Below are 72,089 nucleotides of genomic sequence, written 5' to 3'. Positions count from 1 at the left end.
AACGGGTCCTATGAGTCGGAATCGACTTGATGGCAACGGGTTCGGGTTTTTTCATTTGCTTGTTTTAGGAGGCTAAAAGTCCAAATTCAGGGCATCAGCTCTAGGGGAAGTCTTTCCTTCTGTTGGCTCTGCAGGAAGGTTCTTGTCATCCATATTCTCCTGGTCTAGGAGCTTCTCTGCATAGGAACCCTGTGTCCAAAGGATGCACTCTGGTCCCGGTGCTGCTTTCTTGGTGGTACAAGGTACCCAATGTCTCTCTCTCTTCGCTTCTCTCTTTTATATCTCAAAAGAGATTGGCTTAAGACACAGTCTAATCTCGTAGATCTCAACATAACTGCCACTAATCCATCTCATTAACATCATAGTGATAGGATTTACAACACATAGGAAAATCACATCAGATGACAAAATGGAGGACAATCACACAATACTGGGACTCATGGCCTAGCCAAATTGATACATATATTTTGGGGGGACACATTTCAATCCATGACAGCAGCCAACCAACCATCTGTTAGTGGAGACTTGTGTGTTGCTATGATGCTAAAAACGTTTCAGTGGATACTCCAGACCTAGACAGACTAGGAAGAAAGGCCCGGTAATCTTCTTCTGAAAATACAGCCAATGAAAACCCTGTGGATCACAAAAGTCCAGTTTGCAGCCAGTTAAGAATGACCAAGGATTGGGCAGTTTTAAGTTCTATCAGCATGGGGTCATCATGACTCAGGATGATAGGATGGCAGCTAACAACAAAAACAATAGGAACACAGATAATCTTATTCCCCTCAGCTTTACCAGCAAAACAAGCTAAGTGGTTCTCTAAGCAGCAGTATTGTCTCAGGAATATTTTTTGAAATTTGTGGAGATGGAGTAGGTATTTGCTCCTAGTCAAATGACCTTGAAACATTTTTATCTTCATGCCTGCAAAATTATTTTTAAATAACTATGGTGCCCATTATTAAATTGATCTCTTAAATTTATAATCACACGACACTTAAAACTATGTATATACATTTAAGCAAGCCTTTTTTTTTTTTTTTAGGCTATATGGCTTTGGCTTTATTTTTGGAATAAGTTATAATACCAAACAGTACTAGTGCTAACCTGACTATACTGGGCCCAAGGGGGAGGCACTTATGCTAAGCCGCACATTGGCAAACCAAAACCTGGCTAGTTTCTATTTCCTTTAATGACAGCAGCTGAAATCTTAGTGAACCAATCTGTGCATGCCACCTGAGCTACAAGGCATGACCTGGCTAAGAAAGCTCCTAAAATACCATGTAATGAGAGTAACTTAGAACTAACCAATCACTTTTTGTCCAGTTACTTCCTTGTTCTTACACCACTTTGCCCGTGTAACTCTGGTTTCTTTTGTTCGTCCTTTGGAGCTCTTGTCTCACTTCCAGACCAGAAGCCTCCTAATTTATGAACTGCAAATAAAGCTTATCAGTTCCTATGCAAATTTAATCTTATGTTGATTTTATTTTTAACACTAATATACAACTCACTAAAAACCTACATAATTATATTTTAATAACAACTTGCTACACTAAAAGAAACAAAAAAATACATTTCTTAACGAGGTAATTTTAGCTGTTTCCTTGGATAATTATTAATTATTGTTTTGATAAAAACAAGATTCATCATCAATTGCCTTTCTATGTTATATTTTTACTGGTGATTATTTTGAAAAACTTTGCTTTGTTACACCAATGTCACTCAATTCTTGGAGCTCATTGGATAGATGCCAGAAGTCAGAGGGAACTGGCAGCACTGATGATTTTTAAGCTAACATTTTGAATATGTTTGTTTCAATTCTTTGAAGCAAAAGTGTAAACCACCAAATTTTGAAATGATTTTTTACTAAGTCATTAGAGACATTTTACAGTTTCTGGAACATAAAATCAAAGACTTTATCAAAACCTGTAAAATAACAATTAATTAATTATAAAAATACATGTTATAAATTCACTTAGGGAAACTCAGAAAATATTAGTAAATGAATTATATTTTTATACAGTTCTGCAAATAAAAAATACATTTTTTTATAAAATACTTTCATTACTTTTACTTAGAATTGTACTCACTAGGTATTCAGAAAATATCTACCACATAGAAAAATAAGAAAAAGTAGTCTACATTTTCAAACCAACCTGCCAACAGACTTACTTTCTTTTGGAATATAAATCTTATATTTTTTCAGTGGAAATTAACATATTGACATATTTTTAAAGCATCTAATAAAATCCACTAAGAGAAATTAAATTTTATAGAACACCTCATGTAAAATTAATTAACAAAGACATTTTAGATTAAAATGATACAGGCTAAAATAAAACCATTGGGCTCTTCTCGTCCAGAGCAAAAGAGGAAGAAGGTAACTAAAGACTCCGAGAATAAACTAGCCTATAGGACGAACAGTGCACATGAACCATGGCCTCATCTACCCGAGACCAGAAGAACTAGATGGTGACTGGCTACCACTAATAACCATTCTTATCAAGGCCATAATAGATGGAAAAATGTGGAACAGAACTCACATTCTCAAAAAAGTCCAGACTTGCTGAGCCAGATGAGACTAGAGGACTCCTCGAGACTGTTCCTATGTGTTATTCCTTAGACCTTGAACCAAAACTACCCCTTGAGGTCACTTTTTAGCTAAATAAAAGGTTGATTCATAAAATATAGTCTTTCTGAGTACTGTGTATGTTCAAAAAATTGACTATATGAGACCAAATGGTCAGCATTTACTCTAAAGCAAAGATGAAAGGGTAAAGGGATAGACAAGCCAGATTACTGAAAATAAAACACCCAGAGCTAAAATAATGAGAATGTTGCCACATTGTGAAAAGTGTAACCTATGTCACTGAACAGTCTGTACAGTAATTGTTAAATGAGGATCTAATCTGCTGTCTAAATTTTAATTGAAAACAAAATAACATATTAAAAAATATAGAGAGCTAGTATAAGGTATTTATTACCATAATGCTATAAAACAATTAAAATATATGCTATTTTTCATAAATTAATTTGTAATAATGAAGTGTAATGAAAATAATGAGTAATTTATTACAGATCATGATAAAATGCTGTGGCACAAGAACTAGGTTTGGTTTTTTGTCTCTGGTTCCTGAAAATAACCAGAGCAATTAAAGTACCTTTTGTCTTTCTGGAAACCCTGGTGGTGTAGTGATTAAGAGCTATGGCTGCTAGCTGAAACGTTGGCAGTTTGAATCCACCAGGAGCTCCTTGGAAACTGTATGGGGCAGTTCCACTCTGTCCTATAGAGTTGCTATGAGTTAGAATGGACTTCATGGCAATGGGTTTATGTGTGTGTGTGTGTGTGTGTGTGTGTGTGTCCTTCTAAAGTAGCCAGCCCACACTTCAAACCAAACCAAACTCATTGCTGTCTCATAGTGACCCTACAGGACAGAGTAGAACTGCCCTATAGGGTTCCCAAGGAGCAGCTGGTGAATTCAAACTGATAACCTTTTGGTTAGCAGGCGTAGCTCTTAACCATTGTACCACCAGGGCTCCAGGCCATACTTAAACAAGTGTAAGTGAATGGAAAGTTCATCTCCTGGGCCACAAGTCTCAGAAAGGGAGGGGGCAGGATGAGGTCTCCACTGCCTCCCATCCTCTGAGGCCTGATGCTTGCCCATGTAGTATGCCACCTGGGATTTGGAGGTATAAAAAGGTCAGCTGAGGGAGTACTAGGTGGAAGTATGTGCTGCGTGAATGTTCATCACACCTAACTAGGCCTAACTGGTCAGAGGACAGGCAGAAGGTAGCCTCCCCTCTACCCCATTTAAGTCCTTCATTCACAGCACAGAGCAGGGAGTGTAAAGGTAAATTCGTCATCTCTACCCAGGAAGGTTTTGAGCCAGAGGACTGCTCAGCTCTTATATGCTGTCTGCTTCTTATTTTAAGAAACAAAAGCTTCTTTCCTTGTGCTAAAGTGTGTTCAGGCTCTCATCAGAAGAATGTGATATTTATGGAGCAACCCATAGTTATTTATTTAGGGATCGGGGAAAACCTGTGAGCATCCCAGTGTTGGCATGTTGTGTCACAGAAATGCATAATTATTTTCCAGTAATTGCGAGCATACGTACTGACCAGTTGCTTACCTGTAAAGGACATAATTAAATACCTAGTTTTAATTTCACTAATTTTATTAGACATCGTGATCAACTTTTCTTAAACACAAAAATCTTTAGAACATCACCCTAGTTGATAGAATACTGGTCTGTTGGAATTTGCCTAAATTTGCTTATTAAAAGCATTACATTTTGCATAACTGCTTTCAATGTATTCATCATCTGTATTATAAAGAAGGTGCTGTTTTTACAATTACATATGAAGCTAGGTTATATTGTCTGTGGATAACATTTCAAGTTAAGACAAAGAGCATTATAAAACATTTAGTTTGTGCCTGACAGGGACAAAATCATTAGATTAGATTCATATAGAGGACCTGGCTCAAAGCACTTATTTTTCTGCTGACTTTAGGAACTGAGAGCAGAGTTCCCATTCTTCAGATGGTAAGATTATCGGATATGCTTTAGATGCATGCATTTTGAGTGCTTTGGAACCTGTATTGCCTGAAAGAGCACAACCTTTATTATGTATTGTCATGCTGTTATTCTTACCTCTTCTCAGGGTGTCAATGTTTTCCTCTCGATGACTAATAAATTAGGCTACTTTCACATTTCCCCTGACCTTCTACTTCCTACTGAATTGTGCATGGTTAATTATAATATCCTAAGGAATATAAAAATAAGAAAATCAATGGCAGTGGAATGATGAACACAGGACCACTTTAAGTCAGGCAAGCTCAGCAAGTTCAAACTGGGTAGGGTCCCTTTGTTTGCTGAGACGGTTTTCCACTTAACACAATCTTCCTGTCCTTGAGGTAAAGGAATGTAATGAGGTCTGTCTGAAAAAGTTCCTACCTTTTGGGGGCTATGAATCCACTTCAAGTTTAGCATAAAGAGCACGCTTAGACCAAATATGTGTTTCTTAATCCACCTACAGGAGTTGCAAAATTAGTGGGAATTCCCTCTTGAAATTGATTCATTATCTTCTATTAACTAAGATTAGAAGACAAACCAATTTTGATATTTTTCTGTGTTTATCTGCAGAAGCATTTTCACAGATGGTTGGGATAAACTATATTAGATCTTGCTTGTCAGTGTTTGGTTTGACTTGGGGATCACTTCTGCTATTAAGGAAACCAAAAATCCTTTTGTTTTCAAAACCCTGTAAAGATGTGGATGCATTTTATTTTATTCTTTTTTTTTATGGAAATTTGTTTCTTCTTTTAGTGAAGCGTTCACGGTTGCTGTCTCATCTAGCTACATTTTACTGGTGTCAAGCAGGTTCCGACTCATAGTGACGCTATAGGACACAGTACAATCGCCCCATTGGGTTTCCAAGGCTGTAATATTTATGGAAGCTGGCTGCCACATCTTTCTCCCATGGAGTGGCTGGTGTGTTCGAATCTCTGACCTTTCAGTTAGCAGCTCAATGCTTAAATACTACGCCCCCAGGGCTCCTTATTCTAACTAAAACCCATGTTAATCTAGGCCCTCATGCTCTGAGTACCGATTTATTATGGAGGCAGTCATTTTCTTTAACTCATCCTCTAATTCACTGTAAGAGCAGACTCTAAATAATGGTTCCATTTTACACCTCTTTGCTCTTATAAATATGGAGCAAGCTTTGTATCAAAACTTACTGCCCTAACAGAGATTGGAGGAACTCCACTCTGCTAACTCAGAACTGAAACCACTCCCAAAGCCCACTTTTAGATAAAATTAGACACGACTATAAAGCAAACAATAACACAAATGAGGAACGTGCTTCTTAGTTTAATCGAGTATATAAGGCCAAATGGGCAACTCCTGCCCAGAAACAAAGATGAGAAAGCGGGAAGGAACAGGAACTAGATGAATGGACACAGTGAACCCAGGGTGGATGGTGGGAGTGTGCTGTCTGTCACATTGTGGGGATTGCAACCAATGTCACAAAACAATACGTGCATAAATTTTTGAATGAGAAACTAACTTGAGCTGTAAACTTGCACCTAAAGCACAAAAAACAAAATTAAAAGAAATAGCAACAAAGGTATATTTTGAAATATTTGAATTACAATGCTTAAATTATTGTTAAGTACTGTGAACACTGAATCTTCAAAAGAAAAATTAGTAAGCCTCCTCCAAAAATATCTTCAGAAATTTTGTCTTTAGTCTCTATTGTTGTGTGTGTTGCTGTAATATTTGTGGGAGATGGGACTAGGAGACTGGAGGACTTGAGAAATATTAGATATTTATAAATTTCAGTGTAGTTTCTTAGAATCAGCTTTGGATATGGACGTTCTCTGTATCCTGTAATAAAGTAACCGTGTTTCTCAATCTTGGTTTGTCTTCTTAGTACCCTACCAGTTGCCATGGGGACAATTTCTCCATGTGTAACCCCATGTGTGTCAGAGTAGAACTGTGCTCCATAGGGTTTTCAATGACTATGATCTTTTGGAAATAAATTGCTAGGCAGTTGGAGGGGTTAACCATTTGTGCCATTCAGAAACTCTCCTTAGGACTCTTAAGTGTTCAAATATCTAAAATGTGTTGCAGAGGAAAGGAAAGGAAGTTACCAGTGATAATTGCTTTGCTTTATTATTAGTTTATTCTTCCTAGGTAATTTTAGAATTCACTCTTATATTCTTGGAATACAGGAAGCATCTTCTAGGGTTTTTAACTCTTTCTAGAAAAGTCACCTATGTTAGTGGTGATGGGGAGGTGAAGGGCAGAGAGTCAGAGAAAGAGCTTGGCCTAAAACAGGTGGCATCCATTCGTATCAACCTAAAGCTGACCATGACTGTTAGAGGGGAGGTGGCAATTTGATCCCCTTTGAAACAATGAACCAGCTTTTAATCTGTGTGTTTGATATCAGTTCATATTTTTCTAGTCTTCTTGTTTGTGTCAGTCCCTTGAGTAGGAGCTCATAGATACCCCCTGCAGAACAGAAGGCAATCCCTGTGCCATCCCCATGATCAGTTGTGGGTTGGCCCATTGTGAGTCATAAGGTTTTCACTGGCTGATTTTTAGAGGTAGATTTTCAGGCCTTTCTTCCTAGCCCATCCTAGTCTTAAACCTACAGAATTTAGCTCCTCAGTTTTCTAGTTTGGGACTCATCTAATCACTCTCTCCTTTAATTTTGTTTTTTAAGAAGACTAAAAAAATCTCTGACTAAGCTTCTCTTTTAAGTGTATTTAGTGGTCATTGCTGAAACCAAATAATTTTACAGATTGTAGCCTGTGCACACATAAAAAAAAAAAAATTTCAAAAATAATATTCGGGATGATATCCCTCTATGTAATGATAGCAGATCAACAAGAATGTAGAATTAGGCAAGTGTGTTTGAAATGGAGCTTTCTATAGTCCAACATGATAATGTATACATAAAATCAGAGAACATACAACAAACTCCAGAATGATTTCCCAGAGTCTGTTCTAAGGGTAATCAAGGCATTAAAAAAAAAAAAAAAAATTGCTAGCAAAACCAATAGATTTAAAAAATAGTATATCGGGGCCCTGGTGGAGCAGTAGTTAAGTGTTTGGCTGCTAATCAAAAGGTTAACTGTTCAAATTCATCAGCTGCTCCTTGGAAACCCTATGGGGCAGTTTCACTCTGTCCTATAGGGTTGCTATGAGTCGGAATTGACTTGACGGCAATGAACCTTTTTTTTTTAATTAAAATATTTTAAAAGACCATAAGTAGAAATTTCGACTAAAAATTCTTTTTTTGGTGTAACTGCATATGTCATCTTAAAGCAAATGTTTTAAATAAACATTTTATACACAATATATAGCCATGATGTTAAGCATTGCCGCCCATAACCATACGCAATGCTTTTCTCCTTCCAAAGTAATCATGGTCACATAGCTTTGACCTCTATTTGGGCAAGAAATTTCTCTTTCTTTGCTTTAATCTGTCCTAATTACTTTCGTTTCTTTACCACCATCAACTCAGAAAGAACTTAATTGCTTTCTTTGAGACCCAACCCTACTTAAAATCTCCAATCTGCTTTGCCACTGAGGGAAAAGCTTAGCATCTGTCACCTGTCATCACCTCTCCTTCTCAGGAAAAAACGGGGGCAGCTGCTTCAGTAAGATTTCTCATTTCATGTCCAGGGGTATAGAAAGGTTGATGTCTTTTTGTCTATGAGATAGTCTATTGAAGGAAGAGAGATTTTTAAGAAGATTTCCTAGTATTCAAACAATGATGCACCCTACATCTTCTGTCATAGAATCACGCAGAGGATTTCATTTTAACTAGGACTTCCTTCTAACTTCCTACCAAATGATACTCAACTTTAATCGAGTATTTTGAAATTAATTGTTCTGTCTCAATTTATGTTACATTGTGTCATTTCTAAGCCAAGCTCTCTGCACAGATGTAGAAGAAGCTCCTGTTCCAGCACTTTCATGTCAATTGTAAGCAGTGTTATGATTGTTTTCTTTGGCAAACCTTCATCTGGGAGAGTGTCTCCTTCTATCTTCTGTGTATGTAAAGGTTCATCATAAAGAGCTGCAGGACTAGATGATGAATTCTGTTTGCTTCACGGAATTAAATAGATTTTGCTAAAGAAGGTTAATGACTACCAAAAAGCCTTTAACTGTCACGTTATGGAGGTCTACGGTGCCTTTCTTTGTATTCCCTTATCAAAACGAGATTGCACAGGAAAAAAAAAAAAGAAACCTGAAAAAAAACACAGGTGACTCGTGTTCATTCTTTGTGCCCTATCCATACAAATAGGTGGTATATTCTCTTAGAAGACCACAGAGGCCTGTGTCATGTCCCTGCATTGCCAGTAACTTTGATCTTAAGTTTGACATTATATCTCTTTAACTTCTTTTTCCACCAGGAAAATAAGACCACTACTTGCAATGTTTGTTGCAGATATAAAGGTTTAAAATATGTTGGCCCACTTTGACTTCCTTCATGTTGACTGAGAACACAAGTACAGTCATTGTAACAGAGAATTCTTGTTGTTAGTTGCTGTCTAGTTAGCTCAGAATTCAGAAATTGTCAAGCAGTATCATTAATATCACATGCTAGCAAAATTTCACTGAGTATAATTCAAGCCGGATTCAGAAAAGGGCATGAAAGGGGAGACATCTTTTCTGATGTTGCATCTCTGCTGAAAGCAGAGAATACCAGAAAAATGTTTACCTGTGTTTATCAGTTACACAAATGCATTCGACTGCGTGGATCATAACAGAGAAGAGGCTAGGATAATTACATATCACACAATTGAGGCTAGAGAATTGCCTCCTCCTTCACTGACCGCAAATGGAAAAGAGTAGAAATTTCCAGATAGAATCAGAGGATGGGCACAATGATCTTACCCCCCAAAGAAACAAACCCATTGCCGTTGAGTTGATTCCAACTCATAGTGACCCTATAGATAGAGTACAAATGCCCCATAGGGTTTCCAAGGAGTTGCTGGTGGATTTGAACAGCTAACCTTTTGGTTAGCAGCTGAGTTCTTAAACACTGCACCACAAGGCATCCAAGCATTTTTAGTCTGCATTCTTAATTCAAAGGAGCCTTGATGTTGCAGTGGCTAAACCCCTGGTTGCTAAGTGAAAGGCTGGCAGTTGGAAACCACCTAGTGGCTCTGTGGGAGAAAGATTTGGCAGTTGGTTTTCATAAAGATTACAGCCTTGAAAACCCTATGGGCAATTCTACTTTGTCCTACAGGGTAACTGTGAGTTAGAATCAACATGATGGCAACAGGTTTATTCTTCATTCAGTGTTGCATTTGGCATGGTTGTACACTTCTGCCTCATAAAAATTCTCCTATATTTCATGATATGACTTTCTCCGTAATTTCATTTACTCAGCCTCACTCCTCTTTCTAGGGCTTCTTTTAATATCTTATGCCTTATTCCTCAAGCCATTTTCCTTTAAAAACTTTATCTTGAGTGATCCAAATACTCTGAGGGCTGCAACACATCTCAAGCCTACTTTTCTTTCCTTGGCTTCAATTTCAGTTTTTTGTTTTTGTTTTTCTTCTTGGTTTATTCAACATTTCCACTTATCCACAGTTTTTCAAAACTAAGAATTAGAAACTAAAATAATAATTATCTGAAATCTGACCTCTCTTAAACTTTCCCATTTTCAGTAAGTGCATCATCAGCAATCTCATTGCAGAAGCCACATAGGGGTCTTTCTAATTAGTCCACAAGTATTTCGATTCTATGTCTATAATATCTCTAAAACTGACTCAAAATTGGAGCAGTGTGGAGTGTATGGCTGATTGCTCACTTTTTTCTTCAAATCGTTATGAAAAATGAGTATAACATAGACATTACCCTAGTATGTTTTGCCAAATTTAAATGGTTTTTTAAAGCTATTTTTAATGTTTAAAAAATATATATTTTTCTTTCTATGTAATAGATTTAGATTTATAAGTTATTCAACAAGTACATTGTTTGATCATTAAATACGTGAAGACTTATAATCTCAGGAACAAAGAAAACTAAAGCTCAACCTACAAGGTGAAATCCAATCAAGCATACAATGGTCATTTTAATTATATTCTCATTTGGTTAAATATTTAATATAAAGTGTAAATGATTTCCTTTATACTCTTACTTCTACAATATAGATTATAAAAAATGGCTATTAAATTTGAAAAAATATTAAGCTAAATAATTTAGAATATTGAAAAAAAATTTGGGGTAGTCATTAAAAAGTCATTATACGTGTTTTCTATGAGAGATTTAAATTGAATGTATATCATTACCATGCTCTGATTTATTTAAAACTGGAACACTAACTGTGTTCCCTGGAAATTAATTTCTCAATCATGTGGAATTACATATGAAGATTTTCATACAAAAGAATACAAAAAAACACATAGGAAGCCCTTGGAATATTTTTCTGAAGAGAATTTTGGGTTTTTTGAAAGACCAAAGATATATAAAGCCAGAGTTTATGAAAGAGAGAGCCATTTATGGGAGAAGTGAGGTGAAGAGATCATCACTTTAAAAAACACACAATTTATTCTATTGCTATAAATGCAATATTTTATCATGGGGAAAATGCCTTATTTCATAAAACACAATAAGGAAAATATTACAATTCACAATCCCTACATCCATTTTCAGTTTCTAGTTCCTTAATCACATTTTATGGCTTTACTTCTGAAATTTGTCTTTAACTCTACAACCATTAACATCGCTAAATTATTTTCATTATCTGCATACAAATAAGGTCTCACTGGCCACGCTATTCTACAACATGCATACATCATGCAGAGCTTTTCTTATTAATTGCCTGTTAATTACCTTCATTATTTTTCAGAGTTGTATATTATTCCATTTTATGGGGGTCCAATAGTTTGTTTAACCATCTCCTATTGATAGCTATTTGTATCATTTCTGGTTATATGCTTCTTTCCGTTCTTAAGAAGACTATATGAATGCAATGAATTACTTGTATGCGGTGCAAATGGTTACACACTCAACTACTAACTGAAAGATCATAGCCATTGAAATCCTATGGAGTGCAGTTCTACTTTGAAAAACATGGAGGGTTGCCATGAGTCAGACTTGACAGCAAATAGTTTTGTTTTTGGTATATATATATATATATATATATACACATATACATATATTTATTTATTTATTTATATACATACAGACACACACACGTATACACATACACACATGCCATTAGAAAATGTAGCTCTCTTACTCAATTCCATGCTGCTTAGTCTGTGTTGATCTCACACCCACTGGCTGTCTCGAGTTGATTTTTTTCCCCCACTGCTATGAGTTTATTCAGAAGGCAGTTAAAGACTAAAAAAATACACTCACTCACAAAGTTTTCCCCGAATAGTATGACACATTTAATGTTATCAACCCAAATTATTTCTAGGTTTCTACGTTAGTGGTAGTACTTCATAACTAAAATTCATGACAACCACAAAGAATTTCTCATAAGGAATAGTTGTCATATTTATTACTTGTTCTATGTGTCTATTTTTTTTTCTATTCTGGGAAATAAACTTCAGTACACATTTATTTCCAGGCTCACATATAAAATAATTAGTTGTCAATTCAAGTCTGAGTAAATATAAAATAAAACATCTATTTTCTTTTCATATAAACTGGATTTATGCCAGATTTCTCATTTAATGGGAATCCCCTGACAGAATGTGTTGAGGATCTACATTAAAAATACAGCTATGGAGGCGGGGCCAAGATGGCAGAATAGACAGACACTTCTGGCTAGCCGTCTTACAACAATGACCTGAAAAAACAAGTGAAACAAGTATATTTATGACAAGCAAGGAGTCCTGAATAACAAAGGCAAAGTTAGAAAATTAACTGATCAGAAAGGGGAGGAAGAGATGGCTCAGAAGCAGAGAGGAGTTACCAGACCTGAATCCTCAGGAGCCCTCTGGCAACATTCCCAGGAGCTGTTGCAGTGGGCTGGTACTAGCATTCAGCCACAGTTTTCTCAGGGAGGAGCAGCCAGCAACACAGCCTATTCACACCTCCAGAACCAGAGAAGAATGAAACTCTTGCCAAAAGCTAAGTACTTGTGTATACTTTGCCGTGCCCTCCACCCCCAAAGCAGCTTCAGCAGCTGTTGATTTCCCTGGGCTTGAGATAGGTCATGTTGAGTGCCTAGCCATCCCCCTAGCCTTGGAGAAGAAATAAATACGCAATGGGGGGAAAGATAACTTGTCAACTCCACTAACTGTGGGAGCTCAGGACAGAAGTGGCTCCTGTCCAGGCATAAATGGTCTGTGGACTTTGAGTACCTTTCCCCCCTACATGGACCTGTGTGGGCCTATTTCAGGAGAATAGGCCCTTGATGGAAGACTACAACTGTTTCAGCTGTAGGATGGAGAGGTGGGTGTTTGATGTTTGACACCACTTTGTCTATTAAACAGAGTCCTCATCTACCCACATCAGGGACCTAAGGACTGGTGGCTCCACTCAGGTCACCAAGCCACCCATGACAGGTGTCCAAGGATAACTGATACCTCCCAGTACTTACAACCAAAAACATTGGGTACCCATGGTCTGTCTGCAGAACCCACCCAACTGTATGCTCTAGGGAACAGGGACACAAATTCCTCAGAGACAATTGAGGGGTGATTCAAAGCCATCTGCCTTGTTCAGAGCATTACCCCTTGCTGCAACTAGATACTGGTACCTAAACCAATCACCCCTGCCCCTCCAAGACTGTAGGACAGAGCCTGTACCATGCACTTGATGATCAGCTACCTAGACACCTGAGCTGAATTAACATAAGAAAAGTGAATGGACTCCTAGGATGATATATATGTTAACAGCTCTAGCCATCTAGGGACAGGACATCAGACCTCCAAAGGTGAAAATAATCAAGCTTTCTCACTCAAACAACCCACTTGGGCATATTAAATGAAAACTAAGCAAGAATCTACAATACAATAAGCAAACATAAAGTAAACTAATGCAATAACTTATAGAGAGCTCAGAGAAAACAGCCAATATCAAGTCACATAAAGAAAAAGACAGTGATCGCCTCAACAAGCCCTCAAAACAAAGAATCAAAGGATCTTCTAGATGAACTTGCCTTTCTGGAATTACCAGATGTAGAATACAAAAGATTAACATACAGAACTCTTCAAGACATTAGGAACGAAATCAGGAAATATGCAGATCAAGTCAAGGAACACAAAGATAAAGCAGTTGAAGAAATTAAAAAGGTTATTCAGGAACATAATGAAAAACATAATAAGCTGAAAAAATCCATAGACAGAGGGCAATGAGAAATTCAGAAGATTAACAATAAAATTACAGAATTAGATAATTCAATAGAAAGTCAGAGGAGCAGAACTGAGCAAGTGGAAGGCAGAATTGGTTAACTTGAAGATAATGCAATTGGCATCAACATATTTGAAGAAAAATCGGATAAAAGAATTAAAAAAAAATGAAGAAACCTTAAGAATCATGTGGGACTATATCAAGAGTAACAATCTACTAGTGACTGGAGTACCAGAACAGGAAGGGATAACAGAAAATATAGAGAGAATTGTTGAAGATTTGTTGGCAGAAAACTTCCCTGATATCATGAAAGATGAGAAGATATCTATCCAAGATGTTCATCAAACTCCACATAAGGTAGATTTTAAAACAAAGTCACTGAGACATATTTTAATCAAACTTACCAAAACCAAAGATAGAGAATTTTAAGAACAGCTAGGGATAAATGAAAAGTCATCTACAAAGGGTAGTCAATAAGAATAAGCTCGGACTACTTGGCAGAAACCAAGAAGGCAATAAGATGTCTTATATAAAGCATTGATGGAAAAAAATTGCCAGCCAAGAATTATACGTCCAGGAAGACTTTCTCTCAAACATGAAGGTAAAATTAGGACACTTCCAGACAAACAGAAGTTCAGGGAATTTGTAAAAACCAAACCAAAACTACAAGAAATACTAAATGGAGTTCTTTGGTTAGGAAATCAATAATATCAGGTATCAACCCAAGACTAGAACACTGTACAGCGCAATTAGATGTCAACCCAGAAAGGAAAATCACAAAAATAAAGAAAGATAAAAAAAAAAAAACACTCAAAGCAGGGAAACAGCAATGTTATTACATAAAAGAAGACAACAATAATGAGGGACTAAGAAACGTAGTCACAGATCTTTCATACGGAGTGGAAGACAAGGTGATACAAAGAAATGAAAGTGAGATTTAAATTTAGAAAAATAGGGGTAAATATTAAGGTAATTACAAAACAGACAAACTAGCTTACACAAAAAAATAAAATACAAGAAAAAAATGGAACCTCAGCAAAAACAAAATGAACAACAAGGAATATGAGGAAAAGAAAATATATAAAGATAAGCTAATCAGCACAAAAAATTAAGAGGCAAAGAAAAATTGTCGACAACACACAAAACAGACACCAAAATGATAGCTCTAAATTCATACCTATCCATAAATATGCTGAATGACAATGGACTAAATGCATTTACAAAGAGACAGAGAGTGGCAGAATGGATTAAAAGACATGATCCGTCTATATGCTGCCTACAGGAGACACACCTTGGGCATAGAGACACAAACAAACTAAAACACAAAGGATAGAAAAAAATAGATCAACCGAACAACAATCAAAAAAGAGCAGGAATGGCAATATTAATTTCTGATAAAATAAACTTTAAAGTTAAATCCATCATGAAGGATAAGGAAGGACACGATATAACTATTAAAGAGACACTATACCATGAGAATATAACCATATTAAATGTTTATGCACCCAATGACAGGGCTGCAAGATACATAAAACAAACTCTATCAGAATTGAAAAGTGAGATACACAGCTCCACAATAATAGTAGGAGACTTCAACACACTACTGTAGGTGAAGGACAGGACATCCAGAAAGAAGCTCAATAAAAACACGGAAGATCTAAATGCCATAATCAACCAAGTTGACCTCATAAACATATACAGACAACTCCACCCAACAGCAGCCAAATATACTTTCTTTTCTGGTGCACATGGAACATCTCTAGAATAGACCACATATTAGGTTATAAAGCAAGCCTTAGCAGAATCCAAAACATTGAAATATTACAAAGCACATTCTTTGACCATAAGGCCATAAAAGTGGAAGTCAATAACAGAAAAAGCAGGGAAAAGAAATCAAACACATGGAAACTGAACAATACCCTGCTCAAAAAACACTGGATTATAGAAGACATTAAGGATGGAATAAAGAAATTCATAGGATCCAATGAGAATTAAAATACTTCCTATCAGAACCTTTGGGACACAGTAAAAGCAGTGCTCAGAGGTCAATTTATATCAATAAATGCACACATCCAAAAAGAGGAAAGGGCCAAAATCAAAGAATTTCCCTACAACTTGAACAAATAGAAAGAGAGCAACAAAAGTAACCCTCAGGAACCAAAAGAAAACAAATAATGAAAATAAGAGCAGAACTAAAAGAAATAGAAAATAAAAACACAATTGAAAGAATTAACAAGACCAAAAGCTGACCTTTTGAAAACATTAACAAAATTGATAAAACACTGGCCAAACTGACAAAAGAAAAACAGGAGAGGAAGCAAATAAACCAAATAAGAAATGAGATGGGTGATATTACAACACACCTGACTGAAATTAAAAGAATCATATCAGAGTACTATAAAAAATTGTACTCTAACAAATTTGAAAACCTGAAGAAATGGATAAATTCCTAGAAACACACTACCTGCCTAAAATAACACAAACAGGGAGAACAACTAAATAGAACCATACCAAAGGAAGAAGTTGAAAAGGTAATCAAAAAACTCCCAACAACAACAAAAAAAGCCCTGGCCCAGATGGCTTCACTGCAGTTCTACAAACCTTTCAGAGAAGAGGTAACACCACTACTACTAAAGGCATTTCAGAGCATAGAAAAGGACGGAATACTCCCAAACACATTCTCTGAAGCCAGCATATCCCTGATATCAAAACCAGGTAAAGATACCCCACACACCAAAAAAAAAAAAAAATCACAGGCTTATACCCCTCATGAACCTAGATGCAAAAATCCTCAACAAAATTCTAGCCAATAGAATTCAAGAACATATCAAAAAAGTAATTCACCATGACCAGGTGGGATTCATACCAGGTATGCAGGGGTGGTTCAATACTAGAAAAACAATTAATATAATCTGTCATATAAATAAAACTAAAGACAAGAATCATGATTTTATCAATTGATGCAGAAAAAGCATTTGACAAAGTTCAACACCCATTCATGATAAAAACTCTCAGCAAAATTGGAAGAGAAGGAAAATTCCTCAACACGATAAAGGACGTTTATACCAAGCCAATAACCAAAATCTTCCTAAATGAAGAGAGCCTGAAAGCATTCCCCACGAGAACAGGAACCAGACAAGGATGCCCTTTATCACCACTCTTATTCAACTTTGTGCTGGAGGTCCTAGCCAGAGCAATTAGGCTAGATAAAGAAATAAAGGGCATCCAGATTGGCAAGGAAGAAGTAACGTATCTCTATTTGCAGATGACACCATCTTATACTTAGAAAACCCTAAGGAATCCTCAAGAAAACTACTGAAACTAATAGACTAGTACAGCAGAGTATTAGGATACAGGATAAACACATAAAAATCAGTTGGATTCCTCTACACCAACAAAAAGAGGAAATCAGCAAATCAGTACCATTTACAGTAGCCCCCCAAAAGATAAAATACTTAGGAATAAATTTTTCCAGAGATGTAAAAGACTTATACAAAGAAAACTACTAAAACACTTCTGTAAGAAACCAAAAGAGACCTACATAAATGGAAAACCATACCTTGCTCATGAATAGGAAGACTTAACATTGTAAAACTGTCTATTCTACCTAAACCCATCTATAGATTCAATGCAATTCCGATGCAAATTCCAATGACATTTTTTAATGAGGCAGAGAAACAAATCAACTTCATATGGAAGGGAAAGAGGCCCCGGATAAGTAAAGCATTACTGAAAAGGAAGAACAGAGTGGGAGGCCTCGCTCTACCTAATTTTAGAACCTATTACACCGCCACAGTAGTCAAAACAGCCTGGTACTGGTACAACAACAGATGCATAGAACAACGGAACAGAATTGAGAATCCAGACACAAATCCATCCACATACGAACAGTTGATATTTGACAAAGGCCCCAAAGCAGTTAAATACGGAAAAGGCAGTCTTTTTAACAAACGGCGCTGGCATAACTGGATAGCCACCTGCAAGAAAATAAAACAACACCCATGCCCTACACCATGAACAAAAACGAACTCAAAATGGATCAAAGACATAAATGTAAAATCTAAAACGATAAAGATCATGGAAGAAAAAATAGGGACGACATTAGGAGCCCTAATACACGGCATACACAGTGTGCAAAACATTACTAACAGTACAGAAGAAAAACCAGATAACTGGGAGCTCCTAAAAAACAAACACCTATGTTCATCCAAAGACTCCACCAAAAGAGTAAGCAGACTACCTACAGACTCGGAAAAAGTTTTTAGCTATGACATTTCCGATCAGCGCCCGATCTCTAAAATCTGCCCAGCCTGCAAAAACTGAACTGCAAAAAGACAAATAACCCTATTGAAAAATGGGCAAAAGGTGTGAACGGACACTTCACTAAAGAAGACATTCAGGTAGCTAACAGATACATGAGGAAATGCTCACAATCATTAGCCATTAGAGAAATGCAAATCAAAACTACAGTGAGAATCCATCTCACTAAAACAAGGCTGGCATTAATCCAAAAAACACAAAATAATAAATGTTGGACAGGTTGTGCAGAGACTGGAAGACTTATACACTGCTGGTGGGAATGTAAAATGGTACAACCACTTTGGAAATTGATTTGGGGCTTCCTTAAAAAACTAAAAATAGAACTACCATACGATCCAGCAATCTCACTCCTTGGAATATAGCCTAGAGAAATAAGAGCTTTTACACGAACAGATATATGTACACCCGTGTTCATTGCAGGACTGTTTGCGATAGCAAGAAGATGGAAGCAACCAAGGTGCCCATCAGTGGATGAATGGATAAATTATGGTATATTCATACAAAGGAATATTACCCATCGATAAAGAACAGTGATGAATCTGTGAAACATTTCATAACATGGAGGAATCTGGAAGGCATTATGCTGAGTGAAATTAGTCAGTTGCAAAATGAAAAATATTGTATAAGACCACTATTATAAGAGCTCGAGAAATAGTTTAAACAGAGAAGAAAATATTCTTTGATGGTTACTATAGAGGAGAGGGAGGGAAGCAGGAAGGGTGTATTTACTAATTAAATAGTAGATAAGAACCACTTCAGGTGGCAGGAAAGACAACACACAGTACAAGAGAGTTCAGCCCAACTGGACTAAACCAAAAGCAGTTTCCTGAATAAACTGAATGCTTCGAAGGCCAGCATAGCAGGGGCAGGGGCTTGAGGACCATAGTTTCAGGGGACATCTAAGTCAACTGGCATAATGAAATCTGTTAAGAAGACATTCTGTATCCCACTTTGCAGAGTGGCATCAGGGGTCCTAAATGCTAGCAAGTAGCCATCTGAGATGTATCAATTGGTCTCAGCCCACCTGGACCTAAGGAAAATGGAGAATACCAAGGACACAGAGTAATTATGAGTCCAAGAGACAGAGAGGGCCACATAAACCAGAGACTACATCAGCCTGAGACCAGAAGAACTAGATGGTGCCCAGCTACAACTGATGACTGCCCTGACAGGGAACACAACAGAGAACTCCTGAGGGAGCAGGAGAGTAGTGGGATAAAAAAAAAATGCAGACCCCAAATTGTTGTAAAAAGACCAGACTTAATGGTCTGACTGACACTAGAAGGACCCCGGTAGTCATGGCCCCCAGACCTTCTGTTAGTCCAAGACTGGAAGCATTCCCAAAGCCAACTCTGCAGACTGGGACTGGACTGGACAATGGGATAGAAAAAGATGCTGGTGAAGAATGAGCTTCCTGGATCAAGAAGACACTTGAGGCTATGTTGGCATCTCCTATCTGGATAGGAGATGAGAGGGCAGAGGGGGTCAGAAGCTGGTGGAAAGGACACAAAAAGAGAGAGTGGAGGAAAGGAGTAGGCTGTCTCATTAGGGGGAGACCATTTGGGTGTATATAGGAAGTTGTATATAGATTTTTGTATGAGAGACTGACTTGTAACTTTCACTTAAAGCACAATAAAAATTAAAAAAAAAACATAGCACAGTTTCAGACAGTGCCATTATGATGGGTGGTACTTTCTTTCTGTGATGCTATTTCAACTCAGTGGCCTTATGCTCTTGAATGGCAACATAGTGACGAAGCCCACAGAAGGTATATGGTAGTGCGCTCTCCACCTGCTTCCTCTCTGACCACACTTGTTTCTTTAAGGCCTCATGAATAATACCTAGAAATCTTCAAGCCAATTAAGTTTAGAGTCATATGCCCACCTAACAAGTAGTGAAAAAACAAATTTAAGATCATACCAGCCTCCTTTCTTCCTCACATCAATTAAGGAACAGCATGGATTTTCTTTTTGTATGTCAATCTTTTATTTCTTCTCTATTTAATGCTCATTTTCAATCTTTTACGCAGCTGCTGATTAATGACAAGGATGCAAGGTACAATCCAATCTGCTCAGCTTTTAAGTAATTACTTTGTATACTTAAACTCTCATTCCGTTAAAATCAGATGACTAAAATGTCAGGATGCGCTGTGACTATCTGAACAGCAACCAGAGGTAATTGTCGGACTTAACTTTGCCAGCCCAGTTGATTTTGTTTGATAATGTAGTCATTATGGACGTTGCTCCAATGGCATGCTTGCCTGGTGAGGCATTGTGTCTTTAAGGCTGCACATTCCATTATTATAATATTCTCTTTCATAATTAATTCTGAATTATACACATTCCCAGCTGGAGTGATCTGAATGGCAAGTAATGATTAGAGAAATAATGACTATTTTTAAATCAGATAGAAACAACTAACATAGCCAAATGATGATTTCAAAACTAACTTATTATTAAGTATACTATAATAAAATAATTACAAGTAGCAGGAAATTAAATATTAATGAATCTCCAGAATAAAAGGATGGGATCATAGAATTTATCATTTATTGTAAACTCAGTAAGCACAAACACGTACCCCCACACACAGACACACATACAGTTTTCACTTTGCTTTTTTTTGTTGTGTGCTGATGGCTAGGACAATGTAGGCTAGGGCAATTTTACAGACTGATTTTCTGTAAAATAAAATGTGAAGATGATACAAGTACCTTTCTTAAAATAAATTAAATAAATCTGGCCATCAATAGAACAGATATTGCCCCCCTCCTATAATGTATAACTCCATGCTGAGACAATTTAACTGACCCCATGTCATAACGAGAACAGTTTTCTCCATCCAGAAAAGAGGGCCTCAATTCTGCATTCTCCCATGCTATTAAAAGTATCTGTTTGCCACTTAAACTGGACACTATGGACGTTAGGCTTATAAAAATAACCCATCATGTTTATAAAACTATTCACATATTTAAAATAAAGGTTATGTGACTTTTTATTTTATGAAAAATAAATAAATAATAGGCATCATTACCCTGATAAATTTCACAGAATTTAAGTGTTTTTATAAAGCAGTTTTTAATATTTAAAAAGTACATATTCCTCTTTCTGTGTAATAGATTTAGATTTATAACCTGCCCAGTAAATAATATTGTTTCATCATGAAGTATTTGAAGGCTTATAATCACAGGGACAAATAAGAGAACTAAAGTTTAACCTATAAGGGGCAGTCCATTCCAGTGTACTATGGTCATTTGGTTAAATATTAAATATGAAAATGACTGCCTTTATACTGTAACATCTGCAGCAGTCTTCAATATAGATTTTAAAACTAAACTTGAACTTAGGGTTCCTCTCCCCATGGGTGGTATGTTAGCCTCTGCACCGCAAGAGATGCGCATGTTCGTAGCTTACAGCCTACCATGCCACCCTTTCAACCACTGGAAAATAATGCACACATGACCTGGCCTGGGTACTATTATTATTGTGTAAAAATACCATCAAGCATTTCTCTTTCTTCTCCCCCTCCCAAGGCCATGATTTCCCTTTATAACTGGAGAATATAAAACTGAATTTGTTGTGTACCAAAGTCTGGCATTAACACATAAACCGGAGACTAATTTCTAATAACATATCTTCTAGAACCTTTCCTCTGAGGATTTTTAACATTCTTATGGTGACTTCTTCATAAAGAGACATGTAAAATAATTTTTTTTTAAGTAGATCTTTTCTTTTTTTTTAATTTATTTATTGTGCTTTAGGTGAAAATTTACAAATCAAGTCAGTCTCTCATACAAAAAGCCATACACGCCCGGCTATGCACTCCCAGCTGCTCTCCCCTTAATGAGACAGCACATTCCTCCCCTCCACCCGGCATTCCCCGTGTCCATCAGCCAGCTCCTGTCCCCCTCTTCCTTCTCATCTGGCCACCGAACAGGAGTTACCCATGTGTCTCATGTGTCTACTCGAGCCATGAAGTTCACTCCTCACAGCTATAGTCCAGGCCAATTCCTGTCTGTAGAGTTAGTTCCGGGAATGGTTCCAATCTTGGGCTATAAAAGGGTCTGGGGACCATGACCATCAGGGTCCCTCCGGTCTCAGTAAGACCATTAAGACTGATCTTTTTAAGAGAATTTAAGATCTGCATCCCACTGTTCTCCTGCTCCATCAGGGATTTTCTGTTGTGTTCCCTGTCAGGGCAGTGATCGGTGGTAGCCAGGCACCATCTAGGTCTGGTTTCAGGCTGATGGAGTCTCTGGTTTATGTGTCCCTTTCTGTCTCTTGGGCTCATATTTACCTTGTGTCTTGATTGAATTTTCACAATAGCGCCCTTGAGAAATTTATTCTGGTCTCTTCATCCCTTAAAAAAAAAAAAAAAAGTAAAAGAAAATATGCTAAGAAATCAGAAGAAATGTGATTCCAGTAAATCCCCCTGTTAGATTGTCTTTTTGATTTCATGTTTGTCAGTGGCAGTATTGTTCTTCCATTTTACTAGTCTTAAACATAGGATAATCTGTAATCTTTAATTTCTCCCTCTTCTTTTCAGCTTAATCAGCTACCAGGAATCCCCATTACCTACCGGAAAAAATTCAGACAACTTTGAGGCTTCCTACCTGTGTGATCTCAGGCAAGTCAAACTCGGGGCTGCAGTTTCATCAACTGCAAAATGATGATGAGCGTTGGAAACACAAATGTAAAGACTTTCATGTACAGGCGGGAGTGTACTAAATAATAGATAGATGTAGTAATCTTAGCTAAGTGTATAAAGTCCTCTGCAAACCTTATACCTGCCTTGACCAACTTCCCGCCACTCCACTCTCAGTTTCCCAAATGATTTTGTTGCTATGAATGATTCCATCAAAAATTTGTTGTCACATCATTTCAAAATGTTTCTTATTTATGAAGCCCTTTTCTCCAGTTTAAGGTCCCTAGGTGGCACAAATGGTTTACACTTGACAGCTCATCGAAAGGTTGGTTTATCGAACATATCCAACAGTGCCAGGGGAGAAATGCCTGGCAATCCACTCCCTCAAGGTCACAGCCAAGAAAACCCTATGCAACAGTTCTATTCATTCTGTAGCACATGGGGTCTCCATGAGTCAAAATCAACTCAACAGCAACTAACAACAACTTCTCAACTTCTCCCCTTTAGAATGATGCATGTTTCAGGTACTCGTAACTAGACACTAAAGACAGTTAAAATTTCCCCTTTTTTCACAAAGTACATTTAGACCTTTTTTCACAAGAAAATCTCTTCTAACTCTGGGCTCATAGGAATGACCACATAATTGTTCAGATTTTTGTGAGTATAAAATTATACAAAGAACTTAGTCCAGTGTCTGGCAAATAGTACATATTCAAAAGATACTATATATTATGTAAGGATCCCTTGTGGTGCAATGGATCAGCTGCTAACCAAAATGTCCGTGGTTTGAATCCACCAGCTACTCTGCAGAAGAAAGAAACGGTAGTCTGCTTCCGTAAAGATGACAGCCTTGGAAACCCTGTGGGGCAGTTCTACTCTGCTCTGTAGGGTCGCTATGAGTCAGAACTGACTCGACGGCAATGGGTTTGATTTTCTTGGCATAAATTTATTAGGTATAAATATGATACATGTTGTCAGTATTTTTGTTCAACACCGCTTTGGCTGTCATGCATTATCTTCTGACGTGCTCCATTCTTCTGTATTGTCTTTTCACCAATGTATTAATACATATCTTTTATTTACATGTAAATATTTTACAAATTCAGTGGTGAATTATTTTAATTAGATAAGTATTATTTTATGTTTTAATAATTTAGCAAATAAGAGTCTATTTATGATTAAATATCTTAAACAAAGTCACATCTATCTGTGGAATGTACTTTTCAAAAAGGAATGTATTTCATATTCTAAATATATTAACTTGGAGTTTCAAACAATTTTTAAGCCACTGACTTTTAAAGAGAAGCTTTGCCAGGCAAAATGAACAGCCTTTTTATCCTTGAGATAAAAATGGTAGAATTGTTATTCAAAACATATCAGCCATGTGTTCACTGTCAATGACTCATAACAACTGTGTGATTAGAGACACAGTTGCTGGAACGTAACCAGGCTTGTTCTGGTGGCCTGGGAACCACAAATTTGTGTGTTAATTGTATGCTTGGCCTCAATCTTCTTTTTAATCAGATCAGATAGCAGAGAACATCAAGGTTGAGTCTACAGTCATCAATAAAAAATTTAGGGAGAAAAAGTATTCAATGAAGCCACGATTATCTGAATTTAATTGAACGTGTGTTATGGTATATATATGTGTGTGTGTATGTGTGTGTGTGTGTGTGTGTGTGTCTTTTGCACCTCAGATTTGAGTAAACAAAGAAAAGTTTGGCTTTGTAAGATATGATCATTAGCTGGGAGAAGGCACTTCATTCTCAAATACCAATTTTTATATATCAGTCCTAAGTGAATCCCAAAATTGGTAAAATGTTTCCCACTTTTTCTTTTTAGTCATTGGTCTTTAGACAGTTTTCCTTCAAAAAGAATTTGTGGAAGGGAAACAATCTTTATTTTTGAAGCCTTCTCTCTGCCATCAATTCTGGCTGGTAGCAGTGAGCATGGCTCTCATTGAGATGCGTGGAAACTCACCCCCTTTACTCAACAGTTTTAGTTATAAAAACGATGAACAGGAGAGCAGGGCTATATGGCAATCATCTAACACATTCATGCATAGCTTGTTTCTGTTGCCTTCAATGCCTGAGGGTGGCATCTGTTAATTTTTTAATACTCGAACTCCCTCACAGACTTAAAAAAAACTAAACCAATATCTATCTATGATGGTTCTTCCATGTCACTTCCTGACGTTGGATTAGAGGTCAATATCCGGCACTCTCGTCTTTCACAGTACCTCCTTCTATATGGAAGGGGAAGAGACATATTCCTAGGTATTAAACAATAATAACGTTAACGTGGATTGGATTTCTAGCTTCTCTTTGGGCAGTTCACTACATGGAATATTATATGTTACCTATAAACTAGAAATTAGTTTCTAAAATCTGATGCACATGTTTCTTTCCACTGTAGAGCTTAAGTATTTCAATTTTTGCACGAATATAACATTCTCATTGAGTAAAACTCACTTTTAAATTTTGCCTTTGTATAAAAGCAGAAGGTCTAATATGGCCATATAATGTTATGCTATCAACTTCTGCTTTACCCCAGGCTCCTTCTTCTTAAATTATGTGTGTATTCATTCAATCACAGCCTACTCTAGAGAAGTTCTTAGCCTGATGGTTATTTAACTCTGAAGCATGTATGTTCTTAAAACTGGAACTTGGCATCGTGCAGTGTGAACAGATGTTTAGGAGAATTCCAAAATAGGATAGACACTTAAAGATATTGAGTGATTCAGTGCACTGATTCTGCAAGCTGCTGTCAGAGAGCTGAAAGGCTCTATGGCCTGTCTGTGTATTGCTGTTTTCAGCAATAAAATTTGCATTTTAATCTGCAGGGATGTTCATATCTTTCTGCCAGCTACTATCATCATCCTGTCCAGAATCATCAAACTAGAAGCATGATGGCCTTGACGGATATTTTCATTTCACTTAAAAAATATTTCTTCCATCACTGAAAAGTCAGCACCTCCATAAGAAGAACTTATATTATACTTTGGAGGGGTCTAAAACTTCATTTAAACAAACAAAAGTGAACTCATGAGGAGTTAAACTGCCATAACAAATCAACAGTTTGAATAAGGGAAGAGCTGTAGGAGTTTCCATAGCATCTGGAGTGCATAGAATCAGAAGTTCTCAAAAGGGAAAGCATTGCCCGTAGTGAGGCTTGCTGACTTTGGTGGGAATTACACATGCGTATCAGAGTTCCCACTCAACTTTCTTTAAATTCTAATTAGAGAGCTTCAGACAGTGCTCATCCAATTATACCTACGGGCTTGCTGAAACCACTTTAATAAGCAGGAATGTAATTTAACAGGGGTTGCCCAATGACTTCTAAAGAACTATATCCAAAAATATATCACAACATTGAATTTAGAAGAAAGACCAGCTATTAAATTTCTAATCCTTTCAGTTCTAGAGGGGTATTTAAAATGAGATAAAAAGAAGAGTGAAATAGGTTCTCTGCTTCACTTTCTAAAATAGCCATTAAGTGAATGTTTTCCTAACAGTATGCCCAAAGATGCCGGTAAAATGTCCCTAAGGAAGCTACTCTAAATTCCATAAATACATTGTTTGTTCACTTACTTTCTGATAAAATTCGCCAGTGCCATTTAGGGAAAAAATAAGGGCAAAAGCGGCACAAAATATAATCTTGAAGCCTTTACAGTGCATTATATTAGGAGCTCTGGTGGCGCAGTGGTTAAGAGCTAGGCCTGCTAAAGAAAAGGTCAGCAGTTCGAATCCACCAGCTGCTCTTTGGAGACACTAAGGGCAGTTCTACTCTGTCAAACAGGGTCACTATGAGTTAAAATTGACTCAACAGCAACTGGCTTTTTTATAGCATTATATTATAATACTATATAAGTAAAACATATAAAAAAAACATATATATCTCCCTTTAATTTTCATATCTCAGTCTTGCCCTATTTCTTTTGCTCTAATTCTGAAATTTTCTATTTATTTCCTTATTTTTCTCTTTTCAGTTCTTACAAGTACACGTTTATAACACTAGACTACGCCAGAGGCAGAATAACACACTGCTTCAGTGCTCTACTCTGGAGTCAGAGACAACTGCTTCTTAGTCTGAGTTCTGTTACTATTTCTGTAGCTGGGAAATTTTAACATCTCTGTGTTTCAGATTTCTTATCTGTGAAACTGATACAATAATAATAAGGATTATCTTATCAGATTTGTCAGAGATAAAATAAGAACACAGATGACATATTTAGTTCAGAGTCTCGAATTAAGAATGAATGTTAGCAAATGCCACTTCAGCACCAGTGTTTAATATTTGTATTTGTTGTCTTTTTTCCCTACCTCTGTACAGGGAATTTCAAAATCTACTTCATCCTTTACCTTGACATGCAAACGGTACTCTAATTTACCTAAATGAGCCACATATACTAAAACTCAACATTTTGAAAGGAGAGTCTCCATTTTATCTCCTTGTTTATAAGTACAATCATCATTCGCCCGTTTTCTCAGAAGATTCTGGAAGTTAGAGGAGACACAAGAAGGTTCAATTTTCACCCTTCTTGTTTTGCGGATGAGGAAACTGGAGCCCAGAGAATTTAATCAGCCAAACCACAGAAATCCAGAGTAAAAAATAAATGATCTAGTTTTGTTCCAATGCACCTTATTTTATTGCAATCGGTGAAGTGTTTCCAATGTTCTGTGAACATGTCCTGTTTATTTTCGTTGTATTTTTGCTTATGTTGTTTTCAGTTGGTTACAATAGCTTCATATTCACTTTTTCTACTTAAATATTTCTAGGCAGAATTTTAGCTCATGAAACTTTTTTCCACTCTTCCAATCTATAGTGATAACTTTCTCTGAATATTTCTTTTTAGTGTTTGCTGTTTATAAATGAATTTTAGTCTAATTTCTCTAACAGGATTATTTACCTCTTTTCAAAAAGGGATAGTTCTCAGTTATATTCCCTTTACCTTTTTTATTGCCCACTGTATATGCTATGGGGCCCTGCTGTCAAAGTGGTTAAGTATTTGGCTGTTAATTAAAAGACCGTCAGTTCAAACCCACCAGCTGCTCCTTGGAAACCCTATGGGACAGTTCTACTCTGTCCTACAGGCTCACTATGAGCCGGAATCTACTCGACGGCAACAGGTTTTTTAATGAGTATATACTACGTATATAGCAAGTATCTAGTAAATTATTTCATATTCTTCTTCAAAAACGAACTAGCAAAGCTACTAGAAATCTACTTGTTAGTTTTTTATTAAAATCATTTTCTGACCACCGAGAAGCTGTTTCAATGGTAAGTTTTTTATATATTGCCTTAAATTAAAATACTTCTTAAGGAATAGCTTACTTACATCTTGAACAGAAGTTTAAAATTGCCTCTGTCTTATCTATAGCATCAGCTTTAGAAAGTATATTTACTTATTCACATAATAGAATCCTTAGACATTTCTTAGAACAGATCATCAAAAATTTGCATTTCAGATCTTATCTTTTACTTTGCTACTCTACATTATTTCCAAACATATCTATTTCATTCTTGTTTTATGCCCTTCCAATTGCTATACTTTGGTATTCAAAACTTATTTTGTCTCCATCACTTTAGTTCCTCTATTCTTTCATGGAACACTTGACTCAAATCTTCAACTCTTTCATAGCACCCATGAAGCCTCAATTTCCTGAGCCTGTTTATATTGAATCCTGGAAGTTCATATCTCTCATCTTCTATCTTTTCATTTTCCCATTCTCCTGAGTGAATTCCATCTACATGGTACATGATACTCAGGCAAGTGTTAACCATTGCTGGTGAGCCGATTCCGACTCATAGTGCCCCTATAAGAGAGTAGAACTGCCCCCATAGGGTTTGCAAGGAGCACCTGGTGGATCCAAACTGCCGACATGTTGGTTAGCAGCCGTAGCTCTTAACCACTTAGACAGGTGATAAAACTTCTAAATCTTGACCTTGACTTCACAAATGGGACTTTATTCCAACCATCCTACAAAAACTGAGACTCTAAAGTAATGAAAGTAGTTAAAGATAGATAGGATGTGTTGGAAACTTAGAAATAGGACCTTCGGCATTTGCACAGTTGCTTGGCAGGTACTCCCAGAACATGAAGAGACTGCCAGTTTGAGCACAAAGACCCTATTTTCTTCTTTTACCACCATGTCTTATATGATTTTTTTTCCTATAGAACCTCACCTCCTGGGAGTCATTCTGTGTTTTTTTAATTTGCAGAAGCACAACTCATTTATCTCAGTTTCTTTGTTTGAACTAAGCTCTCCTTCCATCATCCTTTTGTCTTTTTTTAAAATTTTTAAATCCATCATAAAAGATAAGGAAGGACACTACATAATGATTAAAGGGATAATATATGAAGAAGATACAAGTATATCAAATATTTATGCAACCAATGATAGGGCTGCAAGATACATAAAACAAACTCTATCAGCATTGAAAAGTGAGATAGACAGCTCCACAATAATAGTAGGAGACTTCAAACACCACTTTCAGTGAAGGACAGGACATCCAGAAAGAAGCTCAATAAAGATACAAATGATCTGAATGTCACAATCAAACAACTTGACCTCACTGACATATACAGAACACTCCAACCAACAGCAGTCAAGTATAGTTTCTCTTCTAGTGAACATGGAACATTCTCTAGAATAAACCACATATTAGGTCATAAAGCAAGCCTTAGCAGAATCCAAAACATTGAAATATTACAAAGCATTTTCTCTGATCTTAAGGCCATGAAAGTGGAAATCAATAACAGAAAAAGAATGGAAAAGAAATCAAACACTTGGAAACTGAACAATATTCTGCTCAAAAAAGACTAGATTATAGAAGACATTAAGGATGGGGAAAAGAAATTCATAGACTCCAATGAGAATGAAAAAACTTCCTGTCAGAGCCTTTGGGACACAGCAAAAGCAGTGCTCAGAGGCCAATTTATTTCAATAAATGCATACGTACAAACAGAAGAAAGGGCCAAAATCAAAGAATTATCCCTACAATTTGAACAGATACAAAGAGAGCAACAAAAGAAACCCTCAGACACCAAAAGAAAACAAATAATAAAAATTAGAGCAGAATTAAATAAAACAGAAAACAGGGAAACAATTGGAAGGATTAACAAGACCAAAAGCTGACTCTTTGAAAAAATTAACAAAATTTATAAACCATTGGCCAAACTGACAAAAGAAAAACAGGAGAGGAAGCAAATAACCTGAATAAGAAAAGAGATGGGTGACATTACAGCAGACCCAACTGAAATTAAAAGAATCATATCAGATTACTATGAAAAACTACACTCAAACAAATTTGAAAACCTAGAAGAAATGGATGAATTCCTAGAAACACACTACCTACCTAAACTAACACAAACAGAGGTAGAACAATTAAATAGACCCAAAATAAAAAGAAGAGATTGAAAACGTAATCAAAAAACTCCCAACAACAACAAAAAAAATCTTTGGTCTGGACTGCTTCGCTGCAGAGTTCTACCAGACTTTAAGAGAAGAGTTAACATCACTACTACTAAAGGTATTTCAGAGTATAGAAAAGGATGAAATACTCCCAAACTCATTCTATGACGCCAACCCTGATACCAAAACAAACTAAAGACACCATAAAAAAAAGAAAATTACAGACCTATATCCCTCATGAATGTAGATGCAAAAATCCTCAACAAAGTAGAACTCAACATATATCAAAAAAATAATTCACCATGACCAAGGGGGATTTAAACCAGGTATATTTTTTATACAGGGATGGTTCAACATTAGAAAAACAATTAATGTAATCCACCACATAAATAAAACAAAAGAGAAGAATCACAAGATTTTATCAGTTGAAGCAGAAAAGACATTTGACAGTTCAAAACCCATTCATGATAAAAACTCTCAGCAAAATAGGAATAGAAGGAAAATTCCTCAACATAATAAAGGGCATTTGTACCAAACCAATAGCCAATAACATCCTAACTGGGGAGAGTCTCAAAGCATCCTCCTTGAGGTCCAGAACCAGACAAGAATGCCCGTTGCCACCACTCTAATTCAACATTGTGCTGGACGTCCTAGCCAGAATAATTAGACTAGATAAAGAAACAAACGAGATCGAGATAGGCAAGGAAGAAGTAAAGGTATCTCTATTTGCAGATGACATGATCTTATACACAGAAAACCCTAAGGAATCCTCCAGAAAACTACAGAAACTAATAGAAGAGTTCAGCAGAGTATCAGGATAAAAGATAAACATACAAAAATCCCTTCGATTCCTCTACACCAACAAAAAGAACATCGAAGAGGAAATCACCAAATCAATGCCATTTACAGTAGCCCCCAAGAATATAAAATACTTAGGAATAAATCTTACCAGAGATGTAAAAGACTTATACAAAAAAACTACAAAACACTTCTGTAGGAAACCAAAAGAGACCCACTTAAGTGGAAAACATACCTTGCTCATGGATAAGAAGACATAATATTGTAAAAATGTCTACTTTACCTAAAGCCATCTACAGATTTAATGCAATTCCGATACAAGTTCCAACGAAATTCTTTAACAAGATGGAGAAACAAATCACCAACTTCATATGGAAGGGAAAGAGGCATCAGATAAGTAAAGCATTACTGAAAAAGAAGAACAAAGTGGGGGGCCTCACTTTACCTGATTTTAGAACCTATTATACCGGCACAGTAGTGAAAACAGCCTGGTTCTGGTACAACAGATACATAGACCAATGGAACAGAATTGAGAATCCAGACATAAATCCATCCACATAGGAGCAGTTGATATATGACAAAGTTCCCAAATCGGTTAAATGGGGAAAAGATGGTCTTTTTAACAAACGATGCTGGTATAACTGGATATCCATCTGCAAAAAAATGAAACAAGACCCATACCTCACACCATGCACAACACTGAACTCAAAATGGATCAAAGACCTAAATATAAAATCTAAAACGATAAAGATCATGGAAGAAAAAATAGAGACAAAATTAGAGCCCTAATACACGGCATAAACAGTATACAAAACATTATTAACAATGCAGAAGAAAAACTAGGTTACTGGGAGCTCCTAAAAATCAAACACCTATGCTTATCCAAAGACTTAACCAAAAGAGTAAGATATTACATACAGCCTGGAGAAAAGTTTTTAGCTATGACATTTCTGATCAGAACCTGATCTCTAAAATCAACATGATACTGCAAAAACTCAACTACAAAAAGTCAAATAACCCAATTATAAGCTGGGCAAGAGATATTAACACACGCTTCACCAGAGAAGATATTCAGGTAGCTAACAGTTACTTGAGGAAATGTTTACGATCATTAGCCATTAGAGAAATGCAAATCCAAACCACAATGAGATTCCATCTTACTCCAACAAGGCTGGAATTAATCAAAAAAACACAAAAAAATTAATGCTGTAGAGATTGTAGAAAGACTTGAACACTTATACACAGCTGGTGGGTATGTAAAATGGTACAACCACTTTGGAAATCGATTTGGCGCTTCCTTAAAAAGCTAGAAATAGAACTAGAAATAGATCCAGCAATCCCACTCCTTTGAATATATCCTAGAGAAATAAGAGCCTTTACACGAACAGATGTATGCACACCCATGTTCATTGCAGCATTGTTGAGAGTAGCAAAAAGATGGAAGCAACCAAGATACCATCAATAGATGAATGGATAAATATATTATGGTATATTCACACAATGGAATGCTATGCAGTGATAAAGAATAGTGAAGGATCTGTGAAACATTTCATAACATGGAGGGATCTTGAAGGCATTATGCTGAGTGAAATTAGACAGTTGCAAAAGGACAAATAAAAAAAATGGTATAGGACCTCTATTATAAAAAAAAAAATAAGAACTCAGTAAATTGTTTAAACAGAGAAGAAAATATTCTTTGATGATTACGGGGGAGGGAGGGAGGGCAGGAAGGAGGGAGAGGAGTATTCACTAATTAAAAATTAGATAGTAAAAATAAGAATTATTTCAGGTGAAGGGCAAGACAGCACACAATACAGGAGAGGTCAGCACAACTGGACTAAACAAAAGCAAAGCAGTTTTCTGAATAAACTTAATGTTTTGAAGGCCAGCGTAGCAGTGGCAAGGGTTTGGGGACCATGGTTTCAGGGGACATCTAAGTCAATTGGCATAATGAAATTTATTAAGAAAACATTCTTCATCCCACTTTGGAGATTGGCGTCTGGGGTCTTAAACACTAGCAAGCAGCCATCTAATATCCATCGACTGTTCTCAATCCACCTGGAGCAAAGGAGAATGAAGAACACTGAAGACACAGGGTAATTATGAGCCGAAGAGATGGAAAGAGCCACATAAACCAGGGACTCCATCAGCCTGATACCAGAAGAACTAGACAGTGCCTGGCTACAACCGATGACTGTCCTGACAGGGAACACAACAGAGAACCCCTGAGGAGAGGGAGAGCAGTGGGATGCTGACCCCAAATTCTCATAAAAAGACCAGACTTAATGGTCTGACTGACACTAGAAAGACCCTGAGTATAAAGCCATAAAAGTAGAACGCAATAACAGAAAAAGCAAGGAAAAAAAAATCAAATACATGGAATGTGAACAACACCTCACTCAAAAACTACTGGGTTAGAGAAGAATTTAAGGACATAACAAAGAAATTCAAAGAATCAAATGCCAATGAACACACATCATACCAGAACCTTTGGGACATAGCAAAAGCAGTGCTCAGACGTCAATTAATACCAATAAATGCACATATCCAAAAAGAAAAAGGGCCAAAATCAAAATATTAACTTCACAGCTCTAACAAATAGAAAGAGAGCAGCAAAAGAAGCCCTTGGGTGCCAGAAGAAAGCAAATAATAAAAATTAAAGCAGAATTAAATTTAATAGAGAATAGAAAAACAATTGAAAGAGTTAACAAGACCAAAAGCTGGTTCTTGGAAAAGATTAACAAAATCAATAAACCACTGGGCAAATGACAGAAAAAAAAACAGGAGAGGAAGCAAATAACCAGAATAAGAAATGTGTTGGGTGATATCACAATAGACAAAATTGAAATTAAAATAATCGTAACAGAATACTATAAAAAATTGTACTCCAAATAATTTGAAAACCTAGAGGAAATGGACAAATTTCTAGAAACCTACTACCTACCTAAACTAACACAAACAGAGGTAGAAAAACTAAATACACCCATAACAAAAGAAGAGATTGAAAAGGTAATTTAAAAACTTCAAACAAATAAGAAAAAAAAAAAAAAGCCCTGACGCTGACAGCTTCAGTGGAGAGTTCTACCAAACTTTCAGGGAAGAGTTAACACCATTACCACTAAAGGTATTTCAAAGCATAGAAAAGGATGGAATACTCTCAAACTCATTCTACGAAGCCAGCACAACCCTGATTCTAAAACCAGGTAAAGACACCACAAAGAAAGAAAATAACAGACCAGTATTCCTCCTGAACATAGATGCAAAAATTCTCCACAAAATTCTAGTCAATAGAATTCAACAACATATCAAAAAATTAATTCACTATGTCCAAGTTGGATTCATACCAGGTATGCAGGGATTTTTCAACACTAGAAAAACAGTCAATGTAATCCATGACATAAATAAAACAAAAGACAAGAGCTACATGATCTTATCAATTCATGCAGAAAAGGCATTTGACAGAGCCCAACACCCATTCACGATAAAAAAAAACTCTCAGTAAAATAGTAATAGAAGGGAAATTCGTCAACACAGCAAAGGGCATTTATACAAAGCCAAAGCTCAACATCATCCCAAATGGAGAGAGTCTGAAAGCATTGCCCTTGAGAAACGGATGCCTTTTATCACCACGCTTATTCAACGTTGTGCTGGAGGTCCAGCCAGAGCATTTAGGCTAGAAAATAAATAAAGGGCGTCCAAATGGTAAGGAAGAAGTAAAAGTATCCCTGTTTACAGATGATTTGATCTTATACACAGAAAAACCAAAGAATCCACAAGAAAATACTGGACCTAATAGAAGATTTCAGCAAAGTATCAGCATACAAGATAAACATACAAAAATCAGTTGGATTCCTCTACACCAACAAGGAGAATGTCAAGAGGAAATCACCAAATCAATACCATTTACAATAGCTCCCAAGAAGATAAAATAGTTAGGAATAAAACCTATCTAGAAACATAAAAGATTTATTCAAAGAAAACTATAAGACACTTCTACAAGAAACCAAAAGGGACCTACATAAGTGGAAAAATGTAATTTGCTCATGGATAGGAAGATTCAGCGTGATGAAAATGTCAATTCTACCCAAAGTGATATATAGATACTTGCAACCCTGATCCAAATTCCAAAGACATTTTTTAATGAGATGGAGAAACAAATGACCAACTTCATTTGAAAAGGGAAGAGACCCCAGTAAAGCACTACTAAAGAAGAAGAGTGATGTGAGAGGCCTCACAGTACCTGATTTTAGAATCTATTATACCACCACAGTAATCAAAACACCTGGTATTAGTACAACAACAGATACAGAAACTAATGGAACAGAGTTGAGAATACAGACGTAAATTCACCCACCTATGAGCAGCTGATATTTGACAAAGGCCCAAAGTCAGTTAAATAGGGAAAAGACAGCCTCTTTAACAAATGACACTAACATAACTGGATATCCATCTACAACTACAACAACAACAACAACAAATGAAACAAGACCCATACCTCACACCATGTACAAAAACTAACTCAAAATGGATCAAAGACCTAAATATAAAATCTAAAACCATAAATATTGTGGAAGAACAAATAGGGACAACACTAGGAGCTGTAATAAACATGGTATAAACAGAATACAAAACATTACTAACAATGATGCACAAACACCAGAAGAGAAACTAGGTAACTGGGAGCCCCTAAAAATCAAACACTTATGCTCATCCAAAGACTTCATCAAAAGAATAAAAAGACAAACTACGGACTGTGAAAAAAAAATTCTGGCTACTACATATCTGATCAGGATTTAATGTTTAAAATTTACAAGACACTGTAAAACCTCGACAACAAAAAAGACAACCCAATTAAAATATGGACAAAGGATATGAACAGGTACTTCACCAAAGAAGGCATTCAGGCTGCTAACAGATACATAAGGAAATGCTCACAGTCATTATCCATTAGAGAAATGCAAATCAAAATTACAATGAGATATGATCTCACCCCAACAAGGCTAGCATTAATCTGAAAAACACAAAATAGTAAATCTTGGAGAGGTTGTGGAGAGACTGGAACACTTTTACCCTGTTGGTGGGAATGTAAAATGGTACAACCATTTTGGAAATCGAGTTGGGGCTTCCTTAAAAAGCTGGAAATAGAAGTACTATATGATCCAGCAATCTCACTCTTTGGAATATATCCTAGAGAAATAAGAGTCATCACATGAAGTGATATATGCACACCCATGTTCATTGCAGCACTGTTCACAATAGCAAAAAGATGGAAACAACCTAGGTGCCCATCCACGGATGAATGGATTAATAAATTATGATATATTCACACAATAGAATACTATGCAATCATAAAGAACGGCCATGAATCTGTGAAACATCTCATAAGATGGAAGTGAAATTAGTTGCAAAGGACAAATATTGTATGAGACCACTATTATGAGAATTCAGGAAAAGGTTTAAACACAGAAGAAAACTTCTGTGGGGAGGGAGGGAGGGAGAGAGGCGAGGGGGTAGGGAGGGAGAGGGTATTATAGTAGACAAGTATTATTTTAGCTGAAGGGAAGGACAACACACAATACAGGGGAAGTCAGCACAACTGAACAAACCAAAAGCTAAGAAGTTTCCTGAACACCCAAACATTTCAAGTGACACAGTAACAGGGGCTGGGGTCTGGAGACCATGGTTTCAGGGGACATCTAGCTCAACTGGCATGAGAAAATGTATTAAGAAAACATTCTGTATCCACTTTGGTAAGTAGTGTCTGGGGTTAAAACTAGCTAGCCACCATCTAAGATGCATCAGTTGGTCTCAATCAATATGGAGCAAAGGAGAATGAAGAACACCAAAGACTCAAGGAAAATATGAGCCCAAGAAATAAAAAGGGCCACAAAAACCAGAGACTCCATTAGCCTGAGATCAGAGGAACTAGATGGTGGCCAGCTACCACCAAGGCCACCCTGACAGGGAACACAACAGAGAGTCCCTGTCAGAACATGAAAAAAGTGGAGTGTAGAATTCAAATTCTAGTAAAAAGAGCAGACGTAATGGCCTGACTGGGACTGGAGGTACTCTAGAAGACATGGCCCCTGGACTCTGTTAACCCAGAACTAAAATCATTCCCGATGCCAGTTCTTCAGACAAAGATTTGTCTGGACTATAAAACATAAAATGATACTCGTGAAGAGTGTTCTTCTTAGTTCAATTAGGTACATGAGACTAAATGATCAGCTCCTGTCCAGAGGCGAGATAAGAGGGCAGAAAGGGACAAAAGCTGGTTGAATGGACATGGGAAATTTGGGGTGAGAAAGAGAAATGTGCTGATATATTACAGGGATAACAATGTGTATATACATTTTCATATGAGAAACGAAACTGAGCTGTAATCTTTCACTTAAAGCACAATTGAAAAAAAAGAATAAGACAGGGCAAGAAATTTCATCTTCTATCTATGTGCTGATTTCAGCCAGGAAAAGTGGCTGAAAACCCCTAGTGAGGAGCAACTCCCACTGGTCCAACCTTTTTCTACCTCAGAGATGCCAATCCCCTTTTAGTTAATTTTTGTGGTGGTGGATGTTGTTGATGGTGTCTATCATTAGGAAAGGAAGGAGAGAACTAACATTTGTTATTAAAAATGAATAGCTGGATACAGGCACTGTGGAAAGCATTTTGGCACTTCCTTGAAAAGGTGAACATAGAATTACCATATCATTATTTGATACTGTCATCAATAGAAAGAATGGACCACTGATCATGAAACAACATGGATGAGTTTCAACAAAACTCTGTTGAGTGAAAGAAGCCTTACATAAAAGTATTTACTGTATGATTCCATTTATAAGATGTTCTCTGGTAGGTTATCCATGGTGGAAAGAAATCCAACAGTGGTTGCCTTTAGGAGTGGCCAGTGGGATAGACTGGGAAGGAGCATGGAAGAACTTTCTACAGTAAAGGAAATGTTTTATTTATCTTGATGCGGATTTGCATTTGTGGGTTAACTTTGCCTAAAGAATTTGGTCTTTGTCCTTGGTTCCCAAGCAGTAACTCTAAACCCTTGGAATTTCCTGAGTAATCTAGATGTCTTTGTTATCTGTAGGCCCCCAGGCCATACCTGAGAGTTTATGCTAATATGGTGTCTCAGGTGGGGGCTGGTCAGGCCAGAAAGGTCACTCTTGATATCAACTCAATCTAATAGACCTCAATATACCCTCTGGGCATGGAAGCTCCACAAGCTTCCTGGTTGATGAACAAGTACATGGGAGAGTAGTTCCTCTCTTTTGGGCCATGGAAGCTTTGCAATGGGAGACCTCCCAGATCTTGCCCTATGTGTCTCTTCATTTGTATCCTTTTTCTTATAGTAAAACTATAACCATAAGTAAGAAGAAAAAAAAAGTCCTCACAACTGGACCAATAAGCAACATCATGATAAATGGAGAAAAGATAGATGTCAAGGATTTCATTTTACTTGGAACCACAATTAACACCCATGGAAGCTGCAGTTGAGAAATCGAAAGATGCATTGCATTGGGCAAATCTGCTGCAAAAGACCTCTTTAAAGTGTTAAAATCAGAGATGTCACTATAAGAACTAAGGCGTACCTGACCCAAGCCATGGTGTTTTCAATCGCCTCATATGCATGTGAAAGCTGGATGATGAATAAGGAAGAATAAAGAACAATTGATTTTTTTTTTTGAATTACAGTGTTGAAAAATACTGAACGTACTTTGGACTGCCAAAGGAACAAACAAATACGTTTTGAAAGAAGTACAGCTAGAATGCTTGTTAGGAGCCAGGATGGCGAGGCTTCATCTAACATACTTTAGACATATTATCAGAAAGGATCAGTCCCTGGAGAAGGATGTCATGCTTAGTAAAGTCGAGGGTCAGTGAAAAAGAAGAAGACCCTCAACGAAATGGGTTGAGGCAGTGCTGCCACCGTGGGCTCAAGCAGAACAATTGTGAAGATGGTGCAGGACCAGGCAGTGTTCCGTTCTGTTGTACATAGAGTCACTATGAGTCAGAACTACTAGACAGAGCCTAACAACAAGAACAACACAGGCTGTCTTGGGAACTGAAAGCCAGTTTCAGAAACTAAACGTTTAGGAGCAACATTGGGTAACACAATGGGACTTTTCTTTAAAACTCTGCTTCTGCCTTTTAAGAAGAGCTAATATTAGACAATTCTGGTGATTAGATTCCAATAATTTCATTATAGTTTCCCCTGAAGAACTAGATATATTTACTGTCAAATTCACCTGTACATGAATTCACTAAACTGTCCTGCTGTATCATGTGGCCACACCTCAATCCAATTCTTGTGGAAATGCATGTAAGTGGTGGACAATGCCTTACCTACAAAGGAGTCATGATAAGATTGTGTTCTGGCTTTTACTTTGGGAATATGGAGATGCACAATGTGGAAATTGTCAAAGAGAATATTGAGAATTTAAAAATGTCGGATGGCCCCAAATAAGACAAATGGTCGCTGCGATGGGCAAAGGTCTTTTTCCACATTTCCTATACTCATTGTTCCTCTTCAGGATGGGATTTATATTTCTGGCTGCAATTGGTTGTTTCATTCTGAGTCCAGTGTTTTATAAAAGAAAACCTAGACCATTACCTGTATGACACCTAATCTTGATAATCAAGACTAGTGGACAGCATCTATTCTATACATAATTCACTATTAACTGGAGTTGAGGGCTAATCTATATAAAAATTCACCTCTTATTCATGATGAAAATGTCACAAATACATGAAAATAAAACTTGTCATCTGTTTTTTCCTGTTGTCTGTTTTACTCATAGTATAATTTTAGGATAAATAAGTGTCATGTACAATGGCATACATTCCTATAAATACACAAGGTAAGTATAAAATATAAGAAAACATAGATTATTTGAATGTAAGTGCACAAGAATTATTTATCCAAACTTGTTTTTATAAATTGTTTTTCGCTGTTTGTTACTGATTTCACTCCTGGTATCAGATTATTTTGAACAGCTTTTACATTATGAACAGATGGTAAATACAAAGAAAATGAAAGCCAAGATTAAAAGCTATTATAAAAATCTAACTTTGAATTTGAGATGATTGCTTCCAATATAGAAATGAAGTTTTCATAGCAGCAGTAGCACTAGTAAACTTATAGCTCACATCTTGTAAGTGTGGTACAAAAATATCATGTTCTTTCATAAAATGTCTAATGGTATTTTTCATTAATTGACCTCAAGCTACAGGATACAGTTTTAAAAATCTATAAGAATCATTAGAGTAGTGAGAGCATGGTGTTCTGTAATTTATGTTGCTATTTAGTCATATAAATCTTGTTTCTTTTCATATCCTTCAGTTATTACATTATAAATAAAATTTATTATTGTATATTTTATAATAGGACCTGAGAACTGCTACAGTAATTTAATATTTAAATTAAAAAACTTCATTCTGTTGAAATAGGTATTTTATTTATTTATCTTCCTGAGAAAGAGTAATATGCTAAATGGTCTCAATTCTTGTATAGATTGCGATTAAAAATCCAGCAATTTGTAATAAAAACAAAACGATGTTAACATTAGATTATACCAAACATATGGAGAATTAATTTCAGAACAATTTTATTCACTATATAATGAGATAATTGAACTCTGATGTTATTACAATTCTAGCAATTACTTAATCTCATGTGAAAAATAATTACCGTTACATGGTATGTCATATGAAAACAGTGGAAAATCTTCAGCCACACTTGCAAAATGGATTACCCAAGATATTAGAAAATTAAGACACCATTACTGAAAAAATACGAATATGAATAAAAGGCAACACAACTGTAAAATTTGGTTCAGTATTATTTTCTATTTTGACAGTGTCTATTAAGAATGTTACGCAAACATAAATAAGAGCCACATATGTAATTTTAAATTTTCTACAAGCCCTGTTAAAAAGAAGGTTAGCGGATACAGATTAAAGTAATCTTAATAAAGTATTCATTTAACACAATATATCTAAAATATTATCATTTTAATGTGCAATCAACACAAAAATATTAAACGGATATATGACATTCTTTTACTAAGTGAATTCTTTAAAATCCAGTTTGTAATTTACACATGACACACATCTCAATGCAGACTAGCTGCATTTCAAGTGCTCAATACCATCATGTGGCTAGTGGCTAATGTATTAGACATCGCAGGTTCATATTTTAGGTATCGCGAACAATAAGGTATCTAGTATTTAGCATACACATTTCCATTGTGATGCATCACATAAATTTGCTTCAGATTTTCCCTTTGTAATCCAACAGATGCTCAGAAGACTAATTGTCTACCCAACCAATCTTGATAAAATCACAGGAATATTTTATTTCAGGTTGTCATATCTTTTATTCAATAATTTTTATCTAACAGTAAATAGGTAATCCAAGGCAACAGGTTAGAAACTAAAACCACAAATAAGAAAAAAAACTTATTATTTAGCAACTGAGATAGGCATAAAGAATTATGTCTGATGCACTCTGAAAAAACATTATGGTACTAAATATAGATTGTAAAGCAAACACAAAGAGTAGTAAGGAAAATAGAAAGTAACTTTAATAGGGGTGAAAGCTTGAATCAGAGAATTCTTTATGAAGAATATATTATTTTAACTGGTTCTCAAAAATAAAAGAGCTTTCACTAGTCTTGATTTAATTCTGAATGTTCTTATCCAACCCCGGGGTATTGAGAACTCCTGGAGAAAGTCATATGACACCAAATACGGTATTAATTTAAAGTCAAAATTTGTAACTTCAAGTAGATTTCCAAGGATATAGGGAATTTATACTGTGTTTCTGCAATTAGCATTCTATTGTCTGTACTGTCTCTTTCAAACCCTCAAGTTCCTGAAACCCCCAATTTATCTATTGGCCTTTTACCGATGACATCCCTTCTTCCTTCTGGGAGAAAATAAGAAGCCCTAAAACAGTTGTTACCTCACACAAATCTACAAATCTTCCTGTAACCCACACTCACCCATCTACTCCATTTTTCACTCTTTTGACTGTTGAAAACATGCCCTTCTTTCTGACAAACTAAAGTTCACTGACTTTGCTATTCTGGGTTGTTTAACGTCCTGTCTATTCTAAGACCTTGTTTTTTTGATTGTTTATATTTTTACCCAATCTTTTATATTGCTACAAAATATTTATCTCTTTTTCAAGTTTCCTCTTCATCTCATGTACATTTAAATGTGATCCCATCTTTCACCAACAATACAAAATCCTTGGTTTGGTTCCACCCCGTTTTCTGCATCCTCTACTCATTAAAAGGAGCCCTGGTGGCACAGTGTTTAAGCGATCAGTTGCTAACCAAAGGTCAGTGGTTAGAACTCACCAGCTGCTCCATGGGAGAGAGAAAGAAGTGGCAATATGCTTCTTTAAAGATTACTGCCTTGGAACTATGTGGGGCAGTTCTACCTTGTCCTACAGGGTTGCTATGAGTGGAATCGACTTTACAGCTATGAGATTTTTTCTTTTTGGTTTTGTTTTAATACTCTTTAAAAACTACTATTTTAAAAGGTGTTCCCATACTCACTATTTTCAAACTTTATTTCCCCAGTTATCTCTCAAAGCTTTCAAGACTGTCTTCTACTTTCATACTACACATATGATGCTGTTGCTAAGGTCACAAATGACTCTGGGTCCCTAGGAACCATTAATTACTTCTATGTCTTCTTTTCTGAAACCACCATTTCCTTCTCTTCCAAGATCCTATTATTTTGGCTATTCTTCAGCCTCTTTTGTTGGCTTTTTCTCCTTCCATCCCAAATACATTGTTATAGTTCATGTTTCTCTCTCAGACTATCTTCTTGTCTTGTGTCACTTCACAGTATCAGTCATGTATACAATCATATGTCTTTACTATAATGTTCATGTCTATATTCCTAATACAAATCTTACCTTTCAAATCCAGATCATGTATCAAATTATCTAATAGAACTTTTTCTGGAATTCCTGTAGGCAACTACATTTTAACATATTCAAACCATAACTTGACCTTCACCTCAAATTGCCCATCCTCTTTTAAGTCCAATTTTATTTCATAAAAAACTCACTGCTGTCAAGTTGATTCTGACTCATAGTGACCCTATAGGAGAGAGTAGAATTGCCCCAGAGTGTTTCCAAGGAGAGGCTGGTGGATTAGAACTACCGACATTTTGGTTAGCTGCTGAGCTCTTAACCACTGCACCACCAGGGCGCCTTTATTTCATAGAACCACAATTTAGCCAATTATTCAAACTAAAGAAATCTTTTTTTTTTTTGTCTTTGACTTTTCCTTTTCCATCTTGATCCACACCTCTTCCCACATCTGTATTTGACTAGTGATGGCATTCTTTTGTTCTGACTCCCAAAAATATACCATTACTACACAATTCATTTTATTTACAATGTCACTTTTCTACTTCAAGCTGACAAAATCAACTTAGTAATTTAAAAATAGCTGTGGTGTGGAAAATGTGCTGAAGTAGTTCAAGTATTATAGGTAAGTTTGGCTTCTATTAAAAGAATCCAGCTGAGAGTTAACAGTGTGATGTCTTCCTATATTTCGTTTTCCAGAAATGTGTCACACCATCATTTTTAGCTAAAGGACGGTTAAAAAAAAGGCTGCCATAAAATTGGGTAGATATGTCAATAAAAAATTTCTGCCATAGTTTGTGCTTATGAGTATGTGAGTGCAACTTTTTGTCTGTGTGCATGTGTGTATAGAAAAAAGTAAGGCTATTACCCTGACATGAGGAGAACAAAGAACATAAATCTAGCAGTCTTACAGGATTAAGTGCCAGTCTTACTATTATACATATTTATGTATTTAAATAATATGAAAATGTACAAATAGAAAGTTTACAGTCTCCGTATGTTTTATCTGTTGCCAAAGATTGGTAAACAGTTGATGCAGGAATCATATAGATATAAGTAGGCAGGTAGATAGATAAGTAGATAGGTAGGCAGATAGAGAGATGATAGATGGACAGACAGGCAGACAGACAGATACATAGGCAGATAGGTAGGTAGAAGATAGCTAGATGATCGATGATAGATAGATGATTGATGATAGACAGATAGATGATAGAGAGAGAGATGATAGATTGATCGATGATAGATAGATGATAGACAGACAGATAGATGATAGATAGACAGACAGATAGATAGATGACAGATAGATGATAGACAGACAGACAGTCAGACAGACACATAGTTAGATAGACAGACAGATGTTGTTGTTAGGTGCCATCAAGTTGATTCCAACTCACAGCGACCCTATGTACAACAGAATGAAACACTGCCTAGTCCTGCGCCATGCTGGCAATATTTGTTATGCTTAAGCTCATTGTTGCAGCCACTGTTTCAATCCATCTCATTGAAGGTCCTCCTCTTTTTCACTGACTCTCTACCTAGCAGGATGCCCTTTTCCAGGGACTGATCCTTCCCGATAATATGTCCAAAGTAGGCAATACATAGTCTTGCCATCCTTGCTTCTAAGGAGCATTCTGGTTGTACTTCCAAGACAGATTTGTTGGCTATTTTGGCAGTCCATGCTATATACAGTATTCTTTGCTAACACCATAGTTCAAAGGCGTCAGTTCTTCAGTCTTCCTTATTCAATGTCCAGGTTTCACATGCATATGGGACAATTAAAAACACCATGGCTTGGTTCAGGAGCACCTTAGTCTTCAAGGTGACACTTTGCTTTTCAACACTTCAAAGATGCCTTTCGCAGCAAATTTGCCCAGTGCAATCTGTCTTTTGATCTCCCGGCTGCTGCGTCCGTGAGTGTTGATTGTGGACCCATGTAAAATGGAATCCTTGACAACTTCAATCTTTTCTCCATTTATCATGATGTTGCTTATTGGTCCATCTGGGAGGATTTTTGTTTTCTTTATATTGAGGTATAATCCATACTGAAGGCTCTGATCTTTAATCTTCATCAGTAAGTGCTTCAAGTCTTCTGCACTTTCAGCAAGCAAGGTTGTGTCATCTGCATAATGCAAGTTGTTAATGAGTTTTCCCCCAATCCTGATGCCCTGTTCTTCTTCATATAGTACAGCTTCTTGGATTATTTGCTCAGCAGACAGATTGAATAGGTATGGTGAAAGGATACAATCCTGTTGAACACCTTTCCTGACGTTAAACCAAGCAGTATCTCCTTGTTCTGTTCCAATGACTGCCTCTTGGTCTATATACAGATTCCTCATGAGCACAATTAAGTGTTCTGGAATTCCCATTTTTTGCAATATTATCCATAATTTGTTATGACTCACACCGTCCAATGCCTTTGTGTAGTTAATAAAACACAGGTAAACATCCTTACGGTATTCTCTAATTTCAGCCAGGATCCGTCTGACATCAGCAATGGTATCCCTGGTTCCACATCCTCTTCTGAATCAGGCTTGAATGTCTGGCAGTTCCCTGTCTATATACTGCTGTAGCCGCTTTTGAATGATCTTCAGCAAAATTTTACTTGGTTGTGATATTAATGATATTGTTCGATAATTTCCACATTCGGCTGGATCACCTTTCTTGGGAATAGGCATAAATATGGATCTCTTCCAGTCAGGTGACAGAGAGCTGCCTTCCAAATTTCCTGGCATAGGCATCCATTTGTTGAAACATCTCAACTGGTTTTCAGTCAATTCCTGAAGCCTTGTTTTTCACCAATGCCTTCAGTGCAGCTTGGACTTCTTCCTTCAGTACCATCAGTTCCTGATCATATGCTACCTCCTGAAATGGTTGAACATCAACCAATTCTTTTTGGTACAGTGACTCTGTGTATTCCTTTCATCTTCTTTTGATGCTTCCTGTGTCACTCAATATTTACACATAGAATTCTTCAATATTTCTACTTAAGGCTTGAATTTTTTCTTCAGTTCTTTCAGTTTGAGAAATGCTGAGTGTGTTCTTCCGTTTTCGTTTTCTAACTCCACTTCTTTGCACCTTTAATTGTAATACTTTACTTTGTCTTATCGAGCCACCCTTTGAAATCTGTTCAGCTCCTTTACTTCATCAGTTCTTCCTTAGCTTCAGCTTCTCTATGTTCAGGAGCAAGTTTCAGAGTCTCCTCTGACATCCATTTTGGTCTTTTATTTCTTTTCTGTCTCTTTAATGTCTTTTTGCTTTCTTCAATTGCTTTCTTCCATCTAGCTATTAGAAATCTAAATGGACAATAATATGATCTCTGAAAATATGTGACATTAGTACAAAATGAGATTCCTGAGGTGAAATCTATCTATCTATTATTTCTTCTAAATGTAGCAACAGACCCCCAGCAAAGCATAATGTAAGTGCTAAACACTAATTTTTGGAGCTAAGAGTATTTCATTATCTCTGCAAAATACTGGAGTTGTAGATAAGTAGGTAATGTTGAAAGAGAGAAGAATAAATAGGGAGCAGAGAAAAAGAAGAAGAAAAAGTGGAAGATGAAAGAGAAGAACAGGAGGAGAATAATTTAAATCTTTCTTAAGGTCTCATCTTGAAAGGAGGAGAGAATAGGAGGAGTCATGTTCTCAATGACACACCTAATTTTGAAGAGAAGCAAACAGGATCTTAATAAGGGAAATGTTGATGTCTTGCTTTTATGTTAAAGTTATAGAATCCACAAACTGAGGAGAAATAGCTATTTCATTGTACCCTCCAAAATGAAGCAAATAGAAAAAAAAGCAATATATTCAAGTATACCTTGCGCATAATTTATCATATTTTTCCAAAAATGAACACACTGAATTTTCCTATTAAGAGAGATTAACTGTAAAATTGAGTTTAAAATTAGACTTAAGCTGTGATATTTACAAGAAACATCTTAAAGGAAGTGATAAAGAATGGCTTGATGTGAGGAACATATGCATTATGTATTACGGTGTGATGCCACCCATTCCCTTCTCTCCTGGTATAGCAGTGACTGCAAGGTACAACACATTTCCCATTCTGTCTTGCAGATAGGGTTCTGATGTAATATAGCTTCTCTGAATGAGGTACAACAGCACAAAATTTAGAATGAAGCAGGTGCTATCTTCCTGCAGCTGTGGTATCTGGCAAGCAAATTTTAATAGCTGTCAGTGTTGGTGGTTCCTGGGCGGCAATTCCAGTGTCTACACACCAGAATCATGAGTATGAATTAGCAGTGATGGTAGCAGAAGCAGCAGGAATATCCTAGATTCCAGATTCCCACTAGCATGGTATGACCTGGGAAACAACAGTTAGTGATTCCCTGACTTCCTCTCAGCCAGCCTTACTAATCATGTCTAACTACCTAATTCTCTGAAAATACCCTCAGTGGTCTTCTGTATCGAACTATGACTGATATAGCTGGACGAAGAGAGGCCAAGTAAATGCAAGAGAAAAGAAACCAAAAGACAAAGGACAAAACAAGATAAAGAATCATGTTATATAATATTTTTATACAATTATATAAAATATATATGAGTTATATAATGAGATGATTCCTTCCTCATTTGCATATTCTGTGCCTTTGCATCTTGTTCACAGATGTTATTCATAGCTGGTATTGCCTTCAATTTACTGCTAAACTAGGAGAGGATAAAATGAACGGAATTGAGTGTAAGTGAATAAGCAATACCTCATACATGTTTTCCTTATATTTAATTTTTCTTTTTTAAGCAGTTATTTTTAAGATATTTCTTATAAATACAATATAGCTAAATTTCATTTCTACCACTCATCTTTCAGTTTGTCATACTGTGGTGGATTGCTAGTTGCTGTGATGCTGGAAGCTATGCCACAGGTATTTCAAATACCAGCAGGGTCAGCCATGGTGGACAGGTTTCAGTGGAGCTTCCAGACTAAGACAGACTAGGAAGAAAGACCTAGAAGTCTACTTCTGAAAAAATCAGCCAATGAAAACCTTGTGAATAACGGAGAAACACTGTCTGATATAGTGCTGGAAGATGAACTAGGATAAGAAACAAATGAAGAACCCACCAACCAGGAAAGGTAAATGACAAGAATGTCTTTCTATATCCACCTGGTTTATAGGTTGAAAAAAATAGACAACTTGTAAACATAAACTATTGCCACATATGAAGTTAGAGTTAAAATTAACACCATACTTATTGGTACAGGGCATCCAAACTGAGAAATTATCATTAAAAGTAATCCCTAATATTAGCACTCTTTAAACACTTAGAAAAGGAAGCGGGCACAACCACTCTTCAGAGAACAACCAGGGCTGTACAGAACCCACACATAAACTCCCGAGTAAAAAAAAAAAAAAAAAGCTTATCTTGTAATGGTATAAAGTACCTGAGCAGAATTCAGCTTTCCCAAAAAAGAGTAAACTTAGATTCATAAGATCCAAATAAATAAATAAATGCAAAGAAAGAAAGAAAAGAACACTCTTTCGAAGTGTATAACATGCTATATGTTTTTTGAATATGAATTTTATTTATTTAATTTCTTGAATATTTGAATATGAACTTCAACTTTCTAAAGCTTCCAGAGAGAAATTTAAGATTTGTTTGTAATTTAGAAGTCAATAAAAGTTCACTTTATTAAATTAAAGGAGTTTTTAATGTTTTATTTGAAACCCAGAAGAATTAAAGCCCCAAATCAAAATGTGTCCTTTTTGATCCAAAGCCCAAGGAATCTAATGCCCAGCATCAATCCCCCATAGTTATAATTCTGCTTGGTCTCAGCCCCAGGCACCTCACCCAGGTCCTCCCAGGGAAGTGAAATTGATCAACAGCTACCGTCTGGGCTGACTGTCCTTGCTGGAATGGATATGGTTTCGTCAAGACAACAAAAGTTGAATTAATTCTACAGTAATTCTTCCATGTTCTCTTTAAAAAAAAAAAAAAAATCTTTAAAAAAGTTAATAAAATCTGCCAGATTATCACAGTACTTGTCCCACCTACACAAAATTTAAAAACACAATCAAATCCACACCTTCTACAGAAGTTATCCCAGGCCATATTTTGTTCATAAAACCTGGTATAGTATTTAGTTTTGCCAGATACCAGAGCAGAAGTAGATTTACATAGTAAATATTTCTTGTTGGGCAGAGTGTAGTTGAAGGAAATTTTGCCTTCAGCTTTGCCAGGGTAACAATATTCACCTCCTTGATTCCTCTCTTTGTCCTTCCTGCCCTATTGATTCTGAACCAAGTTAAACTCCCACACCTATTTTCTCTGCTAAATTTGAACTGCTGAGGATTTCTGTAGCATTCACAAAACTGTACCGATAGCTTCTGCTACATTTCCATGGCTTTAAATTTCTTGTCACTCAATACTGCTCCATCTGCCAAACTTCTACTCACTCCTAAAACTCTTTTTAGCATGTTCATCCCAATATTAATCAAAACATTGTCTCTATATACAAGCTAAAAACACCCCACTGTTTTTTTTTTGTACCATTGTGCAGATTGCTTTTGCATTTTATAGAAAGCAGACAAGCAAAACATAGCATAAAATTAAAATACCTAGTAATTAATACACGTATTTGTATTTTTTTATGAAAAAGCCTACAAAAGGTATGAATTTACCCTATGACCAGTTTCTTTACCTTAAAAATTGGTTATAATTTAGAGACAATGAATGGTTCAGGTTTACAACACTGCTTAAATATTAAGGAATTTAGTACAGGAATGACATAAACAATGTCAGAATTAGAACTGTAAGCATTCAAAGTTATTTCTATTGATAGAAATTAAGCAGACACAATGTTGTCCTTATATTAATTTTGTACTTTAATCAAATTTCATAATCTTTCCAATGATACTTAACAATACATTATTTTAGTTCAATGGCTTTAATAAAAATGTCCCTATTTTCTGTAGCACTTTCTTCTGCTTTCCTTATAGAACTCCGTTGCTTTTAATCCCTGCACCAGCATAAGTGTGTGCATTCACATATGCATGTGCGCACAGATACGGCCCTTCTCTTTATGACGTCTATTCACTCAAGAACAGGGCAACGATAAAGAAGTCAGCCTTGTTACATGACCAGAATAAATTGGTGTACGGAAAACCTGCTGTTACCATTTGGTTCAGACACTGAAAATCTCTGTCATACTCAAGAGTTTAAGACCACCAGGATCAATACTCATAATATTCCTGTGGTATCAAGTGTATTCACCTGTAAAGCAAGCTTGCAAAAGACCAGCAACAACTTCCAGATAATAAAACTTGCCATTCAACTTCCTCAGGGAAGCAAAGCCAGTAACTTCTACTATTCTCTCTATAATTGTTCATGCTTCTTTAGTAAAAGGAAGTGGCTAGAAGGGGTGAGGTGGCTGTTGAATGAATCAATATCTTATATATCAGCTACAGAGGTAAAAATTAAGCCCTACCGAAAGCTGCCTCTTAGTAATATTTCATCTTGTTTAAAAACCCACAGATGTCTGTTCCTGAAATCTTCCTACTTAAAGACAATTCCCTGTTTTGCACACTTACATTTTTGTACCTCTTGATTATTAGTCTACCTTTAAAAAAAAAAATTTTTTTTTTCCCCTGGAATATTTTCCTAAATCATGTAGTTCTCTTTCAACATTATAGAACAGATACATTTATGTTATAACTCTTTGGCTTTTGTTTTTATGGACAAATTCCCGAGGGGATTTCTTGAAAGCAGTATGATCTAGTGGCTAAAATAATTAAGTGGCATTTTCTTTGTACAACGATGTATGTACTGTATAGTTTTCCACTTTTTATGGCAGGCCGAAATTAGGGTCCATTTGTGTCTTAAAAAACATATTATATCTATTCAATTGATGCTTGATTTATTGACCTGATTTTGTTAATTAACACTATTTTATGTAAATTAATTCTCAGGGATCTCTTTGGTTATGACTCTTAGATATTGACATGCATATTTAATGTTAATAAATATGTATCCACATCAATCTCTCTTAGTAATATTTTTTATCATGTGACTAGTTCATTAATATAGAAAAAATCAGGAATCATATAATTTAATGCTAGAAAAGCACTGTTTCTGGTTAAAAAAAAAAGCTAAACCCAAAGAAGTCAAGAAACAGTATGTGGCAACACTGAATTTCCTGATACTTTTCCAAATGTTCTCTCCAGTACATACCGTAATTTAAAGTTCAGCTTTTTGTAGTTTCATTATTTTAAAACTACCACCATATAAAGTTTACATAAAAGTAACATTTCAGTAAAATATAAGCATCTATTGCTCTAATAGTTCAACTAACCCAGTGCTCTTCCGTCAATTCTGACTCATAGGGACCTTATAGGACAAAGTAGAACTGCCCCCATAAGGTTTTAAAGGCTGTAATCTTCACGGAAGCAGACAGCCACATCTTTCTCCCCTGGAGCACCTAGTGGAACCACTGACATTTCCACTAGCAGTGGGGAGCTTAACCACTGTACCTCCAGGGCTCTTTAGTTTAACTAGATGTTAAAAAAAAAAAAAAAAAAACCTCCCATTCAATTAGTCTGTATTTATTTAGCAACTAATCATGTTCATCGCTTAGTGTTTCTCAAGTCATCAATAAGAATTCTGTTAGTTGGGCATCAAGAACTCAATTATTGTCTAAGCTATCTTTTTAAGGAGTGATACTGTGAGAAGCTCTGAATTTTTGACTAAATTATAAGCAAAACCTATATTTAAAGAGAACCAGCCTATTTTCAATGACAAGTGCCCATAATACTCAGTTTCATATTTTTAACCCCAGGTTTTTTTTTTTTTTACCCTCATTGCTTGCAAACGAAGAAAATGCATTCATTTGTTTTCTGCTCAAAGCCTTTTAAATAAGGTCTTCTATAATATATATGAGTATCTATCTGATCGTTGTTTGTATGTGGAGTATATCCAACCCTGCGAGGTGGCTTGACAATAACATTAATGATGTGCTGGACCCATTGTTGGCAATCTTTTATTTCACTGAATATAGGCTAGTGGAAGATCTCTCTTCTGAGAGTTGAAGATAGAGGTTTTAATCCTAATTTGCCTTTAACTAGCTGTGCCCTTACACATTACTTAATTCTTTTATGTTTGTAAAATAAAGAATTGAGGTTGCCTTAAGAAATGAAAAAAATAACAAAACTAGATTAAGCCATAAGGAAAGAATATGTCTACCTTTCTTTTAACCATCCTTTCCATATTTGTATAAAAAACAGAGTTATACTCATGCTTTCCAATATCCAAGGACAATTTGGAAATTTTAGTTTGCCTCTTCAATTTGTTGATCAATGTTCCACAAGACATAGTTGGAGATAGGAAACATTCATTGATATAAATTCAGCTTATGTTACTATCTAAAACCTATGGCTTTGTGCAGGTTTACAAGGTGAAGCCTAACACATAATCTGAGTATTACTTAGCATTTCAAGAGCTCTATGATATCATCCATGATCATTTGGGCACCGTTTTAAAAGGGCATAATCGTTGCTATAAAATAGTTCTTTATGAAACGTGTCTATGGCATTTAATAGTGTTTTTGTTCTATTCTTTCAAAAAGGGGCTCAGATACCAAAAACATTTTCAGAGAGAGCCATCTAATATTGTGTTGGAATCCTGAGTTTCTGTAATATATAAAAATTTCTGCACCCACACATGTGTGTATGAGTGCATCTAACTTGAGAAATGCTTTATCATTTTCTAACTGTTCCTATTTCACAACAATTCCTATATTAATTTTTTTTTTAAAGTGACTATATTACCTGATTTTTTTTCTTTACCAGAATCATTTTCTCTTTTCTAGGTGCATAAACTCTCTATTTTTTCTATATTTAGTACTGAAGACATGGAAGGCAAAAGTCATCATGGCTAAGGATACCTTTTGGATGTTACATTCTTGATTGCAACATCTGTATTCTCCTTTATCTTTCTTTCTTTTCACCTTCTCAAGACCAAAAGAACTTTATGTTAAATAATGTTGAATGCTTAAAAAGAAGGTAGAAGAGAGAAAGGGATAGTTAGAAAGAGTAGCTTATTTCCTGACATATCACAAGTAATTATCGCCCCTGACAGTATAATTTGTTATATATTGAATAAATTTTCATCATTTTTTTAAGTAGTAGATTTATGCTTGAAAATTATTGGGCTTAATACTTCATGTTGCATTCAGAAACACAGCAGTTGTACAACCTCTTGACACATTGATAGTGTGTAAGGGAATTCTTTAAAATATCCAAGTACCTGATAAGATCCGAAATGGCCAGTTTGAGGGTTGGGTGTGATTCCTTGGTCACTGGTTCCCTTTTGACCCTAGCGGTAGCCACCTTCTGTGCTATTTCTAAGAAAGGAATGTTCGATAATGATGATGTAACTGCACTGCGACTCCCCTGAGGGAGGAATGTCTGGTAACGATGACACAACTAAACTGCAACCGCCCTCATCACATACTATGGTAATTACCACACTGCAACCAGTTTAAGAGAGATATGTATATCCTTTTAAGCCAATTGCAGTACAAGCTTGCATTACGGGAAATCCTAATTTATGAGTTCCTACCACAGGATGTACTGCCTTATAATGATCTACAATCAACTAATGTATTTCTATTTTTTTTTTTTTTAGCCTATAATGACCAATCAAGCAATGTCTTTCAATGATCAAGGTTTGTAAATACCAATCAAGTAATGTGCTTCATATCCTTTGTTCCTCTCTTATAAAACGTCATGACTGAGTTGCCATTTTGGATTACTGGATTCCATCCCATGGATTTCAGAGTACCCCCGCTTGAGCTGATTCTGTAATTTTACATTAATCAAAGTGCAGGTGTTTACTCTGTGACATTTAATGTCATAGCTAGCAAGTTTCTGAAGGAATATTATCTTCTGTGTTCCCAAGAAGTCATGAAGCCAGCTCACCCTGGCACCTGCAAGGGCCCCTCGTACCCAGAACTATCTCCTCAAATTCTCTGATTTCACCAGAGGTAAACCTCTCAGATTGAAGCCTCCACTTATCATGGAGACTAGTTTTTGATAGATATATCAAATATCATTTCTCTATAATTTCATTTTATGCTTGTTTTCTTGGTACCTCACTGAGTTATTACCAAATTAACTTTTGTGGGACTGCCACCTCATGGCCTGTCTATATTACTGAACTCCCTTTTCTTTCTGGTACTCTGTAAGGTTTGTGCATGTGTTTAGATCTTTAATGCTTGCAAGTTTCTCCATATATGGCTAATGCCATACCTAAGACTGAAGCAGGACCCCCTAAGAGAACTCCTGCTGATTAGATGACTAAGCATTATGGTTCCTGCTCAGCCTTGTATTTAGGCTGATGGCATGTACTTACTGAGGCAAATTTAAAGGACCAATGGTCATTGTGGGGGTCACTTGAGTAAACTAAGTTGAACTTTCTGCACAGAAAATTAAAGGTTAAGTACTTATGAATTAAGCTGAAGCAAACAAACTACTAAACAAAATCAACTTATGGTCCTGCAATTACAGCAGTTGCAGAACAAGTCTCAAAATAATTTCTCTACACAGAATAGGTTCACCTGACATATTGCTAAGACAGGGCCCAGTAACTTGCCCCTTGTTTGTTACTACTGTAAAAAGCCTGAGCATTTTAAAAGGGAATGTTTAAAACTAAAAAAAAGAAACTGAGCAACCCAACACCAGTTTTAGCCCAGAAGCAGATAGAATGAGAGGGCTCTGGGGACAAATCAGGGGCTTTTCCTAGAGTACCACTAAACTGTCAAGAAGAAACTACTATTCAAATAAATGGAAAACCATGTAATTATTTTAATTGACACAAGTGCAACCTTACCTAAAATAAACCCCACAAATTTACAAAAGCCCATACCGCAGAGTAATAAAACTTCAAGGGTTGTGGGAGTTACTAATCAAGAACAGGTTTTAACTCATTGACAGCCTGTTTCTGTCTCTTTAGATCCCTATAGAGAACATACACCTATTTTTACTAAGCTTAGATACTCCAGTAATTTTACTAGGAAGAGATCTGTTATCCAAATGGAATTGCCAAATAAAATTCTCAAGAACAGGAGAAATACTATTAGATTTACCTAAAGCCAATCAACAGATAGATTCTATGATAGAAAGTATTTAAGTGAAGAAGTGTTTTGATATTTACAAGTACCCAGCTTACCACTGCAAGAAGGTCATTTCCCTACTTTATTCAATTCTGGGAAATGTTTCTTCTGTATCTGAAAATTTATGGGCCACCACTTCTACCAATGTTTGTCAGGTCCTATCAGCTGAAACAATTCAAATTCAAATTCAAATAGATACCTCTAAATCCTTACTTGAATCTTCTCAATAACCTTTAAAACAAGAAGCTAAGAAAAGACCTGTTCCTATAATTCAAAACTTTTTGGATGAAGTCTTAATAATCCCTTGCTCCAGTCCTTGCAACACTCCAGGTTCCTGTCAAGAAACCCAAAAATCGGGGCTGGAGATTTGTTCAAGAATTGTGTGCTCTTAATTGTATAGTAATTCCAAAATTCCCTGCAGTTCCTAACCTTCACTTGCTCCTCTCTAATACCCCCCACCCAAAGTGACTCACTTACAGTAGTCAATCTTTACTTTTTTTTTTTTTTAGCATTCCTGTCCACCTGGACAGTCGATATTTGTTTGCCTTCACTTGGGGGACCAACAATTTACCTGTGCCGTCATGTCTTGAGGTTTTATCAGCTCTCCCACCTATTTTCCTCAATTTGACATGCAGATTTACAGACTTTACAATTCACCCAGGGATCTATATTATTACAACATGTGGATGATTTACTGGTCTGTTCTCTCAAGAGGCATGTCTTAACAATACTATCCTGTTGTTACAACATTTGACCAGAGGAGGTCACAAAGCCTCCGGAGAAAAATTATAGTTAGCCCAACCTTTTGTTGAGCATTTTAGACATACTATTTTGGGGAAAGGGGTCACTATACACTCAAAAGAAAAGAGACCATCTTAGCTTATCCTTTCCCTACTACCAAGAAACTGTCAAAAGGATTTTTAGGACTCTGCAGGTACTGCAGAATTTGGATACATAATTCTTCTTTGCTGGCTCAACCTCCTCACCATTATCTAAAGAGTTTAGAGCCTGCCTCTTTCCAGCTCTCCAAGGATGGACAAAAGGCCATCACTCAACTAAAAGAAACATTGATTAACACTCCTGCTGTAGGGTTTCCTAAATGTAATTTAAGCTTTTCAGTTTTTATGATCTAGGAGTTCTCACTCAAAAACACAGAGGACAACAGAGACCCTGTTGCAAGGGGTTACACCCACTTGCCTTAGAGCAGCCCTTGCATCTGCTAGACTAGTTGAGACCACAGCAGATGTTGTTTTAGGAAATTTTCTTGACATTTATGTCCCTCACGCTGTGTCAGCCATTTTAAATTCAATTCTTACTCAGCACCTGTAGGTCAGCAGGTTGACTTTTTATGAAATTCTCCTTTTGGCCACTTCTAATATTCAGTTACATACTGTAACTTCACTGAATCCAGCTACATTGTTACTTGTACCTAATAATGATGACATCTGCTTCATGATTACTTAAATCTTAGGGAACGGCTTTTGTCTCCTACACCAAATTTACAAGAAACCCCATTATTGAATCCCGATTTAGTCCTATTTGTTGATAGGTCATCTTTAAAACCTGACCCTACCAGCTCTCATTACCAAGGAGGATATGGCCTGACTACCCCAACCCAGGTTCTCAAAAGTGGCACCCTTCCTGAAGTCACTTCAGCTCAGCAAGCTGAACTAATTACTATCACGAAGGCTTGCAAACTGGCTTTTGGATGGTCAGTAAATATTTTTATAGGCTCTGGGTATGTTTCTGGAGTTATTCATGATTTTGGTATGTTATGGAAACAAACGGGGTTCCTAACTTCTGGGACCCGAATTAAAACAGACTTTTAGTAGCAGACCTCTTAGAAGCCCTTTGGCTCCCTTACAAGATTTCTGTAACTAAAATTCATGCTCACTGACACAGAGGAGCTCCATAAGCAGAGGAAATTAAAGGAAATGGCTTAGCTGATAGAACAGCTAAATAAACCACTTTCCAATCACACTTTTGGATGCCACCCACACTCATAACCTTCATAATTCCACTTGTGATCATGATGAAAAGGGGGGAATAGATAATAATAATAGAACAGTTACAAAACCTGTAAATATGGTACTGTAAAATGTTGACCACAAAAAATTTGATCTGAAAGAAATTTCAAAATCAATTTTTAAACACCAACAATTAACACCCACAGAGGAAATTAGAGAATGGGAACAAATCAACTGTCATCGATATCCAACCCCTGGATTGTAGACCGGGCCTAGTAGAAAATCTGTTTTGCCAGAATGCTTACATGTTCTTATAGTTACACGTTACTGGCATGATAATACAGGAATAATGACAGATGAATTAATCGGGACTTTAAAAGACCTCTGGTGGGGGAAATTTTCTGCCACTGTAGACCATGTTTTTTCTCATAGTTTGAAATATCACACTCCCAATTGTTTTAATCTCTTAATGTTCCTCACAAGCTTTAACAGTTATGTGTGATCCTTCACATTGGGGTTTGGTTTCACATGAGGCACAACTTCTTAACGTGCTTATAGAGAATCCCTATAGGCCTTGGGGAATTGCCTTAAAGGGTTTATTTAAACTTCAAAAATCAGCTCCACATGATGTGGTTGAAAAATGGAAGAAATAGAATTGCTCCCAACGTCCCACCTCTGGAATATGGATGGGACCCAACAACGACTTAGTTCTCCCCAAATTCCTATACTGGAGATATTTCACATGAATACTCATTTGGGAGGAGATAAGGTGATGGAAATTTTAAAGAAATATTGGTGGGGACATTTTTATGAAGCTGCTGGACAAGTGGCTTTCCAATGTTCAATTTAATTCAGGTAGAACTTGTAAAGCTCTACCTGGGAGATTTCCCTGGCCATCAGAACCAATACTTGAATGGAAGATTGATTTTCTCCAACTCACCTCCTCAAGTGACTGCAAGTTTGTTTTAGTAATGATTTGTAGATTTTTCTCACTGGGTAGAAGCTTTCCTTAGTTGTAGAGCTACTGTCTCCTTCAAGGCTAAAAAAAATTCCTGATAATATTATCCCTACTTGGGGAGCCCCAAGGGTTCTTTGTAGTGACCAAGGTACCCAATTTACTGGGCAAATAATTAAGGAAATATTTAAAATCTTCCCCATATTTCAAAGACTTCATTGTCCTTATCACCCTCAATCCTGTGGTCTAGTTGAAAGAACTAATGGTATTATAAAAAGTCAACTAGCCAAACTTTCCAAATCTTTACAATTGCCTTGGTCTAAGGTACTGCTTCTGGTCCTTCTAATTTAAGAAATACTGCACAAATTGACTTCTCATGAAATTATCACTGGATGGCCAATGGTTCTCCCCTATTGGGTGACATGCTCTGATTCTAATTTAGCTCAACCAGATTTGTTTCAATATTATAAATCTTTGATCTCATATTCTAAAGAATACTTTACATAAGTTAAGAAAGCTTTTGCTATTGATTATCAAACAAGAAATATCTAAACTACCTACTGTTCAATCTGGAAATCATGTTTACTGGAAAAGACACCAATTTAAAGGTCTTCTTCAAACTCAATGGAAAGAGCATTATTTGATCCTTCTCACTAATCTTTATGACACTAAATTACAGGGAATTAAGGCATGGATTCATTTATCCCAACTGAAGAAACCCTTGACTCCCCAATGAACTGTTGAGCCTCATATACGATTGAAATTCAAATTCAAATGTCGTCAGGAAAAGAAGCATACGATGACTGGATAGTCTGCTTTCCCATGATCTCCAGACCTGACCTGAAACTGCCTATGCAGCCTGTAGTAAAGGTTGGACTGATTTTTTTTTTCTTTATCATGTTTGTTACCTTAGTATTGTTAGCTGTTATTCCTGATTGAGGAATTATATCCTGGTAGTGTCAGTGATTACATTATGCAAAATGTTGTCTTTAAAATAAGTTGTTTAAATGAGGGCTTTAACTCTTTTTGAATTTTTCTTAGTCACCAGGATCATAATTTTTAGTTGTGGTTATTCTGAGGATTTTAATGATCTAACTCATCTGTAGTGCCACCTTCTGACTACTATTATAGTCATTTTTGCTTAATTTGAATTTATAACTTGCCATTGCTTTTGAAATAGCTTTTTCTTTTATATATGCACATGTTTAGGATGAAAAACTATAGCTGTGCAGGTACTAAGAATTTGTTTTCTGATTACTTTAATCCTTTCTCTTGTCATTGGCTCATAGTGACCCTATGAGTTGGAATTGACTCGTTGGCACTGGGCTTTTGGGTTTTTTGTCATTGGACTCCAACTGTGCTGTATTATTCCTTGTTTTAATATATTGTTCTTTCCCTTAAAACCAAAACTTCTGTTTGTAACACCACTTTGACAGAACAGTTGTATTTCTTATGACCTGTCTGTGATTAAAATCCTTATTAGTTCTTTTGTTTTAAATTCTAATCACATTTTTATAATTGTTACCACTATTTATATTCTATTAGATCCTTAATCCTCACACATCTGTCAGTTTTTTCCTACTGTGGTGGCTTGCTTGTTGCTGTGATTCTGGAAGCTATGCTACTGGTATGTCAAATAAGAGCAGGATCATCCATGGTGGACAGGTTTCAGTGGAGCTTCAAGACTAACAGACTAGGAAGAAGGACTTGGATGTCTATTTCTGAAAAAAATTGACCAGCAAAAACCTTCTGAATAGCAGTGAAACATAGTCTGATATAGTGCCGGACAATGAGCCAATCAGGTTGGAAAGCACTCAAAATACGACTGGGGAAGAACTGCCTCCTCAAAGTAGAGCCAGCCTTAATGACAAGAATGGAGAAAAGCTTTCAGAATTTCATTATCTGAGGCAGCATAACTCAAAATGAGAAGAAACAGTTGCAAACATCCATTAATAATTGGAACATGGAATGAAAGAAGTGTGAATCTAGGAAAATTGGACATCATCAAAAATGAAATAGAATGTATAAAGATAAATAACCTGGGCATTAGTGAGGGAAAATGGACTGGTATTGACCATCCTGAAGTAGACAATCATGTGGTCTACTATGCCAAGAATGACAAATGAAGAAGAATGGCACCACATTCATTATCAAAAAGAACATTTTAAAATCTATCCTGAAGTATAATGCTGTCAGTGATAGGCTAATATCCGTACACCTACAAGGAAGACCTGTGAATATGACTATTATTCAAATTTATGTACCAACCACTAATGCCAAAGGTGAAGAAATTGAAGAATTTCACCAACTTCTGCAGTCTGAAATTGATCAAATATGCAATCAAGATGCATTGATAATTATTGGTAATTGGAATGTGAAAGTTGGGAACAAAGAAGCATCAGTAGTTGGAAAACATGTCCTTTCTGATAGAAATGGTGGTGAAGATTGCATGTTAGAATTTCCCAAGACCAACAATTTATTCATTGCAAATATCTTTTCTCAACAACATAAACAGCGACTCTACATGTGTACCTCACAAGTAGAACACACAGGAATCAAATTGGCTGCATCTGTGGAAAGGGATGATGGAAAAACTCAATATCATCAGTCAGAACAAGGCCAGGAGCTGACTGTGGAGCAGACTATCAATTGTGTATACACGAGTTCAAGTTGAAACTGAAGAAAATTAGAACAAGCCCACAAGAGCCAAAGTACAACCTTGTGTATATCCCACCTCAATTTAGAGACCATCTCAAGAATAGATTTCACACATTGAACATTAATGACAAAAGACCAGACAAGTTGTGGAATGCATGACATCAAGAAAATCTTACAGGAAGAGAGCAAAAGGCCATTAAAAAGACAGGAAAGAAAAGAAAAACCAAAATGGATGTTAGAAGGGACTCAGAAACTTGATTAGATAAAGCAAAAGAAAGAAATGTTGAAGTAAAAGAGCCGAACAGAAGGTTTCAAGGGTGGCTGTAGAAGACCAAGTAAAGTACTATGATGAAATGCACAAAAACCTGGAGTTAGAAAACCAGAAGGAAAGAATATGCTCAACATTTCCCACACTGAAAGAACTGAAGAAAAAATTGAAGCTTCAAGTTGCAGTATTGAAGGATTCTATGGGGAAAATATTGAACAACACAGGAAACATCAAAAAAAAAGATGCAAGGAATACACAGAGTCACTGTACCAAAAACAATTGGTTGAGACTCACCCATTTCATGAGGTAGCATATGATCACTACCAATCAAGTAATGTCTTTGATAGTACTTATATTTCATACTGGCTGGAGCCCACTCCTTGAGTAAGCCATCAGATTTCAAGTTATTCCTCTAGTGTGGTCTGTACTGCATCAGCCCTCAACTAGTGAAACAACAGAAACAAAAGGCTAAAGCTATGCACAGGAGCTGACTGTGGAGCAGACTATCAACTGTGTATACACAAGTTCAAGTTGAAACTGAAGAACTTTTCACAATATTCTGCCACTATTCATAGTTTGATATAATCTTTTTCTTTTGAATCACCAGCCAATATCCCTGGAAGTGCCAGCCAAGAGATCAAATAACATGTTACATTTGGACAAATCTGCTGCAAAATACTTTTTTAAATGTTAAAAAGCAAAGATGTCATGTTGAGGACTAAGGTGAACTTGACCCAGACTATAATATGTTCAACTGCCTCATGTACATATGTGACAGTTGGATGGTGAATAAGTAAGACTGAAGAATTGACACCTTTGTATTAGGGTGTTGGCAAAGAATATTGAATGTGCCATGCATTGCCAAAAGAACCAACATATCCATCTGGAAAGAAGTAATGGGTAGGGGTTCTTTCTAACGTGCTTCAAGTCACTATGAGTCGGACTTGACTCCATGACACTTAACAATAACAACAACCTTTTCACATACATTGCACCCGAGGTCTTAAAGATGTATTAAATAAGCAGCCATCCAGAACAAACATATGCTCAAAGTCCATGCAGAAGAAAGCTTGCTTTCAAAATAGTGGTCAGTGAACTGATCAAAGAATTTCTCTTGAAATCCTTGATTAAAAGGAGGGAACATGTAAGGGAATTTTTTTTTAAATTCTGAAAGATTGATAAGATCCGAAATGGTCATTTTGATGATTGGGTATGATTCCTTGGTTGCTGGTTCCATTTTCACCTTAGCAGCAGCCATCTTCTAAGGTGTTTCTAAGAGAGGAATGCCCAGTAATGACAACGAAACTATACTGTGACTCCCCTGAGGGAAGAATGTCCAGTAATAATAACATAACTACACTGTGACACTCCCATCACACACCCTTTTAAATTACCACTCTGTAATCAATCTAAGAAAGATACATATATCTTTTGAAGCCAATTGCCTTATGAGCTTGTGTTACAGGAAGTCCTGCCTTGTAAGTTTCCACCACAGGAAGTACTGTCTTAGAAATTCCCACCACAGAAAGTCCTACATTATGATGGTCTACTAGCCCTGGTGGTACAGTGGTTAAGAGAGAGGGCTGCTAACCAAAATGTCAGCGGTTTGAATTACTTTTTTTGAATTCACTAGCCGCTCCTTGGGAACCCTGTCGGGTAGTTCTACTCTGTCCTGTAGGGTCGCTATTAGTCAGGATTGACTCAATGGTAATGGGTTTTTGGGGTTTTGGTTACCAATCAAGTAATGTTTTTCAATGATCTAAGCTGTGCTTTCCAATCAAGTAATGTCTTTCAATGACCAAGGTACCAATCAAGTAACGTGCTTCATATCCTTTATTTCTCTCTTATAAAATATCATGGCTAAGTTACCATTTTGGGTTACTGGATTCCACCCCATGGATTTCAGTCTTTCTGCTGTGCAAGTTGATTTTATATATTTTTATTTCTTGATTGATTTTATATTTTTAATAAATCTCCCAATTTTACATTAATCAGAATATAGATGGTTAGGTTATTCTTTTAAGCTATTAACCTGCAAATGAATTATATTTGCTTTTAAATGTTAAGGTGCATTATTCAGCTCCCAGCTCTAAAAGGGGTGTTTTCTTTATTTTGGAGTAATGAGTAGCTCTATTCACTTATGCATTCCTTTCCAACCTTAGGTATACTGAAGCATCAGGAAGACCATCATAGAAAATTCTCAAAGCAGAATGTTTGTGGTTTTGTAACTAACCATGTTAGGATTTATATAACTAAGAACAAATAGATTGCATTTATGTCCACAGACATAGCACTAGTATGTAAAGATGACTGGCATCAAAAAAAGCATTAAATAAAGACCTCAAGGATAATGTTGGAAATGCTAATGACGTACCTACTCAGAAGAGTGAATGTTAAAGCCATACATTATATCTTATTATGTAGATAGAGTGTTTTAATCTAGATCTAAATTTTCATTTTAACATAGTGGCAAATTTTTAGCATTTAACAGGAATAGTTAAATAAAACATGGGACATAAAATATAACATTGATGCTTTACTTTGGGTGAAGTCCAAACAACTTAATCTAGCCTTATACGAGCATTACTGGTAGAAATATAAAACTGTGTCAGTAACTGTTTTGGAATAAAGCTTCCATTAGAAACACGTAGAGATCATTAGAGCTGTTTTCAATTTCTAATATTAAAGAAGGATTATTAGTATATAAATAAATTCTCATATTGGAGAAAGAGATACAGACTAGAGAGAGAGATACAGATAGGGAAGGAGGAATTGGTGAAAGAGATAAAGAGCAAGAAAGAAAGAGAAATTACATCAGAGGGATTTTGATTATAAATCAGATAGATTTTTCAATAGAATCTGCTTGATTAAAAACATAATATATTGCTTCAAAAATACAGTAACTTTTTTCCAAAAATAAAAATACATGTAATGAATAAATTGTGGCTCAAATACACTTAAAGGGTTTGATGGGTAAAAAAAAAAAAAAAAATTAAGAATTTTCTGGTTTTTAAAATGATATGTGAGAAATAAAGTGATCTACAATGGAAAATTAAGTAGAAAGTAAATCATAATGACTAAAATAGCTACCAGATTTCACAACTTGTGAAATCAAAACTATCAAACATCACTTGGATGATGTTTAGGAAATATTTTTAGTGACCTTAGAATTTCTAAGATGAATTTGCTGTTCATCATGTCTCATTCATATTAATGACAGAGAATACGCAGAGTTCTGGGTTTTGTAGTAATTACATATTCCATTCCATGAGGATAATGAGACATTCCTGGAAATATAATTCATGATCATTTCACTCCTTGTGTGTTTGCAAAGTCACCTGGCCTATACAAGCAGAACTTATTAGATCCTGCTAGAGTTTTTGTTACAAAAGTACTATTCTCTTGGGTCTTGTCTACAGGCTTAACTGCATTCAATCATACTGTATTATGTAAAGCATAATTGCTCTAATATACTTCATTAATCTATATGCAGTACAACGAAATGTTTCAGAATTTAAGTTGATAAGTTATTTGAAGACGTAATTCACACACAAATACTATCATACACAGACTGCATGTATTTTTTTATGTGGGAAAAAAGCACAAATTGAAATATTATCTATAGAATAACCATATTCACTCTATGTGTCATACCACACACTACTAAACCTAACCATGACTACAGTTTCTTTTTTTCCCTGAAAAAGTAAATACTTTAAAATTTTTGTAATAAAATTGATTCCAGTTACCCATTTTTGTAATAATTTTTGAAGTTGGAAAAAAAGAGAAAATACTACTTAATCTCATATCTAATTATATTCACTACAGTAGAGGCAAGAGGAGGAAAAAAGAAGAAATCTGTATTGTCAGTGCTTAGATTTTCTTGCCTTAGAGACTGAAAGAATAGGTATTCGCTGACTGCCTGATTATATTTTTCTCGTTTAATCTTTATGACAATTGTGTGACCTAGATGGTAGCCCTAATACAAGGATTAAAAAAAATAAAAGAGATGAGCTATAAGAACATACCCAAGTCCTCTAGTTGTATACTAACAGACATAAGATATAATATTGGATTATTAGCTGACTCAAAGTCTTTTTTTTTTTTACTGTATTGTCATATTTAATAGCACACCCCCCAAAAAAAACTGTAAAATGAGAATCACTGTTATCTACTATTTTTTTAAATGCAATTTAATATCAGTTTATTTCATTTGATTTTCTATTGCTGGAAATATATTCTAAGTGCTTATAAATATACATGTGGATATTTATGTTTTCTCCAATAAAACATAAGCCATAAGCAAACTCTCTCTGGTGTATTTTATTTTAATGTAACATAGGCTAGCAGGTAAGATATTTAAAATGGATGAATTTAATTTATTTAGAGACAGAATACAATAGCACTTAACTGACTAATTCTGTTATTTAGTGGGTATGAGTCTGGGACTTTGGGTAAGCTAATTAATCTCTCTAAGCCACAGTTTCCTCATTCAGACCTCCAAGGAAAAATAGACAAATCCATTATTATAATTGGAAGGTTCGAGACCCTTCTATCAGTAATTGGCAGATCCAGCAGACAGATGTCAGTAAGATTATAATTCAACTGAACAGCACCATCAATCAACGGGGTCCAATTTATATTTATAGAATTCTTTATGTAACAGCAATAGGATATATGTTTTTCTCATGATCAGATGGAATATTCACCAAGAGAGACCCTATTCTAGATTCATTTTAAACATTGGGCTAATATGAAAGCAAAAGAAAACTAAAAGAATGTATGATTTCAATTTTTAATATATACGCAATTGTTATATATAATAGTAATAATACAATAAACTGACATATTCTGATTTTGCTGTAGAAAGAGATGCAGCAATCTTTGGTGACATGCTGGACAAGTATAACAAGTAAGATTAGATCATGAGAACCATTCCAGGGCTCTAAATGAAAAATATAAGTGTAAGAGTGGAGATGTTTTAGAGTAAATAAATCAGACAGAATGACTGTGACACAAAGATATCTAACCTAATGAGGGACAAATTCCTGAGAGAGTAGCCTGGAGTAATTCCTAGAGAAAGAGCTTAGATTCCAAAACATACTGAGAAGTACTTCTTAAAACACCAGATGAGGAGTTCAAAATAGGAATTAATAGAAAATTACCCAAAAATTTCTGAAAGTTTGTACATGCTTGAGAAGAGACCAGACTGTAGAAAATACTCAGCCATTATTGATTAAATATTAAGCTTGCATTATGTTAACATAATGTAGATAAAGTGGGTGATCCCTGAGCACATGCCCATTGAATTAATGGTATAAGAACTGAATTGTCTAGTCCAGCAGATTCAAACATATAGTCAAACTACAATAGACAGAAATAATTTGTTACAACCATTTATGAGCAGATACCAGTATAAGCACAAACAATGAAATTTGAGTTTAGTTATTTTGATGTTTCTTAGTCTTTTTTTAAAAAAAATATGTATATATACATTTTTAGTCTTTTTGAACATATTTCTATCTAGGTTCCTTTTTAATAGACTATTTTGTGGTGAAGTTTTAGGTTTTACAGGAAAATTGTGCAGAAAATACAGACTTCTGTATATCTCCTCTCCCTGCTGCATACTGTTTCTCTAATCATGAACAACATATTGCTTGAATGTACCATGGACTGCCAGAAGGGTGAAGAAATCTGTCTTGGAAGAAGTACAGTCAGAATGGTCCTTAGAAATGAGGATGATGAGACTTCTTCTCACATACTTAGGACAGGTTATAAGGAGGGACCAGTCCCTAGAGAAGGACATCATGCTTGGTAAGGTAGAGGGTCGGCAAAAAAAGAGAAACTTCCTCAATAAGAAGGATTGAGACAGTGGCTGCAACAATGGGCTCAAACCTAGCAGCAGTTGTAAAGATGGTGCAGGACTGGGCAGTGTTTTGTTCTGTTGTACACAAGGTTGCTGTGAGTCAGAGCGAACTGGACAGCACCTAAGAAATAAAGTGTGGTAAATTTGTTATAAGTGATGAACCAATATTAATACATTATTATGAACTATATTTATATTTTAAACAGTTTTACCTTTGTATTGTACATGTGTCTACCATAACAATATCACATAGAAGAGTTTCAGTCCCCGAAAATGACTTCGGTTCCATGTCGTCACTCTTTTTTCCCTCCCCTCTGAGGGCCTGGCAATCACTGATATTTTTATTGTATTTATAGTTGTGTCTTTTCCAGAACATCGTATAGTTGGAATCATACAATATGTAGTGCTTTCAGACAGGCTTCTTTCACTTAGCAGTCTGCATTTGAGTTTCATCCATTTTTTTTATAGATTGATGGCATATATTTATAAATCAGTTATACATATAACTGAATAATAGTCGATCGTATGGATGTGTCACAGTTTGTTTATCCATTCACCTACTGAAAGAGATCTTAATTGCTTCCATTTTGGGGCAATTATGAATAAAGCTGCTATTGACAGACAAGTGCAGGTTTTTGTATGGGCACAAGTTTTTAATTCATTTGAATAAGTATCTAGAAATGTGATTGCTGGGTTTTAAGGTAAGGCTATGTATAGCTTTGTATACAAAGCTATACAGTCCGTCAGACTGTCTCCCATAGTGGCTATACTATTTTGCATTCCCACCAGCAGTCAGTGAGAGTCCCTGTTCCTCCATATCCTCACCCAGCATTTGCTGCTGTTACTATTTTGATTTTAGTCATTCTTTGGGCGTGTAGTGGCATTTCATTGTTTTTGAATTTGCAACTCCCAAAAAAAAAAAATTTTTTTTTTTTATGGTATATGAAGTGGCACAGTAGTTAAGCACTTGGCTACTAACCAAAATGTAGGCAGTTCAAAAGCAACAGCTGCTCCTTGGAACGCCTATGGGGCAGTTCTACTCTGTCCTATAGGGTCACTGTGAGTCACTATGGTTTTCTGGGGTTTTAATGGCATATGATGTTGAGTATCTTTTCATAAGCTTATTTGTTGTCTATGGTGAGGTGTCTGTTCAGATTGTGTTACCCACTTTGTAATTTTTTTTTTTAATTTCATATTGAATTTTAAAAGTTTTTTGTATATTTTGGATATAAGTCCTTTATCAGATATGTGTTTTGCAAATGCTTTCTCCCAGTCTGTGACTTGTCTTTTCATTTTATTAACAGTGTCTCCCTTCAGATACCAGCAGGATCACCCATGGAGGACAGGTTTCAGCTGAGCTTCCAGACTAAGACAGACTAGGAAGAAGGACCCGGCAGTCCACTTCTGGAAAGCATTAGCCAGTAAAAACCTTATGAATAGCAGCAGAACATTGCGTAATATAGTGCTGGAAGATGAGCCCCCCAGGTTGGAAGGCACTGAAAAGATGACTGGGAAAGAGCTGCCTCCTCAAAGTAGAGTCGACCTTAATGACGTGGATGTAGTAAAGCTTTTGGACCTTCATTTGCTGATGTGGCACGACTCCAAATGAGAAGAAACAGCTGCAAACATCCATTAATAATCAGAACATGGAATGTACGAACTATCAATCTAGGAAAACTGGAAATAATCAAAAACGAAATGGAACGCATAAACATCGATATCCTAGGCATTAGTGAGCTGAAATGGACTGGTATTGGCCATTTTGAAATGGACAATCATATAGTCTACTATGCTGGGAGTGACAACTTGAAGAGGAATGGTGTTGCATTCATCACCAACATGAACGTTTCAAGATCTATCCTGAAGTACAACGCTGTCAGTGGTAGGATAATATCCATACACCTACAAGGAAGACCAGTTAATATGACTATTATTCAAATTTATGCACCAACCACTAGGGCCAAAGCTGAAGAAATAGAAGATTTTTATCAGCTGCTGCAGTCTGAAATTGATTGAACATGCAATCAAGATGCATTGATAATTACTGGCGATTGGAATGCAAAAGTTGGAAACAAAGAAGAAGGACCGGTAGTTGGAAAATATGCCCTTGGTGATAGAAACAATGCCGGAGATTGAATGATAGAATTTTGCAAGACCAATGACTTCTTCATTGCAAATACCTTCTTTCACCAACATAAACGGTGACACATGGACCTCGCCAGATGGAACACACCGAAATCAAATTGACTACATCTGTGGAAAGAGACGATGGAAAAGCTCAATACCATCAGTCAGAACAAGGCCAGGGGCCGACTGTGGAACAGGCCATCAATTGCTCATATGCAAGTTCAAGCTGAAACTGAAGAAAATCAGAGCAAGTTCATGAGAGCCAAAATATGACCTTGAGTATATCCCACCTGAATTTAGAGACCATCTCAAGAATAGATTTGACACATTGAACACTAGTGACCGAAGACCAGACGAGTTGTGGAATGACATCAAGGTCATCGTACATGAAGAAAGCAAGAGGTCACTGAAAAGACAGGAAAAAAAGAAAAGACCAAGATGGATGTCAGAGGAGACTCTGAAACTTGCTCTTGAGCATCGTGCAGCTAAAGCAAAAGGAAGAACCGATGAAGTAAATGGACTGAACAGAAGATTTCAAAGGGCCTCTTGAGAAGACAAAGTAAATTATTATAATGACGTGCAAAGAGCTGGAGAAGGAAAACCAAAAGGGATGAACACGCTCGGCGTTTCTCAAGCTGAAAGAACTGAAGAAAAAATTCAAGCCTCGAGTTGCAATTGTGAAGGATTCCATGGGGAAAATACTAAACAACGCAGGAAGCATCAAAAGAAGATGGAGGGAATACACAGAGTCATCATACCAAAAAGAATTAGTCGATATTCAGCCATTTCAAGAGGTGGCATATGATCAGGAACCAATGGTACTGAAGGAAGAAGTCCAAGCTGCTCTGAAGGCATTGGCAAAAAACAAGGTCCCAGGAACTGATGGAATATCAGTTGAGATGTTTCGACAAACAGATGCAGCGCTGGAGGTGCTCACTCATCTATGCCAAGAAATATGGGAGACAGCTTCCTGGCCAACTGATTGGAAGAGATCCAGATTTATGCCTATTCCCAAGAAAGGTGATACAACTGAATGCAGAAATTATAGAACAATATCATTAATATCACCCACAAGCAAAATTCTGCTGAAGATCATTCAAAAACGCCTGCAGCAGTATATCTACAGGGAACTGCCAGAAATTCAGGCTGGATTCAGAAGAAGACGTGGAACCAGGGATATCATTGCTGATGTCAGATGGATCCTGGCTGAAATCAGAGAGTACTAGAAGGATGTTTACCTGTGTTTTCTTGACTATGCAAAGGCATTTGACTGTGTGGACCATAACAAACTATGGATAACACTGCGAAGAACGGGAATTCCGAACACTTAATTGTGCTCATGAGGAACCTTTACATAGATCAAGAGGCAGCTGTTCAGACAGAACAAGGGAATACTGATTGGTTTAAACTCAGGAAAGATGTGAGTCAGGGTTGTATTGTTTCACCATACCTATCCAATCTGTATGCTGAACAAATAATCCGAGAAGCTGGACTATATGAAGAAGAACGGGGCATCGGGATTGGAGGAAGACTCATTAACAACCTGCATTATGCAGATGACACAGCCTTGCTTGCTGAAAGTGAAGAAGACTTGAAGCACTTACTAATGAAGATCAAAGACCGCAGCCTTCAGTATGGATTACACCTCGACATAAAGAAAACAAAAATCCTCACAACTGGAACAATGAGCAACATTATGATAAACGGAGAAAAGATTGAAGTTGTCAAGGATTTCATTTTACTTGGATCCACAATCAACAGCCATGGAAGCAGCACTCTAGAAATCAAAAGACGCATTCCATTGGGCATCTGCTGCAAAGGACCTCTTCAAAGTGTTGAAGAGCAAAGAGGTCACCCTGAAGACTAAGGTGAGCCTGACCCAAGTCAAGGTATTTTTAAATCACATCATATGCATGTGAAAGCTGGACAATGAGTAAGGAAGAATAAAGAAGAGTTGACGCCTTTGAGTTGTGGTGTTGGAGAAGAATATTGAATATACCATGGACTGCCAAAAGAACGAACAAATCTGTCTTGGAAGAAATGTGGCCAGAATGCTCCTTAGAGGCAAGGATGGCGAGACTGTGTCTTACACACTGGACATGTTGTCAGGAGGGATCAGTCCCTGGAGAAGGACATCATGCTTGGCAGAGTACAGGGTCAGCGGAAAAGAGGAAGACCCTCAACAAGGTGGATTGACACAGTGGCTGCAACAATGAGCTCAAGCATAACAACGATTTTAAGGATGGTGCAGGACCAGGCAGTGTTTAGTTCTGTTGTGCATAGCACCACTATGAGTCGGAACCGACTTGATGGCACCTAACAACATCAACAACCCTTCCTTATGGATCTAAGAAGAGTTGATTATTTTCAGTCGTTCATCTATTTTCTTGTTGTGAGTATCTAAGACTTTCAATTTCTTTACATGTTGGACCAGACACCAGAAGTCCTCAAGTTTCTTAATAATAAAATATATATTTTTGAAGCTGTATTTACATATATTTCTCCAAGCTATATATATGTGTGTGTGTATATATATTTTTTCAAAATATTAGTTTTATGAAACTGAAAATAGCTCTCTTGGATCTTGGGATTTTTATTTGAACACTCAAGCAAATAACATAATCCATAGCATGCCTGCAATTTAATTAAAAACTGCTTTACTTATGTCTGGCCAATACGTTAATACACAAATTATGATCTCTGAAGCTCAGTAAGAAAAACTTGACTTTTTTATTACACTTTATGGACAGTTAACTTTTATTTTAAAATAAAACATATAATGGATATTGCATATGCTTTAACTTGCTATCATGGTAGCTTCTTCCCCTAACAATATCTTAATTTTTATGTATTTACCATAGCTTATCTACATTATTAATCATGAGAAATGCTTATCTATAATAATAAACACTGTTGTTTTCTCTTCCAAATAGCTTTAATAAATTTGGTATTTTCCAGTGTGTGTGGGGGGGGTGGGGGGAGACTTCTAACCCTGCATTTTATAACAACAGTATTTAAATTTTAAAAAGCTGTCTTTCACTTCCCAGTTACCTTATATTGATTTCTGTAGTCCACATACTATGAAATATTAAATTGTTTAATAAATACTTAAATCTCAATCAAAATACTCTACATTGTACAAAGTAAATACGAAGGAAGATATGATTATAGTGAAGCAAACTATTGAGAAGGAAATTCTTCCTGAGAATTTTATTATATTATTAGA

Source organism: Loxodonta africana, chromosome 13 (genome assembly GCF_030014295.1).
Source record: "Loxodonta africana isolate mLoxAfr1 chromosome 13, mLoxAfr1.hap2, whole genome shotgun sequence".
NCBI lineage: Eukaryota > Metazoa > Chordata > Mammalia > Proboscidea > Elephantidae > Loxodonta > Loxodonta africana.
The sequence above is the reverse complement of the archived record's forward strand: the minus strand, read 5'-3'. Positions refer to the sequence as shown.